Source organism: Pygocentrus nattereri, chromosome 14, assembly GCF_015220715.1.
Source record: "Pygocentrus nattereri isolate fPygNat1 chromosome 14, fPygNat1.pri, whole genome shotgun sequence".
In the NCBI taxonomy this organism is placed as follows: domain Eukaryota; kingdom Metazoa; phylum Chordata; class Actinopteri; order Characiformes; family Serrasalmidae; genus Pygocentrus; species Pygocentrus nattereri.
In genome coordinates, this window is record NC_051224.1 from 35,453,611 (window position 1) to 35,525,699 (window position 72,089).

At 40.9% G+C, this 72,089-nt stretch overlaps 1 protein-coding gene across 2 annotated transcripts; it reads right to left on the reverse strand.

The window, feature by feature from the left end:
- Positions 1-14,943: 14,943 nt before the first annotated feature.
- On the reverse strand, positions 14,944-44,430 carry pdgfab (platelet-derived growth factor alpha polypeptide b). Of its 2 annotated transcripts, XR_005131437.1 has the most exons (7): positions 43,838-44,430; positions 42,669-42,774; positions 34,195-34,314; positions 30,888-31,078; positions 22,858-22,987; positions 20,517-20,659; positions 14,944-18,392 (listed from the first exon to the last, which is right to left on the reverse strand). XR_005131437.1 is itself a non-coding variant. In XM_037544957.1 (6 exons), exons 1-6 carry the CDS (start codon positions 43,895-43,897, stop codon positions 18,379-18,381), a joined length of 621 nt encoding a protein of 206 aa, XP_037400854.1. In that variant the 5' UTR covers positions 43,898-44,430; the 3' UTR covers positions 14,944-18,378. The 2 variants fall into 2 exon arrangements, 1 of the variants encoding a protein (XP_037400854.1); XM_037544957.1 differs by lacking the exon at positions 20,517-20,659.
- Between the last annotated feature and the right edge of the window lie 27,659 nt (positions 44,431-72,089).

Sequence of the window (72,089 nt, forward strand, 5' to 3'; positions counted from 1 at the left end):
GACAGTTCTTAGGGGCAATTTATGACCTGAATAACCAGTCCTAAAGAGTACATTAAGACCTAATGAGTTAATTAAGTTCTGAGATCATCAAACATGAGTGTGCATTAACATGCAGAAAAAGCATCATTTTTAAAATAGCTCGCTGCAGAGGTTGTGTTTACTTCTTTTCGCTTCAAAAATCAACACAGCGTTGATTGGCCGGGGTGCATAAACTTTTGCACACAAATGGCATGTCAGTGAGCAGAAAGCCTTGTGTGAGACGGATTCCGGTAAAGAGAAGTTAAAGAGAAGTGAGTAAGGCCCTATGCGTGAGTTTCAAGCTGTGTTTTCCATTGATGCTATCAACACACAGTAAACAAAACAGATTGAGAACAGGCTGCAGCCGCATTCTCTGAACATGCAGTGCTTTACGGATCTGAGAATACCAGCATCCATCCTTCTGCTTTCATCACTCTGCATTTTCTCCGCATCTTTGTCTGAGATTCAGTGAGTAATGCAATTACAGTTCTTTTCATGACCCAGTTTGGAAACGCTGCTATCGAACTTCTCATTTTGCCCTGGCCTTTTCTGATTCTTCATTCTTTCTCATTGAAGATTCTCACCAGGTTTATTCACTAATGTGTGCATACAACTGATAGAACTGATAGAACCGGTAGAACTGATAAAACGTTGTGTGTGGAAAATGTTCTCATGCAAGAGCACAGGCTGTATTCAAGAAGGGCATGCTGGCCATATTTGCTCCTGTGGAAATATTAACGAACCTGGATCATTTTCATGCTGGTTTTGAGGACAAGCCTGCAGCTAGTATAATCAGGCCTCTGCCAGGTAATGGATAAGTTGCTGTGGTAACAGCCCAAATAACAGTAAAAACTTACTGGTTTAAAAAAAAAAAATGCATTTTTTAACATTTATTTCATGCAAACCATAAGAAGACACTAGTATTCCTAGATGTGAACATGATTGAAGATCTATCCATATTGTGTGATATGCAAAGATGACCAGGGCCAGCCCTTTGGGCGAGCAGTCTGGGGGGTCCTGAGAAGGATTTTTTTGGGCCACCCATCTTGTTAGCTAATCTGTCCAAATCATACATTCATAACTGTATTGCTGATTATTAGATGCTTGTTTGGAGTTCAATTTAAATTACGGATGAGCATCTCCACATTCTCAACTCAGGGATCTGTCGCATCACGCAGTATCAGAGTCTGAGCATCTAAGCCTGGTTTAATCATAGTCTGAGTATCTAAATGTGGATTAATCACAATTTGAGTACCTCAACCAGGATTAATCACAGTCTGAGTATCTAAATGTGGATTAATCACAGTCTGAGTATGTAAAACTAGTTTAATCACAGTCTCAGTATCTAAACATGAATTAATCGCAATTTGAGTCTCTAAACCTGGAATAATCACAGTCTCTTTATCTAAATCTGGATTAATCACAGACTCAGTGGCTAAACCTGGAGTAATCAAAGCCTGAGTATCTACATCTTGAGTACAGCTTGAGTAGATAAACGTGGATTAATGACAGGCTGAACGCACATTAATCATAGTTTGATTAACTAAACCTGGGTTAATCAGAATCTGAGTATCTAAGCCTGCTTTAATTACAGTCTGAGTATCTTTAAATGGATTGATCACAGCCAGAGTATATAAACCTCAAATAATCTGGGTTTAGATATTAACTCTGTAATTAATTCAGATTTAGAAACTAAGGTTATGATTAATCCATAGTCTCTAAGTGTCTAAACCTGGATTAATCACAGTCTGAGTATCTGAACCTGGATTAATCTCTGTCTGAGTGTCTAAACCTGATTTTAATCACAGCCTGAGCATCTGAATCTGGATTAATCACTGTTGTTTTGAATCGAGTCAACTACATTTGTGTTTGTTAGGTTTCATAAAGCTGAAACTCAGTCAGAAAACCTGTCTAAATTGAACCTGCTTTGGTAGATAGACCCCAGATGGACTTCTTGTTGTCCAACTACAAGGCAAAACAAATAGCACAACATTACAGTAACATCGCAAAAAATTAAACACCTTTATCTTTATGCTTTCCGTCCTCTTCTTTTTTCTTATCCATTTTACGTATGTTGTTTTTCAGTTACTTTTTCACCTCACTCAAGCGTCTTAGACAACAGGATGTACGGTGTTGTATAATAACCCAGACGTTCTTAGGGGGCCTCCTGATGGTCATGGTACCCTAAGCAACTGTTAATGATGCATTATTTGGTAGAGTCAGCACTGGTACCCAGACTTTTGCATACAACTGTATATATTTCATATTATACAAGTATAGCATACAAGTCCTAGACAACCACCAGAGCTTTTCTCCCTTTGAGACACAATGGAAAGCCTGACATCTGCATATTTTGATTGCAATTCATTCACCAATTTATGTGAATTGCTTCTGCAGGTACACACATATGGAACTCTGTATATACATTGGATCAGATGGATTTTTTCCATAAAAATCTGGGATAAAGCGTCCTCCTGACGTCTGATAAAGAGATTTTCAACATTTTTCTGGCCTCAAGTGCCTCTATTGACCTTCCACATGTTCCACTCCACCCCCTACCACATATTAAATCTTTCCCTAACTTCTACAGCTGACCCCTGCTCATCTTTGTCTGTTTTGCTATTTCAACTCCACCCAGCTTCCTGTGGAGAGGAAATGGTCAGAGGAAAACAGATTGGTCTGCTGTTCTACATCAAAGTGAGAGGAAACCTAAAGGGGCATTAAAAATAAAGTGACAGAAAAAGCTCAGCAAATTAGCCACAGGTCTGGTGTGAGTTTGTGGATAAAAGTCTGGCTGCCTTCCACAGTTGGGGTTGCATAGACTAGTTGAGTGCCTACAATACAGCGGTGGTAAAAGTGCAGCAAAGAGGCAGGAGAAAGAAAAAATGCAATGCAGAGTATTTTATTAGTGTGGAACTGCTAGACAAACTGAAACCAGTCCTACTGCAAGGTGCGTAAGACAACACTGAAATACAGGCCCCTGAGCCAGAAGGCCGTCTGATAACAAAGTGCCACCCAATCACAGAAAGCCTAGCACGATGTGTGTGCAAAAAAACAAAACAAAAACAAACAAAAGGTGGGAAAAAACTTGCAGCGGGATATCATGAATGCTTCCTGGTTTAGCAACCGGGCTTATACATCACTGTTCAGCGAGTAGATAAAACTCCATGCTACCAGCAGATCTATGGCTGCTGTCGTTTAGCTCCATTAACAGTAATTTTCTCGCCATCGGACTGAAGATACCAGTACATGTAAGTGAGGATAGCAGTTTAAATTCTCTGTAAGATGTGAGATTCTGAGAGCTGTGGAGATTTTTAGTATGCAGTTTACATCAGACAGTCTGTGCACTTATGTGTGCGGAGTCCATGAGGCTAAAACTTACTGAAATACGACATAATCTCTTCTGAAATATACATTTGACACCTCAAACTACATCATCCACCACTAGAACCGAGCCTTATCAGCAAGCAACTATCAAAATACATTTCACGTCTGGAACTCACGCATTTTAGTTATAGTAATGACAACTGGTTGACTGCCTTTTTGAAAGACTGGTCATGCAACCCCTATTCAGTAACACAGTTAAAATCAAAACTGGAATAAAACTAACATTATTTGATGCTATCTGAAGATTATCAGGACTGAATATCTGATACAGAGGAGGCTGCAAGAATTTGCACCAACCAGATCAGAGCTGTGTAGATTAGCGCCACTGAAATTCTCGCCTCATTTCTCCAAAGTGAAAAGAAGATAACTGCAGCTTCCAGTGAGGGTGACTCACTCCACACAGATCTGCTGAAATATCACATATTATTGTACATCTCAGCCTGGAGGACTGCAGAGTGTTTTGGCTGGTAAGTGCATAGTATTTTAGCTAGTGAAACGAATGATAAGCAGGACTATTTAGGTCACACATTACTCACCACTACATAGCATAAAAGTGTAGGTTTTAAGTGGGGTTGTGAGAGCTTTTCGTGATAAAGTTGATTGTTGCATCAATTACTACACAATTCTAAACTGTCTCTGGAAGCAACGTGGCTGAGTAGCTGGACACAAGCCTAAGATCACCATGTGCAATGCCAAGTGTCGACTGGAGCGGTGTAAAGCATGCCACTACTGGACTGTGTAACAGTGGAAATGTGTTCTCTAAAGTGATGAATTGCATTGTACTGGACACACAGGGGACCAGGTTATCAGATTCAGTTCAAATAGTAGTGAAGAGAGAATAATGAAAAAAAGGATAGAGAGAATAATGAGATGGAGAAAGACAACATTGAAGAAATATGGAGAAAATGGTGAAGCAACAGATGGAGAGATTGATAATGAAACAGAGAGAATGATGAAGAAATGGATGGAGAGAACAGTAAACAAACGAATCAAGCGATGAAAGGTCACGCTTCGGGCTGATAGATGAGTCTGGCCGACGAGCAGTGATGAAGTCAGAATTTACAGAGAATTTCCAGCCTCCTCCGACAGAATTCCACAGAACACTAACTGCATGAACGCACAAAGCAACCACTGTGACACACACACACTCACATTCACACACACACACCATAAATCCTTTCCATTTTCCATTTGTAATTCCCTCGTCCCCCCACCAAAAAAAAAAAGAAAAAAGTTTAAACGGTGGGACGTCTTGTAAAGTCTACAGTCTCTGTAAATAAAAACAGGACATGTGGCTAGAATAGTTTGAATAGTTATGGAAATTGTGTTTAATTCCACAATTTAAAAAGCAAATAAACAAATAAATAGAATGTAAAAGGTCAGCGGGGAGTGAAATTGGCTGGAATGAGTAGAAGAGAGAAGCATTCTGGAGAAAATGAAAGCCCAGTGGAGAGGGATGTGGTGGGGTTGGGGGCAGTGGGCTGTCCAGAGTAATAGACGTTAGACCAGCCAGCAGTGTACTTCAAACGATGAAAGAACTGCATGTGCACTTACTGCACGTCTCAGCATTTCATGCAGTGATGCAAGCAATCATGTGACGCAATGTGGACCGATCACAGTCACAGCGAGGTCTCAGAACAAACGATCTGGTGATCAAGAGTTCTGTTCAGAGATGCGTTGCGCAAAGTCCAATCACTATGTCAAAAAAAGGCCGAAAAGTCATTGCTTTCCTTTGAAATGTTGTTTTCGTTTAACCCTTTAAGATTCCAGGCTTGTGTCTTACTAAGGCTTATTATTCACAGGGACTTCAGTGCAAACTGGTTGAGCTATTCTTAGGTTATAGAAGTATGTAATAACAGTTTGGACCTGCCTGTGCACACTGGCCATTTAAGGGGTTAAAATACCCTTAAAGTTGTGTGAAAGTTTCAGTGTGTGAAAATCACCCAGCCCAGTCATAAAGGTGTGTATTTTTCTGTTTATTATGGCATGAAAAATATTAAAGGAACCTCTGCAATTATGTTAACATCTAACTGCTAGTGTCCCTGTGGGTTTCTAGTAGTTTATTAGCACTACGCTAACAGCGATTCACACACACAGACACTTTCTAAGCCACTTCTCCCTGAGGGTCGCGGGGGGTGCTGGAGCCTATCCCAGCGGTCATCGGGCGGAAGGCAGGATACACCCTGGATGGGTCACCAGTCCATCGCAGGGCAGACAGACATACATACGTACATACATAATCACACACACACTCACACTAGGGGCAATGTAGCATGTCCAATTGGCCTAACTGCATGTCTTTGAACTGTGGGAGCAAACCAGAGAACTCCACACAGAGGACCCCTGGTTGCCCGGCCAGGGAATCGAACCAGGCCCTCCTTGCTGTGAGGCGACAGCACTACCCACCACGCCACCGTGCCACACCATTGCCTAACAAGGCTGATGTTAGCTTTTGATTTGCATTTTCCCTTCTACCATAAACAGGCCAGCATTTACACTCTGGCAATTGAGGCAACAGACTGTAACTGTTGCAGTGTTTAAGGTGGATGTTTTACTCGAAGCTTGTGAGAGATGTATTAGCATATATTTTACCTTACGGCAGTTTCACAGTGACCATTTTTGTAGAAAGACTTGCATAGCGCTGCAGCTGTTTTCTGTTTATAAGAACTAGCATCAGGCTACTGCTTGAATTCAGACAGTCACATATATGGAACTTCCAGTAGGCCTAGAGTGATGCTTTTTCCTCATAACTTTGGTCCTGCTTATTGGTCCTCCTGGTAATCAAAACATGATTGTATTCCTCTGTCATTTATTAATTATGATGATGGCTAATCTAACATGTTAGGACTTCTTTTCAGCTCCTGAAGTCCTAACCAATAGGTGAGCTCGCTTGGCTAAATCTATCTAGACACTACAGAGAAAAGCCATTTCTGATTGGCCATTTTTCCACTTGGCGTTTAACCTTTTAGAATTGAACCTTTCCATCCTTTATTTAACAGTGAACAATGAGTACTGCTGTAATGCTTGCAGAGTTTGCAGAGTTGGACAAACGTTAACTGAAAATTACAAACATGTTCCCTGAAATCAGTAGATCTTCTCTGGAGGCCTAGAAGGCCTTGAGTGTCGCCCTCTGCTTTATGCCGGGAAAGTAAAATTCAATCCAATTCAGTCTGGTCAAAAACTGCAGATGTATTGCAGTGAAAAGTGTAAATGGAGTCTGGCCAAAGTTTATCCAGATATGATCTGGACACAAAACAAGGTGTAAAAGGTATATGAATGCATATTGCAGCCACATCAGAATGCATTTTGTGCCTCATAACCTGATCCACGTAGTTAAACAGTGTTACTCTGAAGGTAAACATATTTTCAGCATGAGTTTGAGTCTCATGCCTCAGTCTGTCTGTTGTATCTGCTGTTGTTGTTAAAGGAAGTCACTCAATGACACGCCTTTTAAGATGAAGCTAATGAAAACTAACTTTGTCAACACCACAAAGATAACAGTCAACTTAGTCACATGAGTAAAACCTAAAGTTGATACACATGTATTTACATATGCTGAACCACTGTACAATAAATAAAGGTGCTGTGCAGATACATTTTTCGTTCATCAAGCTACAAAGTAAATTTTACCTGAAAGGTACAACAGTTTTTTTAAGGTCCGATTGTGTCCCTTAAATAAGTTTTTCCTCATGGTATGAATTTGTGTCTTTTCAGAACCTAATGTTTTAAAACAGAACAATAAAATAACAAGCCTGGAGACGAGCCGGGGGGAGTCAGTACATGTTAGAAAATATCATTTCAGTGGATTTTATGGTTCAGTTACGTTCCCTGAATAAAGGTACTGAGTTAGACCCTTGAGGGTTCCACCCCAGTGACAAGAGGGGAACTGCCCCAGTGACAGTTTTGTACCTTTTTTTTTCTGAGAGTGTAATCCATCTGCTGTGGTGAATAGACCACCAGTAGTTACATTGTTGTTGCATGTACTGTTAATGTGTAACTACTGTGTTATTAGAGACACCAGTATAACAAGTGGGATCGAAAATTCTTAAGAACTTCTTTCTAAGTCTTTCCTTAGGAAGGCTTTTGTGAATCTAGCCATAGGTTTTTTCTCAAATAGATTAAGAAACTAATCCACTCTATGCTTTTTCAATCACATCATGTGACAATGGTGTGAGTGAGGGGTCGGTGGGTGGGGGGGGTGTTATTGGTACTCACTGTTTAAGTGTATAGACTCACACAGAGTGTTAGCTGCGGGGAACACACTCAGAACTACTGAGGGGGTCTTTTTTACAAAAAAAAGACTCTACACTTAATCAGCCATCAGTTTAACACAAAGATTTACTCGCAAGGCTCCATCGCTCTCTGTCTTCCCTTCATGCCCTCAATCACTCCATTATAATAAACAACACCTCCCCCTCCCTCTCTATTCTTTCTCTCTAAATACCTTTCCTTCAGCAGCTAAGAGCCTAAAGCCACCCATTCAGCAGGACCGAACAAAGAGGACAGAATCTGTACCTGTCCATCGGGGGGCCTTCTGACCATTCCCCAGGCTCTAACCTGCAGAAAGATGAGGTGAAAGGAGTTTGGTATTTTTCCAACTAACATGAGAGGGACAATCTCAAATTTAGCTTTAAACAAGATGTGGTGGGACAGATTAGATGTGCTTCAGAACAGAATTCCTGGAATCAAAGTTATTTTTTACCTGAATAATTTCAGTTACAAATGTCATGTAATTTAAGGGAGAGCTGGGAGAACAGGTTTCACTCAATGCCATATTTAGACATAAATTACATAATTCAAGTAATGCTGTATTTTACCTTATAGCAGTTTCATAGTGACTTTTTCATTAGAACGACTGGCACAGAGCTGCTGTTGTTTTCTGTTTATAAAAACCCATTAGGATACCGCACACAGTCACATAATGTATCTAGAACATCCAGTAGGCCTAGAGTGATGCTTTTTCCTCATGAAATTGGTTCCACTTACGGAAAGTAAAAACATAATTGGCTCAATCTTCATTTTGTAATTATGCTGATGGTTATTCTAATATATTAGGACTTCTCTTCATCTCCTGAAACCCTAACCAATAGGTGAGCTCACTTAGTTATATCTATCTAGGCACTACAGAGAAAAACAATTCCTGATTGGTCATTTTTCTGCTTGGTATTTCAAGAACTGAACCCTTTTGTTTCCATACTTTACGTAACAATGAACTGGAGTATTGCTGTAACACATGCAGAGTTTGCAGAGTTGGACAAACGTTAACTGAAAATTACAAACATGCATTTTTTTTAGTTCCCAGATATCTGTAGGCCTTCTGTGGAGGCCTAGAAGGCCTTGAGTATCGCCCTCTACTTTATGCAGAGAAAGTAAAATTCGATCAAATTCAATCTGGTCAAAAACTTGGGATGTGTAATCAGGCCAAAGTTTATCTAAAGACTTTTTTTACCAGTATGTGTTAATCTGTAAACTATAATATGACATTGACCGGTTACATTTTCATTCATGTTTTCTATGATTTTTGTGTTGTTTTTACTATGAGCTGGCAGAGAAAGAATGCTATTGAGAGATTTTCAAAATGACTTTTTTCTACCACTTTTCTTCAGTTAGATTAGAGTTGGGCAGGACTAAATTTGTTGCAGGTGACGTCAGATCTGCCAAAGTGCCAAAGTGCCATCTCTATACATCAGCTACTCATATTCCTCTCCTTCATATGAGGTGATCTCTTATTATAAAACTCACAAACTGAGATAGACTCAAAGGCCTAATCAAATGGCCTAAAGCAGAGGCCATTAACAGGCGGACCGCGGTCTGAGTGCAGACCCAGATGCTGTCCTATATGGACCCGAACCTATAACCGATAAACTATGGAGAATTATTTAGTTTTGACGGGGTGGTCCTATTTTAATTAAGCCGTAGCTTTTCTAGCCTTTGTGTGTTGTAAATATCACACGTGGCATGAGTGGTGCTCACACAGGGGAGGGACAAGGCGAGAAACAGCAATCAGAGAAGAAAGTGAGTCAGGGGGAAGTTTCTTCACATGGCATTCTCTAAAAAGAGAAAACTGACAAATATTATTGAAATATGACTGAATTGTATTTCATTTCATTTGACATTCAGTTGTTGACTGTATAAGATGTTGATATATCTACTAAGCTACTACAGTAAACAGTATATGGTCCTGAATCATGATGCAAGTTAGATATTATGATGTTCTGGACCTTTGCTTGAGGAAATTTTCTCTGACTAGACCTTATTGACTTTTAATTAAAGACCCCTGGCCAAAAGCTTATGGGTGAGAACAACTTGACAGCAGCTCCACTCACTCATCACCCTTGTAGCTACTGAAGAAGATGCTTTAGGATATGGATAAGCGAAGGACAACACAGAATAAGGATGTTTTGGTCAGAAGTGGGCAGGACGTGTCAGAGTTACAAACCTTTATGTACATAAAGGTAGATGAAAGAGAATAAAAGATAAACATGTGAATATGAGTATGTGCACACATCCGTGTTTGTATAAAACTAGTGTGTGTGTGTGGTCTCTGCGTGTGTCATCTCATGCCCACAAGCCGAAGTGTAAACCATACAGTTCCTCTGAACAATCGCTCTTTACCTTCTGCACATAAACACCTGTGTGCTCTACTGACAATGAAGCAGCAGCAGCTTTGAGATGAAGGAGGTGCTGCTGGTAGGAGTCGTTCGCTTGAAGATGTAACGTGACTGTTTACACTTACAGCATTTGGCTGACGCTCTTATCCAGAGCGACTTACAATTTGATCATTTTACACAGGTAGGCCAAGGTGGTGTTAGGAGTCTTGCCCAAGGACTCTTATTGGTATTGTGTAGGGTGTTTTACCCAGGTGGGGATTGAACCCCAGTCTACAGTGTAGAAGGCAGAGGTGTTAACCACTACACTATCCCAACCTGTTCGTGATGAACTCTCTGCACTTATCAGTGAATGCGTTTAGATGTACTTAATAATCCGATAACTGCAGAAAATCAGATTTTGCCAGTAATTCTATCATCGAGTTTATGTGCATTTGAGTAATCAGATAATGTGAAACTCAGTTATCAGATTTTTGCTTTGCTTCCAGCCAATAAACTCACAGAAGAAGATGTGACGTGAACATAATGCAAAATTCAAACTTCAATGCCACACCTTTAGTGTAAAAACATCGCGCCACTTTACCTGAAAATATGAACATACATCATCTAGAAAATAAATCATTTTTAAATCCTTCATTTCGTCAAGCATGTATTCATTTTCAGCGTCGCTACAAAAGTATTTTGCTGCATTTCGTGGTGAAACTGCAGGCTTATTTCTGGTACAGCAGTCTGTTTTCGCACATGTGCAGGCTTAGAAATCAGAGTAAGAGTTGACATGCACTAATAAATCTGATTACTGAGCTAAAATCCAGCCTCTTTATCAGATTTCTTTATCGGATTTCTAGACTGCAGAAACCCAGCTATGATTGGATCAGCGAACGCATGTAAACGCACTCTGTGTTTGTTGTAATGTGCTACAAAGTGACATGTTACCGTAATGTGAATACATTTTCAGATTTGAACAATTTAAAGACATAACATTTGTACATTTTTAATTAATTTATTTATTTTAACTATTTGTGGTATTAAATTTAAGGATGTCCAGGCACACAGTGTTAAGTCTGAAGCCCTCTGGTCAAATAATCTGCACATTTTAGTGCACAATTTCTGTTTATTTGCTGAACTTAGCATAAAATGTTTCTTGTGCAAAAGTTATGGCACACTGTATAATTTTGTTTTATTTTTTTCCCAAAATGTTAAACCCAGCACAAATTAGAAACTTTAAAAATTTGGATTTGGACTTTTTAAAATTTATTTTATAAATGTTTGTTTATTTTCTAATTTTACACCACTCTGTATTAGATAGACTGGCTCATTTTCATTCACCAACATATTGTTGTTTGCAGCATGGCCTGAAAACCTCACTGAATAACTTGCTAAATACTGATATGGAATATGAAACAGAGTTTATTCTGAGCTTATGGATACTAAAATACTGTAAAATGGTCATTTATAAGCAATAAACAACTAATAAATAATATCAATAAATGTTCAATAAAATATAACAAATATATAATTTCACTAAATAAATAAATATTACACTCAATGATTAAAAAAAAAAAGAACCCGTTTTGTCTGGAGGTTTTTGAAAATGTAATAAACAATGTAGTAATAAATGATAACACTGCCACTGAATGCAGGGGGTCACAATTAGCCCTAAAACATCCATAGAGTGTTCGGGGACTGTTAGGAGACCGTTCTGCTTAAATGGCTTTCTTTTAAGCCTCGTCTTTCTTTCTGCTGAACACTCTCCCGGGCCTTCACGCTCGGTTCCCCTTAAAGCCACAGGCAAGTAAGTGCCCACCTCTGAAAGATCAAAGCAAGATGAGCAGAAGAAGTGAAAAGAAAAGAAGGGATGAAGGACAAAGACAGATGACCATTCTGATTCCCCTCAGCAGAGGATGTCCGGTCCGCTCTGGTAATTCGAAGGAGTACAAAAACACACTTAAAGCACAAAACATGCCTGTGTAAACACACATACTGTCTCTCCCACTCTCTCTCTATTGTCTTCACTGTGTCTCTCTCTCTCACTCTGCTGACAGCTCGCTTTCACAGCAGGACGGGGGGTTAAAAGATGAACTGTGAGAATTCTCCAGGAACGTCCTCCTTCGTTTCACTGGGTACTAAAATTTCAACCACCAAAAATGAGGCGTCGCATCACCATAGTCCTTAAAACATGCAGGGTCAGATGTGCATATGACAGGGGAGCAGCCAAGGGGTGGTCAAGGGTGGCCAGTACCATCCTAGTATGACATATAGCCTCCTTTCTGGCCACCTAGTGAGGCAGCTATCATCAATAAAGCAGCCATCAGAGAAATTTTCAGCTGTCACAATATTCAGCAGTAAAAATGATACAAGAAATAAAATAAGCAATAATTTTCACTGAATTGAATTAAAATTGGTTTCAGCTGTGTTTTAAAAATGTGATTAACCAGTTAGTTTTTAAAAAGACGGTTCTTCAAGGGTTCTTTAGTAAAAACAATGGTTCTATGTAGAACTATAAACACTCAAAGAACCCTTTGCATGATTAAAGGGTTCTTTGCATCGTAAAATGGTTCTTCCGATTGATGGAGAATGTACTGTAGATGGTTCTATCTAGATCCTTTTTGAAAATGGTTCTATATAGAACCCAATAGAATTATTCTTTTGTTAGTGTCATGCTTGTAACAATAGAAGACCCCTTTCGGGTGATATATAGAAGCCTTTTCAAAAAGGTTCTATATAGAATCTATATATAAAATCTATACACACTATATTGCCAATAGTATTCACTCACCCATCCAAATCATTGAATTCAGGTGTTCCAGTCACTTCCATGGCCACAGGTGTATAAAGCCGAGCCCCTAGGCCTGCAGACTGCTTTTACAGACATTAGTGAAAGAATGGGTCGCTCTCAGGAGCTCAGTGAATTCCAGCGTGGTACCGTGATCGGACGCCACCTGTGAAACAAGTTCAGTCGAAAAATTTCCTCACTACTAAATATTCCACAGTCAACTGTCAGTGGCATTATAACAAAGTGGAAGCGATTGGGAACGACAGCAACTCAGCCACAAAGTGATCGGCCACGTAAAATGACAGAGTGGGGTCAGGCACATATCAGGGATGCTGAGGTGCATAGTGCACAGAGGTCTCCAACTTTCTGCAGAGTCAATCGCTACAGACCTCCAAACTTCATGAGGCCTTCAGATCAGCTCAAGAACAGCGTAGAGAGCTTCATGGAATGGGTTTCCATGGCCGAGCAGCTGTATCCAAGCCTTTCATCACCAAACGCAATGCAAAGCGTTGAATGCAGCGGTGTGAAGCACCGCCACTGGACTCCAGAGCAGTGGAGATGTGTTCTCTGGAGTGACAAATCACACTTCTCCATCTGGCAAACCGATGGACTGGGTTTGGTGGTTGCCAGGAGAACGGTACTTGTCTGACTGCATTATGCCAAGTGTAAAGTTTGGTGGAGGGGGGATTATGGTAAGGGGTTGTTTTTCAGGAGTTGGGCTCGGCCCCTTAGTTCCAGTGAGAGGAACTCTTAATGCTTCAGCATCAAGAGATTCTGGACAATTTCATGTTCCCAACTTTGTGGAAAAAGTTTGTAGATGGCCCCTTTCTGTTCCAACATGACTGCACACCAGTGCACAAAGCAAGTTCCATAAAGACATGGATGAGTGGGTTTGGTGTGTAAGAACTTGGCTGGCTTGCACAGATTTCTGACCTCATCCCGATAAAACACCTTTGGGATGAATTAGACCAGAGACTGCGAGCCAGGCCTTCTCCTCCAACATCACTGTCTTGCCTCACAAATTGCTCCCGGAAGAATGGTCAAAAATTCCCATAAACACACTCCTAACCCTTGTGGAAAGCCTTCCCAGAAGAGTTGAAACTGTTATAGCTGCAATGGGTGGGCCAACATCATATTAAACCCTATGGATTAAGAATGGGATGTGACTCAAGGTCATACGCATGTGAAGGCAGATGATGCGAATATTTTGGCAATATAGTGTATATAAAACCAATTGTTTATTTGTCTTCTAAACATACAGTTAATTAAATTAGGCTGTCTGGAACAAGGATACAATCACTGGCAGAAGAAAAACGAACATCTCAATTCTTCTGTTTTTTAATTATTTATTATTTTTTTCTTTGACTTGGAAGAAAACCTAATTACATTCATTTACATTGAAAGTTAAGATTTTTTTCCTGCTCTTTCAAATGTACGATATGGAGAAATGAGGTTTTGTTCCAGAAGTAGTGACATGCGATTAGGCTTAGAACTTTAGAAGAATGGCTTGGCACCCCTGTTGTAAGAGAGCAAGTATGTATGCTGTAAATGAGCACATCCTGAAGTAAACACAAAGGCACCCCCTTATGTCAAGTGTGCTCTGTTTTCAATGCACCCAGGCATGTGTAATAGACAGAAATGGATTTATTTCCATTTTTGGAGAGGCTTGCACACTGTGAGTTATATTAGAGCAGAGTAAACACAGAACTTCAGTGCTGTAGTCCTCCAGGACTGGAATTTGTGCAGCTTTTAGGCTTCTATCTCTGATTCATCATTCCAGAAAAACACTGCTCATGAGATGGCAGTGTGCTTTACACTCGTCTTGTGCTGACATTACTTTTTGTTAGTTTAGAGCATGATATTGAGTGCTGCAACTTGTATACATGAGCTTTATGACCACTGTTCACTGTTCTTTCTCATTGACTTTTCCCAACTCACAATAACAGCGCTGACAGTTGACTAGGGCAGCTCTAGCAGGCCCAAATTGAATTAACTCACTTTTTGGAAAAGCGGATTGTGCTAAGTCCCTGAACTCTTCAGCACATCCCATATATACAATTGTACGCAACTGTTTAAACACCTAGTCAGTTTAGCCGTTTTGTTGGTTTTCTAAGTAAAAAAAAAAATCATTAAATAAACAGTAATTGTGCATTCTAATTTGCAGAAGTATGTTTATTTTCACTTACAACAACAAAACATGCAGTTTGACCAGGGGCGCCCAAACTTTCGCACACGACTGTACATGTGTACATACTGTCGACTGTATGAAGAAGAACACCACCATCTTTTGTATTCTTTTGTATAAAGTTTAATGAGCAGAAATGTATTTTATTACTGAAACCATAAATATATAAATTATAGTCATTGTTATTTTATCCAATCAAGGGCATAACAATTACAAAATAAAAGCTCAATGATAATGTCTGTTGTTTTCTTTTTGAACAATGGTCCCTGTTCTATATATAAAGCTACTTAAAAAAAAAAAAGTTTATATGAATGGTTAGGGTGAAGGTCGGCTACGATACATTTCTAGCTTGCATTATAAATATAGCACCAATTACATCATCATCATCAAAGACCTCTAATATTCAGTGAAATGTCAGCGCCCTTAATACAAAAACAGCAGCAGTATTCCCTTAGAACACCCGGTACACTCTGCACAAACAGCACACTTTCAGTTCAGTCTAATTACAGTCCCCTGCTTTTCTTTCACTTCTTCAGTACTTCTCTGAAGGGGTGGGGACTAAATCGCCCACTTCATCTAAGAAGCTGATCGATATTCATATAATCCCAGAGGGAGAGGGGCTAAGGAAAGGAAGTTTGGTGGGTTGGCTCACAAAGTTGGGTAACTAGCTTTAAAATACTATTTTTAACGCAGCCTCAACGTCACTTTACTGCTGAGAACTGCGAAGCCCTTGGCTAGGTTAGCAACAGTGAGCTAATCAGCTAGCCATGCAAAAAGATGTGTGATTTTTAAACATGAGCATAACATACCAACAAATGTGAACGGCAATGTTTTGTCTGGCTGTACACTTTGGTTTAAGAACTTGTGTTATATTGTGTATCGCCTACAGTTCTGTTGAGAATAATGAGATTACACAACTGCGGAACACTTGTTAAACTTTTGGGGGTGGACTGCATCCACCGCTAGGCACACCCCTCCTAAAACCTGCCCCGAGATTCTCCTAGTCCATTAGGAGAAGAGTCCACTAGTCCTCCTAGTCCATGTCTCAAGTACAATCAAAAACACAAGTGAAAAAAAGCTAGCTAGCAAAACGCTATCATAAGCTAACATTCGTTTTTCCTTTGCAGGAGGTAATGTCCATTTTTATCACGTGTAATACGTTCTGACCCATCTTTCTGCTTATTTGGAGGTTTTTGTGGGCACTTTTCAGTCATGCTAACTTCAGTTACATCTAATCACTAGCTTGTCAGTCAGACATAGTTGACTAGCGCACCATCTTCCCGTTTCAAATTGCACCTTCATGAGATGAATCAGTTCAGAAATTTCACACACAGGTTTTTCCCACCCTGGTAAGCCTACATTCTCACCCACTTGTCCCCAGACGTTTTCATTATGAGATCACATCTGGCTCTGCAAGGCTATTTTTGCTGTTGTTAGCTGTGTAGGCCTTAGCTTCCTAACTAGCAACCTAGCAGAGTAACATAATGACAGTGTAGGCGGTCGTGTATAACAGATGGAGCAGTTTCCTACATAAATCCTAGCTTGAACATTAAAATGATGGTTATAGTTTTAAAATAATTGAATTTTTTTACTGCTATGGCTTATAAACACCTTCATCCACCATTGACGTGATCTTGTGTTCTTTCAGTGGTAGAACAGCCCGTGAGATGGTGTCATTGAAGGGGCAAACGACAAGGTATTGTCGACAAGGAGGTGTTAAAAACGGTACTCCAACATCATCCAGATTTTACATAGCAACTGCTTAATAAAGGTAAGGTTATTATTCACTTTACTGCTGGACATGCATCCAGGGAAAGCTGGAGTTGGCCAGTTGAACGAATAAACAGATGGACAAACACATGGGCAAACGAATGAGCTAGCTTGTTCAGCTAGCTCAGTTACACTTGCTAGGTTAGCTTTCGCTTGGTTGTTAGCTTTTTCTCTGTAAGTTTTACTGTCTCAAACAAAGAGAGACCATGGGGGAACACAGTTCTGTTAAAGCTGTGGTGGTCCAAGCCACATCAGCCTTGTGATTGGTGAGGGTACAGCTAGCATAAGTGCTGCTCAAGATTAAGACCACCCGTTTTGCGTGTAGATTTTGGTTCTTCAGAGATTTAAATCATCCTCACTAATAGAGACGGTGTCCAGTGTGATGCTTACTACATTTTAGAATCCTTTTGCTAAGATGCTAATATGCTAAGATGATTGGGGGAAACCCAGCCCAGAACAGTGCTCATTATTAACCATATTAGATCACACAGCTTTAGTGAAATTGTGGGAGCTTTGTGGGAGTTTGTGTGTATTTCATAGCAATATAACAGCAAAGTAGGGTTGTTTGAAGCATATACATCCCCCAATCCCCTTATCTCTGGCTAAATATCCTCCGTTCTGCTCAATTACAGTGTAATTCGCTCTCTTCTGCTGCACTGAGCTTCATCTTCAGCGATAAAAGGCTCTCAGCTCAGATAAAATACACAACAACTTTCACCACAATGTAAGAACAAAAACATACTTCTTGCTGGAATATACATAAGCATAATATATTTTCATAACAAAAATAAAGCATCTTTCCTTTTCTGTCTCTTGCACCTATTTTTCCCATCATGCTAATTCTGAGATTGACGATATGCTGTAATATAATAAACAACAATAAGAACAACAACAAAAAGCAGTTTCAGGGACAGTTAGAAAATGTCAACAGTCATATAATGGATATTACATTGGTTTGTTTGTGTGCTGGGAGAGAAAGAGCAAGAGAGATAGATAGAGAGATATATATAGAAAGAGTTTTTGCATCTATAAATAGTATATTCTGAAGAAAATTACTGAAAAATAGTCCTTTCCTCGTGGTCTGCAAAGTTCAGAGTCACAGTTCCCAGAGGAGCAGTTAGATGCTACAGAATGGAGAACTTTCTAGAGGTTCTAGAGCAGCTCAGATGATCAGCCGTAAGAATGTCCAGCAAGAGCCCCTCAAAGCAAGGCTTTACTCTCATCCGTGCCTCGTCCAACACTGCACTCATTTCTCCTTTTCAGTCGTTCACTGGGTTTTATCATCTAGAGCCTCATTTGTCCCAGCAGATGCCCTCCAGTGGATCGAGGCCTAGTTCATAGGTCCTCTAAAGTTCAGTACTCTAAATGTAGCTACTCCAAAAGGCTTTCTCCTCGCGCTTTCAGTCTTAGATAAACTTTCCAGCCAGTGTATCATCATCTTCATGGTCTTCAGTGTTTGAAGCAGTTTACTGCTTTGAGCACGTTTAGTGTTGGGCTGGTGTTTTTAATCTCAGGTTACAGTTTATCTAGGTGTGTTATTGATGATGGTGGTGGGATGGGATCAGAGGTCAAGACCACAAGGCACAGTGACCTTGCTTCAGCCCCTCCGTCTCTACAGTTCCTCTTTTGGCCTGTTTTCACCTCACATCCACTAGGAAAGAAGATGAGAAAGACTGAGTGTCAGTAAAAAAGCAAAGAAGTATTTTCATATTGATCAATGTTGGGGAGGGAACACATTACATGTAATCACAGTACAGTTATTGACTTAATAAGAATTGTGAACAATATTACATGCAATGCATTTACAACATAAGTTTCCTCTATGTAGATTATTTGTGGTGTAAACTCTTAGAGCTTGTCATGTTAATGTATAACTGATGGATAAATATCGATTACTCGATATTTCTGTCCAGAGACAGTGCTCGATTTCTGTCCAGAAACAGTGCTGTAAACTTTGTTATACTCTTTATTTTTTATGATTTTATCTTGAGCCAGCAGTTTCTACCTGCTAAGTTTCCAAACAGCATCAGCCAATCTTAATTTTAATAAATTGCTATTTTTTTCTAAATTGGCCTTTCTGGTTGTACAGATGTGTTTGGGTTTTAGAGAGTAACTTAGAAGTAGAGTAATTAAAGAGTAAGTTTTTCCAGGAAGGAATAAGTAAAGTAGTCTGTGAGAAGTAATCAGTAATCTGTAATGGCATAACTACCCCAACACTGATAATGAACTGTTCAACCTTGCACTTCAATCTGCATGGTATTAGCATCAGATCCATCAATTAATACATGCATTAGACATGATTTTAAACAAGAAAAAAGGAAAAAGATATTAGGTCATTATTATGAGCCCTATATATGCATGATAATTTTACACAAACAACCCTTTAAATCACAGTGAGCTGCAAACAAAGAGGGGGGAAGAATGTTGAGAGGAAATAAAATAAAAAAGAATGGAACCAGAAGCCCGAAACGCTAAAGCTATTATTATTTCTGTTTAAAGTTATTGCTCTTCCTTGCTGTGAAGTTTATGCTGCAGTTCCATAGTTACCACCCTAAACACTCCTGAGTTCACTAACACACAGCATGATGGATGTGCTGCTGTGCTCTTTAATAGATGGACTCTTGGAGGATTCTTGTAAGAGAGCCTCTGTTGCACTAACAAAAACTGGCCTGAGATTTCTGACTGGGGCTTTGGGGCTCTGTTTACTGTAAGTGAATGTTCAGAATGTCCATATCTAACTGCATTCAACGGAAGTGACTTAAAGTGGCCCATATCATGGAAAACTGAATTTTCTAAAACAAAATGTTAAATGTTAAATTAAAGTAACAGGCCAACAAGTTATTCAAAGCTGATGCTTTTCTCAGATTTGAAACAAGAGTGGAGCATGACTCTCTCTCAAAGATGGAAGTTTTAAGTGCTGTTTATCTGATGGGAAGTGTTGGTATCTACCAGGTCTTGCGGGTGGTTGTTAGTCACATTTTCTCTGTATCTTTTTAAACTCCTGTTTTTTCACTTATTGTTCCCTGACTCCATCCTTATGCAAGTTGACTATCTTATTTCCAATCACTTTAGAAATATCTCCTGAAAAATGAATAACTTAATGACTAGTTATCCAATGACTAGAAGTCCATACAGTCCGTATATGAACACTAATCCGCAAAAACAGCCTGTGTTGAATTCACTGTTATTGAGATGTCATTAACAGGACCTTATTTACATATGTCTGCCTATTCAGCCTAACGCAATTTAGCCACTGCCCATTCCACCAACAGCAGCTTAACTCCGCCCATTCATGCTGAGGTTTTAAGAAGTGTTTCTGCCTAGATGACTGTCTGAGGCACAATGCAGGGCAGCCAATCAAATCAAAGCTCCTTTACAAATATATGTGTCTTAAAGGCACGTGTTCAGACCTAATGGAGATCCATCATATATATGTATATATATATATATATATAAGTGTAAGAAGCCAAAGAAATCAATATTGAAGGAGAAGATTAATGTCTGTGATCAAGTACATCAAAACACAGAACCACATGAACCCACCCCCAAACACACACACACAAAAACACACATACACATTCCCCACAAGGTAAGCATGCAAGAGTGAGTGTGAGTGAACATGCTGAAGTGTAATCACACACAAAGCCAAGTCAAAGCAAAAGCACAGCCAATCTGCACTGCCACTGAGTGACACATGATTGTGCCTGGCTGCCCATCTCTCCCCTGATTGGCCCATAGTCAGCAGATGGGCAGGACAGTGGTTCTAAAGTCCTACCTGCAGCAGGTATAGCTCCGCTGGACTTTAGGTGGGGGGAAACGTCTGCCGTTTTTATTATGACACCAATAAATCCTTGCTGAGATGGGATGGATCTGTTTTTTTTCTGTTTTTCCGTTTTTTACCTTTGACCCTACGGGGCCCTGGAAACATGAGCATGTGAAAGGGGGGCGGGCAGTTAGTTGGAGCAAGAGAGAGGTAAGTGAAGAGATACTCAATAGAAAGAAGGAGGAAAAGAAATCAGCAAACTCAAATGAAAATGAAACATATAGAACATTTCACAATATATGCCATTGTTTTGCATATATTGAAAATGCATTTGAATATATTTCATTAAATATGGGATAAAAAAAGAAAGGAAGAAAGAGAGAAAGTTATTCATAGCATCTAAAGCAAAGCAGACTGTCAATGTTTCAGCCACTTTAATCAGCACATACTTTCCTTTCTGAAAGCATGAACACACACACACACACACATCAGTGATGTAGCTAACGGAGCCTAGGCTTCTTCATTTAACAAAAAAAAAAATCTCAGATGCAGATAAAAATATCACACTATGTGGGGTCATCACGATCAGATGCAATTTTTAGGTCATCACCAATATTTATCAGATGCTGTCACCATGGCAACATTAACACGCATGCCAGCAATGGTTGTGCAAAAATGCATAGAAAGATGCTTTTGCTTTGTGAAAAGTTGATAATGTTGATAAGTTGATAAAAGTTGATAGTTGATACAGTTGATAATGTTTGTCCTACTTATGTAGGCAAAAGTACTTCACTAATTAGTTTAAACTGTAGCCCCACAGTAACATTTTTTTAAGTTTTCAGACCTTAAAATATTTTCAAGGATTTTTATGATCTATTTAAACTCAAGGCCTTAATTGAGATAGTGATAAGCTAAATATAAACAAAATCATTATTTATAGGGTACTTTCCATTTGGAGGTGTCTCAAACTCTGTTTTTTTGTCTTTCTGATTTCTTTTAAAGTGAAGTTTAAATATTTAGATTCATCTTGAATTTAATTTAAAAAAATATAAATCCAAAAATGCTGTCCCATGTTTAAATGTCACTAACAGTTTTAGCTCATAGTTGGAGCGTTATTTCAGCCACATCCCTACATTTTATAGTAGGAAGTGAGGCTGCATCCCTGTCCCTCATGGACACACAGGGTTAGATCCCACTACTTTGAAATAAACTTCCCAAATTCTGAAAATCAGTGTGGAACATTAAGTATTATCACTACTGAAACACATATTTTTAACAATTAAGTCAAAGTTTTGGTATTTTAATGAAAATTATTATGATTTTATGTGTGTAAAACTGTACAAAGCTGTGTTTGCTAGTCATGTACCAGCTAGCGTTTTTGTGTTCAGCTCAACCAGCTGAACCATTTCGTAAGATTTTGGTAGTTTTATGATTGTGTTGGTTGTGATAAAATGTTCGATGATTTGTTTTCATAAAATAAACCTAATTAGGGTATAAGGTCGCTCAGCAAAAGGATTTTAGCCTAAATTTAAAGTTAGTTAAAAATCTGAAAGTGTTTTGAAGTAATTTGGTAAAATGATCCACATTTGTTTACATATATTTTTGTATTGTTGCATCATGTGCATTTATTGTTGTAGGGTATTTATTGTACATTCTACACTCGTTTCACACAGTCATGTATCTGCACTTCATATAGTACTATGTAATTTGCTGCTGCTGTGGGCTGCACCATTGGACCTGTAGTTCGTATAAGCTGCTTATCTAGTTACCGAGAAGTAGTAATAGTTGACCACAGTAAAGAAAACAAAGTTCAGCTCTGCAAAAAAAAGAACACTGATACCTTCAACCATGTGCTCTAGACATCTACTCCTAGTAAAAGGTAGAATTCTGGCCTATTAATTAGCCTATAGTCTGCTATCAGTTGTTATAGTTACCAATGTTATGCAGGTAAAGCACCCATGTGTAAAGTTTAATAGACAAAACTGTTTTTTCCTCCTCTGTACTGGAAGGGTAATTTCTAAAGATTCAGCAATAACTGGACAAGTTGCTGGTCATTATTTTCATTACAGCAATGTCTCTAAGCCTTAATGCTTGTTAGCTGGCCCCCTCAACCGCTCCCTCCCCCTTACAGTGAAATTCTGACTATGTCACTGAGACACACACACACACACACACACACACACACACACACACACACACACACACACACACACACACACACACACACACACACTCTCTCTCTCTCTCTCTCTCCCTGAGAGCAAGCTGGACAATCATTCAGATATCAGGCCAAACAGTGTGTGTGTGTGTGTGTGTGTGTGTGTGTGTGTGTGTGTGTGTGTTTTGTTTTTACCTGTATCTGATTCAACATGTTCTGACACATGGTGCTGTGATACACACACACACTCCACATCATCCTCTAACCGAACAAGAACCTCCTTCAACTTCGGCTTCTTACGAGATGCAAACTCTACCTTCGCCACCTGGAGAGAGAGAGAGAGAGAGAGAGAGAGAGAGAGAGAGAGCGGGCGAGAGAGAGAGAGTATATTCATAAGTATAGAAACTCATATTTATTAGTAATATACTCATGCTCAAAAGTATGTAAACTCTTTTACATTAGCACAAACACATTTATTACTACATTGACCCATATACTACTATATATATTAGTATATAAATGTATGATCATTGTTAAACAAACATATTTGTTACACTATAAACTTTTCAATGTAGATTACATACTTATAATGTGTACAAGAACTTGTTTTAATTAATATACACACATAAACTTATTCTTTAGCACAGAAGTCATATTCATTAGTACATCAACTCATTTACATTAGTATATACATTCATTAGCATAAGCATATGTTCATTAATATAAATTCATATTTACTGGTATATAAACTCATATTAATGTGCATAACTCATATTTCTTAGCATACTAGCTCATATATTTATAAGCATAAACCAATATTTCCAGTCCTTTAACAAGTCAGTAACAGAGGCACTCAAGTTTCAGTGTGTCCAGAAACCAGACATTCAAATGCTGTATCTGAGAAACCAGGGCACACACACACACACACACACAGACAGACAGACACACACACAAACACACAAACACACACACACACACACACACACACACACACACACACACACACACACAGACACACAGACAGACACACACACACACACACACACACACACACAGACACACAGACAGACACACACACACACACAGACACACAGACACACACACACACACACACACTGTGCAGTGGACGTCCTGCCCTCTTTGTAAACACTGCACCGCAGTTCTTTTTCTTCTTCCTCCTGTTCTCTTCATCTCACTCTGATTTCTGGGACAGTTTTGGATTTGATGTTTAATGTTCGTCAGAGCTGAATCTGAACATCAGATTCAGCTCATTTCTACTCAAATTTTTATGTACACTTTGACATACTGAATAAAAATGATGGAAATGGCAAATATGAAATAGAAATAAATTGCCAAGTTTTGCATAAAATTATCCACTTGGTGGATAAGTGAAAGAAATGTGATTAATCATTGTGGACTCAGTTTTTGGTTTCATAAGCTAAAAGGCAACAAGTAACAGGTTTAGTAATTAAGAAATAAAACACATCAAAGAGAAAAACATTACAGTGATATTAATCCATAAACAGGTGTTTGAGACCTGAGGGCTGAGTCATTTTGTTTGCCAGCACGCTTTGTCTCTGTGCTCTTATTATGTACAATGCAGCCATAAAATTCAACAAGAAAGTAAGAAATTGTTACCTAACAAAAAATTGTCAAATTTCTCACAAGTGATTTTACAACTGCATCATAGTTTTACTAGCTTGTACACAGAAACACAGAGTTACTCAGAATAACAGAGAATTTCAGTTATTCTTTACAACTGAACTGAAGTGAGTCAGCAGCGCTTTATCCACTCCAGAGCCCACCTAACCCCTGGTATTCATTTTAAACTTTAATTGACAAGCGACTTCACAGCTATGCAGCAGGAAACCCCAATGTCTCTCTCTCTCTCTCTCTCTCTCTCTCTCTCCCACACCATAAAAAGCCCCCAACTCTGCAGGAGGCCCCAAGAGTGCTATTTATAAATCACAGAGTGCGAACCCCAAAGCCCCACTCTGGGCACACACGCAGTCTCACAGCCAAGTGCTTCACACCGTCCCATCCCCACCAATCAACCAACACACCCCCAACACCCCTTACAAACCCCTTAAAACCCCCCACCCGCACTGTGGAGACTATTGTCCATGCTCGGCTGAGATCGGGAATTCCCCCCAAAGAGACATAGAGAAGCAGTGGGGAGGAGAGACTCAGATGGGGGTGAGAGAGAGAGAGAAAGAGAGAGAGAGAGGGAGAAAGTGTGTGTGTCGGGAATTTTTTTCTTTCTTGTTCCAAGGAAAACAGGCCTGAAGGTGCAGGGAGAAATCAGAGCGAGACCAGCATCAGGATAAAGGAAAATAAACACAGTGCTACTCAATCTGTCACTGACCAAATTAGACTTCACAAACACTGAGAGAGAGAGAGAGAGAGAGAGAGAGAGAGAGAGAGAGAGAGAGAGAGAGGGAGAGAGGGGGGGGGGGTGTTAAATGATGAAAAGCCCCTCTACCTTTGGGAACCAGCTCTCAGTACTGAGAGCAATGGATCATTATTGAAGCTGCTATTTGTTTGCGACCATTTTTAACATATTCAACTGTTATTATTCCACCACTTTGCCATAGATTTTCTATTAATGATTGTTAATAGTCTGTACCAATAAAGTAATACTGTCCACTGTTGGGCAGTATGTCAGTCTGTAGGTGCCTCTGCCAGCCATTTTTTTTCAGTCAGTCTGCTCTGTTGGTCAGTTAATCTATTCCTCAGCGTTGTGGTCAGTCTGGTGGTCAGTCAGTCTGTCAGTCCAATCAGTTGTGCTGTGTGCCAGTCTGTGGGCCAGTATAATATCTTACTGTGACAGTTTTATAGTCAGTCTGCAGGTCAGTGAATCAGCCTCTAGGCCAGTCTGTTCGTCTGTCAATTGCTCAGTCTATTAGTATGTCGGTAGGTTTTTTGGTTAGTTTGTGAGTCTGTTGGTCATGGTATCAGTCAAGTCTGTTGGTGTGTAAGATTGTTGGACAGTATGTTGGTCACTATATCAGTCAGTCTGTTGGATACTGTCAGTTGGTCAGTCTGTTGGTCACTGTGTCAGTCAGTCTGTTGGACAGTTCGCTGGTTGGTAACTGTCATTTGGAGTGCTAAACTAAAGAAACAATATACTGGAGAGTTGGGCTTGGTCAAGGTTGATCGTCATGGCAACTGTTCAGGGGGAGGGTGACACATAGTATGTTTGTAGGTTTGTTAGTCGGTTTGTTGGTCAGTTTGTGAGTGTTGGTTGGCATGTCAGTCAGTCTGTTGGTGAGTGTGTCAGATGGTCGGACATCCTGTTGGTCACTGAGTGAAATTTGTTGGTGAGTGTCAGTCAGTCTGCTAGTCAGTCTGTTAGTGAGTGTGTCAGACTGCCAGACAGTCTGTTGGTCAACTAGAAATATGTGAGTATGCAAATATAAGATATACTTGTCAGCTTTAAGCCATAAACTATTTGTTTAAACAGGAATTACTGATGATAAAATTTGTTCATTTGCAGCAGAAAAATTTAACACACTGATAGAATATGCAGCACATAAAAGCCAACATGTAGCATTTGATGTTACCACTGCTGTTCTTGTAATACAATTCATTCTTTCTAAAGTGATTAAAGTATACAGCCATAAACACAACGAGCCTGAGGATCCTCTAATATCAGTAAGCTTGATTAACGTCTTGTTCATCTTACATTAATCACGTATCAAAGCATTCAGAAGGACATGCTGTCATAACTCGCACTTATTTACAAAATCCTATGCATGCGCACACACGCGCATAAAGACAATCTGGCAGCATGATTTATCTGATAAGCTGAGAGTGAGCAGACGAAAAATATAATTACAGACATGAGAGCAATTCCTGAACACCTCAGGGGAATAAAAATAAATAAATAATAGATAGAAAAAAAGAATGAAGCAATTAAGAAAGAAAGAAAGAAAGAAAGAAGCAATTACAGGCAGGTAAGTGAAGCGTTTCTACGGATATACGGTGAAGGAGGGATGTAATGACGGGAGACGGATGGGTGTGTGTGTGTGTTTGTGAGTCGAGGGGTGATGAAAGAGAAGAGGAGAAAGACAGAAAGGAGAGAGAGATGAGAAACAGAAGGAGGGAGGGAAAAAATAAAGGAAAAGCAGTGAGACACTCAGGTGGGATAAATGAAGCAGAACCAGCAAGAGACACTGAAACATAAACAAGCTATTGTTACACTGCTGTACTCTGACACTGTTATACTATTACACTATTGTAGTGTTACACGGTGACACTGTTACTACACTGTTAACTTGATCCACTGTTACACTGCTACTGTTGTACACCAGGTTACAGTTACAATGCCAAACCATAGTGTTATACTATTATTTCTGTGATACATTGTATCACTTTTATGCTGTTATACTGTTACACAGTTGTACTTTTACACTTTTATGCCATTACACTGTTGTATGACACTAATACTTATATTGTTGCACTGTTATACTGTTACACAGTTATACTGTTACACTTATATGTACTCACAATGTTATACTATTACACTTTTATTATTATGTTATACTATCACACTTATTATTACACTGTTGTCCTGTTACACTGTTGCATGACACTGGCACTTATACTGTTGTACTGTTACACTGTTATACCATTATACTGTTATATTGTTACATTGTATCACCTTTACACTGTTATCTGTTATACACATAGGTACACAGTTTTACAGTTACACTTTTATACACTCACACTGTTGCACTGTTTACAGTGTTACACTGTTGTATGACACTGACACTTATATTTGTTGCACTGTTATACTGTTGTACTGATACACTGTTATACCATTACACTATTATATAATTACGCTGTATCACTTTTACACGTTACAGTTTTACAGTTACACTTTCATACACTCACACTGTTATGCTATTACACTTTTATACCATTACACTGTTGTACTGTTACACAGTTACATTGTTTTGCGACACTGACACTATCATAGTACTGCTATACTCTTGCACTGTTGTACTGTTACACTGTTGTACTGTTACTCTATTTTACCATCACATTGTTACACTATCGCACGGTTACCCTTTTATACGCTTATACTTTAATATTGTTTAACTGTTTTCCTCTTTTGGCAGAATATTTTTACACTGTTTTAATGTAGCAATGGTAACAATGCAAAAACAAAGTTTTCAGTGTTAAGAAAACGTAAAGTTTCAGTGCTAATAAAGTGTAAGTTAAATAAATCTCGGTTTGTGAACACACCCAGCTACTGGCCTCTCCTTTGAGACAAGCTTATCGCTGCAATGAACCAAAGTACAGCAACCCTGCCCAACACACACACACACACACACACACACACACACACACACACACACACACACACACACACACACACACACAGACTGAAGCCAAGCCTATTTACACTGGCTGTGTTTTTTATATTCCTGCTCTGAACAGCAGCAGCCTGTGCAGGCCTGCTCCTTTTTTAGCAGAGAGGAGGGGAAAGATGGCAAAATAAATATATAAATAATTATCTAAAGTACATTTGCTCAAATATATATTGCTGGAAAGAAACACATAGGATGTTCCCCATCACAAAAAACAAGTGAAAACTGGTGAGCAAGATGAACCAAGTGGTTTTAGTCCTTTAATGAAGCTTTCATAAACTCATGGAAACAGGCGCGACTCTGAACTGAACCATTCAGCTAAACCTGGAGAGGAACAGGGTGAAATAAAAGGAGAGTGAGGAAAAGAAGAAGGGGAAAAGAGAAAAAAGGGGGAAACTTGGCAAGAGACAATGTTCTATACAAAACACTGCACCTGTGTGTGTACCTCTCAGGTCTCCAAAGCTCACCAGTAAACACCCGGCTGAACCACTGATGTGTGTGTTTAAGAGAGTTCAGCATTCAGAAACTATCTAACACAGCAGAAGAACAGCACTGAAAACATATCTGTTTAATATATACTATCTATGAAACGGTGCAGAATAAGTACTTCCAAGTAACCTGCACACCTTCAAAGTTCAGTCTTAGAAGTTGGTTGCATTCTCAAAGTCCAAGTAATCCCAAATTGCATTTAGAGATGTTGAGGTCTGGACTCTGGAGTGGCCAGCAGCTTCTTTGTTTGGAGCTCAATTTTCTTTCTTTTTATTCCTATTCTCTATGAGGGCTTCTTCACAGCTACACATCATTTCAGATGGATGGAAACACTTGTGAATTCCTTCATATCTAAAGCAAGAGTGGAGCTTGATTTTCTCCTCTCTCTCTCAAAGATGAGTTTTAAGTGCTGTTAATCTGATGGGAACAGTTTTGGTGGCCGAGCAGGTCTTCTGTTGTTAGGAGCCCTGTGTTCGCTGTATCTTTTAATAACTTTCTGAACAGTTTTGGAAACTCTTGTCTCTTTTCTTTTGCAAGTGGATTAGCTTTTATCTAATTGTCTCAAAAAAAACCTCCTGAAAAATGAAAAACCTGTACTCAATGGCCATTTTTCCCCCTTTCTGCCTCACACGTGAATAAAACATTTCACAATCCAGATAAAAATGTGAGCCTGAGTGTTGTAACGAAGCAAACGCTTTGGAAAACTTCAGCCTTCCGCATGTCCCCAACGGTAGCCCTAACAACACACACACCAGAGGAACTGAGGCTTCTGCTCTGTGTCAGACTGAACACTGGGAATAAAGCCAAAGAGTGACTTACTGCACACACACATACACTTAGTCCCAGCTCATGCAAGGGATTTATGGATGTTGAAGCACAAACAGTGAAAGGTGGCTCTGGAGACACTGACAGTTCACTGCTGCACTTCTTTCTCTCTGTCTCTCTCACTCTCTCGACATTTTCTTCATTCTTCCCTTTCAGCTCTCTGTAGAGCCATCAGTACATTCTGACCCACAGTTTCAAGGCCTGGGGTTTTAGACTTGTGCCCACTAACATCTGACATTAGCATAATCCTTAAGTCATCCATGCATATCAAAACACTGAGGTAGATCAAAGACCTTAAAGGAAAGGCTGTTCACTCTGTGGCCATCTTAGCGACACCGCCCGGCAGTTATTTCCAGGTTCCTCTCTTTTTTATTGGTGAGACACCAAAAATACCCAAAACTGAAGCTCAAATTATTGTTTCACAACATATATGAAATCACTGACAAAATCTGACAAAAAAGCACTTGGCTCAATAACATACAAAAAAATTAAGGGGGGCTTTTCCCACTTTTGACATCACCAGCAAGCTGACTGGCTCTTTTTCTTGAAGGGGGGACCTTCTCTGTAAACATTTTGAGCATTATGAGCTTTTCCATTCATATTGCCACCAGAGACCTGTCTTCTCTCAGTAGATATCTAGGTTCAATTTTGGCTGTCTGGTAAACTTCCTGAATCATTATCATTTAACTTTGTGGTCTGTTTCTTTGTGTTTAAGAGTATTTTTTCATGACTGTCCCAGAACTTCTATTAGCTACCTAGGTTTAACTAGCTAGCTAATAACTTGTCATGAAGTAGCCTTGCGGGGCCCGACATGATCTTGCATTGAGACCACACGTCTGAGCACAACTTGTTAAATTTTGCAGCAAAACAAGGGTACGTCCCTTCTAAAACCCACCCCCAAATTCCACTGGCCTGAAATGTCCAATCGGAACAGAACTGTTTTTCTTATGCAAGTTTTGGAAAGACGTTTCAGCCATGTTAACTTACATTCCATCCTTGGGCTAATGAATAGCTTTTTGTCCATCAGACAGTGTTGATGAATGCACCATCGCCCCCCCCCCCCCCCCCCCCCACCCCCCATCTTTGAACCCGCTCGTGCCTTCATGAGGTGCTGGATTGGTTTGTTCCCACCTTAATAACTCTACTTTCTCAGCCCAAACTTTCTCATGGTTGACCCAAGATGTTCCTGTTACTGGCTCATGAGACTAAAAGAAGTAGTGATGGCTTTTTGCATCAACAAAACCATGTGTTAGCATGGCCTAACTCTGTCTGCCTGCAGAGCTCAAGTATGGGCTCACTGTGTGCCTCTGGCCTGGCACTGAGTGACCTGGAGCTGGTCCACATGAGGGTAAAGTGGAGCTGAGGGAGAGACACTATGGCCTTCATAAAACAGAGCCAAGCTCTACATGGAGACAACCCAAAAGAATGAAGAACAAAAGCTTTTTGAGTAAAAAGAATGCAGGCAACTGCAGTAGGGGGTGTTTACTGGAGCGATGGCAGTGCACTGTGTGTGTGTTTGTGTGAAGGGCTACCCACCTTAACAATGCGGTGGTGTTTTTTTGAGGCGTGGCAGCGCATATTGCTGGTGTTGCAGCAGCCTGTGCACCGCTTCACCTCCACGCAGGGGGGCCAGATGAGGAAGTTGGCGGCTGTCGGATCCACCTGGCTGCGCGGGATCTCGTAGATCACCGTTCTTGTTTTACACACAGCTGGCACAGCCTCCTCTACTGCAGCGCAAAGGAAAAGAAACATGGGACGCATTTAACAAGATGAAGACCTGAAGTGTTTACAGATTCTGAGCACAGTATAACACCAAAATATGCATTGCAGATGTACACCTGAACTCTCATTTACACACCATTTGAACATTTCTGATACATTTTTACAGCAGGCCTGTTTTCTTAAAATGCAATTTTCTGCCTGCTCTGGAGGCCTCTTAGTTTTGATGGAATATAGTCACATGCATAAGTTGAAAGTCAAAATAAGCCAACACATTCACTGCAGAGAACACACTTATGCACATTTTAATGCACAATTAGTTTTTATTATATAAAGTTTTTTTTCTAATATATTAAACTCAGCCAATAAATAGAAACTGTGCACTGCGTATTACTATGAAATGTAATCAAAGGAACCCAAACACTTACCTCCAACTGTATATTTCCATGGATATGTGTGCAATTTACAAAATATTACAAAAACGTCTTTTTAAGGTCCTCATTTATAAAAAATAAAAGTGCTTTTATTGTGGCAGTTGCATACATATTTTTTTCAAGAAAACTACAACTGTGGTGTCCATTGTATTTCACCATAGCTGTTTTTGTGGAAAGGGGTGAGCTGTTTTCACAGCAGGGGGTTCTCCCCCTTCCTTTTCTCCCCTCATTGCTCACTAGCATCTCAATGTAGAGTTACGACATTACATACAGTGAGTCAAGTGTCCTGATCAGATAATCGGTGGAATGGTCATTAGAGCGCTAAGTGGCATATTCTCAGAGTATCAGTGCTGATCTAGGATCAGATTCCTCACTTATTTACTATAACAGATCCAGACTAGCACTACTCCTCTAAAAAGCTTCATGAATACAAGCCCAGGCCTCCTTTTACCAACACCCCTGGTATAAGTCATTATAACATCTATCAAAGCATGTGCCATTGGATTTTAACCCAGGACAGGAATGCTGATACATGTATGACTGAAGTACACAAAGCACGCATGTATATAAACACTGAACTATGAAGCCTCACCTGACTCCTTTCGTATGGTGACTTAAATGTTTAATGGGTTCCAAGGAAACATGGAAGGATTCTCTGTTCATTTGGAGCTGCTGTTTTACCTCAGAGCCAAGCACGCTCCTCCTTTATCAAACTCTCTTTCTTTAGCTAATGCAGGCCAAATAAATAAAAAAAACTCACGAGTGAGCGAGAGACATAAAGGAAGGCTATTAATACGATGCGCAAGCCTCCATATTTACCCTGTGGCCATTTCTAAAATAAGCCGTTGAGCACAGTGACCGCCTCACAGCTCAAGCCAGACACTTGGGCTCTCTGAGTGCCGCAGATATGAAAAATAAAATAAAAAAGGACAGTGGCCAGTCATAGGGTCAAACATCAACACTTCAGCTCTCTAATGATGGGCACAGCCATACTAGCGTAAACTGGCTGCAGGGAAAATGGGGAAGTGTATGTACACATGTCTTATGTCTTTGGCTCTGTGCTGTATCTGCTGGTCTAAACGCTTAGCTCAGCGAGCTGCGACATGAATTTTGAATGCCAGGAATTTCCTCGCTCACAGATACATTTACAGCCCGTGTCTCAAGTGTAAACCAACCAGCAAGGCACAGCCAATCAGAGCACTGCCTGACAAATCTATTTTTTGTATGCTCCTGAATCAAAGCTACATTATATATTTACTAGCAGGAAATAAACACAGAGGTAGTTGGCACCAAGTTAGCTGACCAAGATTATGCTGTCTACCAATATGTAAGTAAATATGATATTTTAGCTCATGTAAACCTAGTTTAACATCTGTTTTAAAAAGGCTGAGCAACTTAGGCAAAATATCGAATTGTAATCTTTTCAGTTTTGATTTAAATTGTGATTCTTTTCTATAAATAAAGTCCAGGCCAGCTTTTTGGGCCTAGAAGGCCGGCATAGCCACTGTTTCTAGCTTTGAGTGCTGAATATAGTGGGCGGGATGGCAGGTTTGTTGTGGTGGCGTTTTCATATGAGTGTTTGGTTGCGTCTGATTGGTCCAAGTCATCTACAAGCAGTTTATTATCTCCTTGTTTCGGGGTAAAAATTACCCACTTAAAACTAGGCTACAATTAGAATGGCAGCTCTTGTGATTTGAAAACTGCACTCTTGGAAATTGAAATTTTAATATAAAAACAATGATTTTTTCAGCATCACAGTGTGTTTAGTGTGTGTCACTGGTTTGTAAAGTAGATGTAAGGTCCAGCCTGAATAATTTGAATCCTTGAGTATTCAGTATGTTGGTATTCACTTACTTATCCTGTATGCTTTGTTGTTTAGACCCTGCGAGAGAACACTCTCTAGAACACTTTTGTGGATTCCTAATCATTTTCAGAATTTGATGCTTATCTTTTACTGCTTTAAACAAAACATTTCATCATACAGCCATGAGAAAATGACAACGGCTTTCAATAACAACAGACATGACATTAAGCTAGACTCACATAACGTTAACAAAGGGCTAAATCTAGCTGCGCTCCACTCTACAATTTTGCAGCACCACCCTTCCTCTTTTAGGAAAGTGAAGCAAGATAAGTTAGGCAAAGACGTTAAAATGGCAAACGATATTTGTATAAAGACAAACATTCACTTGTTTCACATTAGTTTTAACTGTTGAGCAGCATTTAGGCAAGTGCTTAGCTGCAAAGAGCTACGTAGCTGGAGACTGTGATGCCAGGCTAGCTAATCGTGTAGCTGATTCCTACAAGAAATGAACAGTTGTAAATCTATTTGAAGGCAGCATAAAACATTAAAACAACTCAGGACTGAGTCGTCAACCCTAATCAAGTTTTATGTTCACCTAGCAATGTTATTTCACTCACAACAGAACTGAACTTGGGCCATGTTTGCAATGGAATATGAACTTCCATTCATCAAACCACCTAAATGGGCTAAACATGATTTCATAAGATTTTTGTCATCACTGTTATAAAATGAGTAAAATATTAAAAGAAAAGTTCATTATGAAACGTAAACATTGTTATTTTTAAGGCTAGTGTTAACAATGAGTATCTGAGCACCATTTGGAAACACAAGGCCTGTTAAATGCCAATTGGACCAGCCCTAACTGTGCTTGTCAATCAACACTTACCAATACTCCTCTTGCGCCTGCGGTGCATCTGGTTGCTCTTGAGCTCGTAACTGTGGTGATGCAAGTGGCTTTTCTGGTGGTGCTTCTGTTTGGAGTGCTCCATCACTTCATTTCCCGAACCTTGTCAAAACACAAGTCACCCGTGTTACTTTCATGTTGCAAAGTGAAAAAGAAAAAAAAATCACCCTCGCCCCAAAAGCAGGTCTCCGCTGCGTCTGCAACGAGGCTTATTAAAGCTCTTGCTAAACTCCCTGAAGCTTAATAAAGGCTAAATCACTCTGCGGTGAGAAGCTATACCAAAGCGCCGGATAATTTCCCCTTCAAGTTCCCATTTAAAGCTTTTACGAGCTCTTTCCACAACAAACAATGGCTGCTTTAGTCAGCAGCTTAATTGGAAATTAACCACCTTGATTACTTTGGGTTGAGGAATGGTGATGTCATTCCATGTCGGCATGCGGCGACTGAGCTAGCGTTCAGACCGCAGGGTGATAATACATCTTTATGTGTCACTTACTCTCAAATAGCCCTTTAAAATAACACTTAAGCGCAGACAGCAGCCACTATGGGCAATTATCAATGAGCAGTTCCTCCAGATGTTCAGGTCCTGCCTCAAAGACATTTCAGTATATCATATCAAGAGAATTTTATCAGGTTTAGCAAGAAGATCCAAACTTTTATATATATATAACTTTTATAACTTTATGATAAGAATTCCTCTCATAGTACACAGTGTCCAGTCGCACTCACTCGGCGTGATCCGTGATCAGAGAGATCCTGACTCAGTCGTTATCTATCTGATACGACTCTGTTTTGTACAACGCCTCAGTCCAAGCAGGCACGCTCCAGCAGGAGGAGATATTTGATGAAAGGTAAGGCTGTACCATGTGACTTCTGAGCAAAACTGCACCCAATCCAGAGTTGGCTGTGAGAGCACCGAGCGCGCCACACCGCGCCACGTTCCATCTCCATAGCAACCAGATCCATTTTCCGGCAGTAAACAAAAGCGGCGTGTCGACAAAAGCATTACTCCATTCACTGACTCTTCTCAAGGAAGTTTAAACCTCCCCCTGCGCGCCTGCTATATAAACACTGCCCAGACTAAATACTGACCCATCAGAGAGACACAGAATGTGCAGGGGATGTGAGGAGAAGACACATACATTAAAAACCCAATTCACTCGTGCTAAACAGGACACCATGACTCCTACACTTGGAACTCGTCAGACTAGACACATAATTGCAGCGTAAATAAAGCATAAGTAACCAGTCTTTTCAGTCAGCACTGCTTCAGCTCACATAAGCACTCTTGGAATTTTCTTTCTTTTCCAATTGTCCATTAAAGGCATTGTGCATCTTTTACGCAGTAATCGAAAACACAGTAACACACACAGAAAGCTGAGATTTTACATGCTACGTTTTGCTGTGACCGTCATGAACCACTTTTGCAATAATTCATAATATGGCCATCGCCATAATTCCTACAATAGAATGGGGTTAAACATTTTAACAGCAGGTTGAAAATGTAACTGCATATCATAACTGTTTGTTCTGATGAAATCATCATTTTATGATGTTGGTGTCAGGCAGACATCCCATCTTCAGAAGAATGTGGCTGCTAGCCTATCAAGATCCTTCCTTTTGACAGGGAGTGTCAAGGCTGACATTGCTAACAAACACTAAAACTCAAGTCACTCAAACAGAAAAAAAACACTTCTTTAAATAAGCATCGATAAAGACTTCTTTCAACCCCCTGAAACCACATCCAGGTGTACATTAAGAGAGTTGTCGATGTGGTTTGTGACACAGTATGGCTTACTGTGAACTATGAAAGACTGTGGGTAGCCACTTCAAACAGTACTGTCTGTATTTACAAACCACCTCCGGAGTCAGTGCTGATCTAGAAACAATGACTATCATAATTAGGTTGGGATCTTAATCAAGGTCAGTCCTGCTTCGTGAAAACCTGCACTGGTGTGGTCTGAAATGGCAGGCCAAAGCAATAAAGCAAATTTTTATAGCTCATAGTCATAGCGTGTTCTAAACCACATCAGCAAGACATAAATAAAGACCTGGATGAGATTTGAAAGGTTTCATTTGGGTGGGCTATTTGGGTGACTACTGAGCTGCAGTGTTTGTAACGTCAGCCTCATAGCTCCAGTTCTAAACTAAAGAAGCAAAATTTGGACTGATTGATTACATCTGGAGTAAGTGAAAAATGGGTTAAATGGAATTTTGCTAAAGTATTAAAATATTTAAATATAGCTCACAATGCTACAGAGAGTGTGTGATTTGAATGGATCTTCCACACATTCAAACACGCAAGTAAAAAAAAAATAGACTGGACACATAAAAAAGCAAGGGTGAAGAGACAGGTGGATGCTCATAAGCCAGTGTGGACCAAAGCACTGATCAAAGTGGAGGCGTATCTGGACGACTAAAAACCCTTCAGAAATGCTTGTGGTGTGAACAGGCCTCGTTTTTTTCTAACAAATGTCACAGTCAAACCTTTACAGCCATCTCTCATTACGGGTCACTGGCAGAGTTTGCTAAACCACCCCCCTTGTCGTCCTTACTCTTTCTCTGGCTGTCCCAGTAGCCCCCACCCACCAATCTCACACACCCGCCAAGACGCGGCCTGAATGAAGCGGAGCCGACCACAGAAAGCGTTTCTTTACAGAGTGACTTCTGCTTTCTTCTGCTACTACAGCACCCCGCTGCCTCTTTGCTGTATTCTTTTCATCGAGGAAAAAGATGCAAGGTGGCAGTGAGAGACAGACAGACAGAGAGTGATGAAGTGAGAGGGGGAGAGAGTGAGGGACGGGGGCAGGGCTAGTCTGGCTGCACTGTAGCACAGTCTGTTCAGGGCGGAATGTAAAGGCGTGTGCTCTGGAGACTCCTCCATCACCGCCACATTCACCACAGACTCTGACTGATTAGCTTCAGGACCAGCTTCCAGCCAATTTTCATTCCCATGAGTGTCTCCACAGCAATGTGAATTGAGCTCTGCATGAGTGTACACGCTTACTCAGAAACTATCGCAGTGCATCCAACAATAAAGGCAGCATAGAGCTTCTTTTATACAGTGATAGGAAACATGGTAACACACAACGTGGACAAGCATGCAGCCGAGTGAAATGATTCATTGTAAAACTGTAAACATGATGGGTTAGAATGTCTTCAGTGTGACACAGAGAACAAAAAGATCTGTAACACTTCACCGGATTTGTAAGCCTTTTATTACTGCTGGCATAAACCTACATAAACATTTAGGCTTATTCCAACAGCATCAGTTATCATCAAGGCTGCTTATGCCAATCTTGCTGTCATTTCACTTCAGGAGGGGTTCCGACAACTGACACTTGTTGGAATAAGTGTTTATAAGTGTTTATATAGGTTTATGTAAGTCGTGCTCAAAGGCTTTTTTGTAGGCTTTAGAAATCAAAAGTCAACATGCATAAATAATCATTTGGCATGGTGAATCAAAACCAGATTGAACCAGATTGTTAGGTATCCACCCCTGGTCTTAACCAAAAACTCTTTGAGGCAGTAATGACATGATTAGTTGAATGAGCTAAAGGCTAACTGCTTGTTATTGCCTCCAAGAGTGCAGCGATAACTGTGGCAACCAGCAGTATAAAAGTTCATCACTGATATGGGCAGGAATAATCACTCATTTAGGGGGCCATAAGCAGGTGTGAAGTTTCGATGATTATAAACTCATAAACTCATTTGGAACACATTGCGTGACCTTTGGAATGGGGAATATGCTGATGAAACCGGTTCTAGGCCTGGGGGCATTTTCTCCTCGATTCTACTCTACAGTTAACGTCAACAATCTACACTTCCATAAGGCGTGAAAACAGGTACTTCACCTCAGATGTCTGGCTGTTCTTTACTTGCCTAAAGCGCTACAGCAAGCCAGTGATTTTTATTTGTTTTGTTAGCCATAAAACACCAGGACAGCAGCTGATGACCCAGCCATTTCTTTCCTTTGCACTGGTGCCAAGCATAATGCTTCAAACTGAGAGTTGGACAGTCTAGTTCTGGCTTTGATCATTAGCGTAAAACCAGTTTAACGGCAGTGAAAACAACAGGCGTAAAGTCAAACGTTATGGGGATGTACTGCACATGCAAGCTCAGATACTGTATTTGATAGGTGAGGCCTCTTCTCAGCAAATTTAAGGACCTTCACTGCTAAAAATAAAGGTTCCTAAATGGTTCTTGGCTTGGATGCATGGTTCTAGGAGAAATCTTCAAGTGAAATACAAGCTTAACATTAAATGGAGGTTCTTTAATCCCACTGAGCTGGCATTCCACTTCAAATCTCCCCCCGACTAAGTGTTTGTTCAAATTAGCCTAAAAGAAACAGATCTGCTGTTCTACAATGTTTCCTATCACTGTATAAAACAGGCACAGGGCTCCCTTTACTTCTGGATGCGCTGTGATTTTTCCGAGAGCACAACTTGGATTGCTTAGCGTTTATTATGTATTTGTTTAGTGAAAGTAACGACACACCATGACTGATGTGTGACTTCCCATTCATGCATTTCTTATTCAAAAGCTGTTGAGACAACTTGAGATACTGAGATAAAAATCTGCTTGGCCTTGTTAGATTACTTTGTTTATAATTCAAATAAATGTAATAACAGCACTCATAAATGGCATTAATAATGTAAAAAAAGCATTTGCCATGCTGAGATTTTAAACAGGTCCTCGCATCTTAGTTACAGAAACAATTTAACTTCTTAAACTTCTTTCCAAAGGTGGTTCTTCTATAGCATGTCTCCAAAGAACCCTTTTGGTTCCATTTGGCACTTTCACATTTAAGACTTTGGTCTTAATTCAGTCCAAATCTTCATGCATTCCAAGTCCAGATCTATTTGGGTCACTCTCTTCACAACATAGCAGAAGTGTAAGTGTAATGGGGGGTGCTGAGTGCTGACATGAGCATTATAGCATATAAGTGTGTAGAAGAAAGAGAGAACAAGTGCTATTCAGTCCTCGTCCCTGATCTGGCCCAACTATTGCAGTAATAAACATCTATTTATGGACAGCTTTGCTCTGACATTACCTTACTCCAAACCACCTGGTCTAACTGATCTATCACATTGTCACTGGACATCAAGCATATCACAGCCACTGTACTTCCAGATTTCACCAATATCTATATAACTGTTAATGTATTCTGATTACGTTTGACCTCTTTGACCTCTACAACATGGACTCCAAAGACCAGTCAGCAGATCCTGAATCAACTCGACCTACAAACTAGACTTTCTGTATGACTTTCCCAGGGCTTTTTGTGTAGCATCACTACTTAGAACATTGGCTGCTCACCGGTGTATATCTAATATCCCCATCTGAACTTTAGAGGCCCCATTGGGCTTGACAGCTAAAAGGATATTTGTGGTTTGTATGCAGGCCAAAGGAGCGGTCACTAAAGTCCTGCTGTCTAACTCCATTCCTTCTGCCAAATCAACACAGCAGCAATATCCACGCAGACAGGTGTGCTACATCAGGTGTGCTACATCATCCCAGAGGCACACAAGGCATCTGCTGCTCGGTTTAAAAGTGGTAACGGCACCGCACTGTCTCTGAAATGTGCCTGTTATTTGCAGTGAAATTATTATGTAAGACCTTTATTATGCTCCTAGTGGTGCTGCTTCCAAGCAAAATGGCCATTAACTACAAGTTCTTCAGTTTTTTTCAGGGCCAGAAAAAGGCAGAGAATATATATATTTAATACAAAATTACACAGAAGCCTCAATAAGAAAATATTTGAACCTATTTAGTGTGTCCACCCTTTGCCTTTATTACAGCTTCCATTCTTTTCAGGAGACTCGCTAGAAGTTTTTCAAAGAAGTCTGTAGCCACAGCTGCAAAGTTCAGTCTTAAAAGTTGGTTGCATCTTGGCCTAAGTAATCTCAAACATGCTCAGCGCTGCTGAGGTCTGGACTCTGGGGTGATCAGTCAATTGTTCTAAGAACACTAGCAGCTTTGTTGTCTGATTTGCTGCCTTGTTTTCTCGTTGACGACTTCTGGACAGCTACACATACTCGTAGACTCAGAGTGTTGAGCTCTCACAGTGGACGGATGGACAGAAACAAGCAAGACTGTTTAAGTGCCGTTTAGGTGATCGGGACTGCCTGGTCTACCAGATCCTGCAGGTGATTGTTAATGAGCTCCATGTTCTCTTTTAATGTTTTTAATCGCCTGTCTAGAAACTTTGACTGTCACTTTACATATGCAAGTATATTACATTACATCTAATATCTCCCTGAAGCATGAATAACTGGTACTCAATGGCTGTTTTGACTGTAAAATGAATAAACAATAAAAAAAAGCTTCATCTCTGACTTTTGCACAGTAAATATAAGGCAAATATGTATCTGAGATATAGATGCCAAAGGCAGCTGATTTTAGTTTATTATGTTTCACAATAGTAATGGAATGCTATGCATTCTCTAACCCCCCCCCTCCCTCTCTCTCTCTCTCTCTCTCTCTCTCTGTCCTGTACACATACACCTGGCATTCATCCACATGGTCCACTTTAAGTTTACTGTCCTGCTCGCTACAACAAAAGCGCTGAAAATTCCTCGTCTCTGGCGTCAGCCTGCTTTAACTGACCGTAACGGGCAGCGTGGCAGACAGACTGATTTACCTTCGGGTGATAATAATCACTTTACTACTGTTACTAAACACTACTGTTACATCCCCCCTCCACACAAGCCCACAGTTTAAACAGAAGTGTTTTAATTTGATCATAAACACCCTTATCGTGCGACAGTCACTCTCGAGAAGGAAACAGCATTAGGGTTGCCGTGCCTGACCTGCACTCTGCACATGCGCTTCTCAAAGAGGATAAAAGTGAAGCTTTTTTTACATTAGCAGGGCCAGCATGCCAAACATGCCAAGCTATATCCATCTGTGCGAAGTACATATTACCTTTTTTTTGGGTACACAGTGGATTAGAACTAGGACTATGAATATCACTTGGTTTCTAAGGAAACAGAAAGTGTTTTTATCACAGAGGAGCAAGTGTTTGAGATATAGCAACAGCTTGTCTAAATACAAGCTTGAGTGAAAGTATAAGTATCTAGTGCCTCTGCTCCCTGTAACTTTATCTACAGTGAGAGAGGGAGAATGAGAGAGAGAGAGAGAGAGAGAGAGAGAGAGAGAGAGAGAGAGAGAGAGATCCCAGAAGAAATCCCCAAATTAAATCCAAGGATAGCAAGATCTGCACGTCATTTTTGGGACAAAAAACATCCAAAATGAATTCATGTTGGAAAAAGACATTAACACTGTACACAATAGTGTATTTGATCTAACTTTACTACAGAGGGTCTCCTCTCTTGAGACCATGGGCTATCCTTCAGAATCAGAGCTTCTTAAGCAGAGAAATGTGCAAAAGGATGGTTCTTCAAGGGTTCTTTAGTAAAGGCAATGGCTCTATTTAGACACTCTATTTTAAACACTCTAAGAAACATCTGCATGCTTAAATGGTTCTTTGCATGGCAAAATGTTCGTCTGGTTGCTGGATAATGTGTTGTACATGATTCTCTATAGAACCTTTCTGAAAATGGCTCCATATAGCACCAAAAAGGGTTCTTCTACTGTTACGAGCTAACAGTAGCAGAACCTTTTTTGGTGCTCTAAATAACCAACACATTCATCACCAATCGGAAAGACCATTTCACCATGCACACAACCATATAATCATGGAATGAACACTCCTAAGAACATTTGCATGCTTAAATGGTTCTTCAGCACCAAAAAGGGTTCTTCTCTTATTATAAGCTTGACTTTGTAACAGTAGCAGAACCCTTTTGGGATTTTTTTTGTATGGAATCAGCACTTTATCAATCTAAAGAAACATTTCACCATGCAAAGAACAATTTAAACATTAAATGGTTCCATAGAGAACTCGTGGCTTTATACAGAACCGATGTCTTTACTAAAGAACCCATGAATCATCTATAAGTCTGTGCACAATGGCTCTATATATAATGAACACTCAAAGAACCGTTGGCATGCTTAAATAGCTCTTCAGACTGACGGTGAATGTGTTGTATGGTTCTATATAGAACCTTTTTGAAAACGGTTCTGCATAGCACCAAAATGGTTCTGCAGTTGTTACGATGTCAAGCTTGTAACAACAGCAGAACCCTCTTGGTGCTAAATACAGCACATTCTCCATCAGTCTGAAGCACCATTTCACAATGCAAATAATTCTGAGCAGGACCGCTGCCTTTACTAAGGAAACCCTTGAAGAACCGTCTTGTTTAGACTAAGAGTGGCACCACAACTTTCAGACTGCGTGATATGAAACATGAAACTTCGGCTTCGGCTGAGCAGGAAGCTTCTCGGTTTAGCGTCAGCCTGGCTAAAGGGCTGAAAATACAGCACGGAACGTGATAAACAGACCAACCACTGCATCTGAGGGCAAAGTGCCGCAGCCATAAAGCGGCGTTTACCTGCAGAGTGCCCGGAGTGGAGGTCCAGCAGCCGCTGGAGGTCGCTAATGCTGTGGATTTCACTGTGAGCGAGCCTGTCCATCAGATCCTGAGGAATCCCCAGCTCCTTCAGCCAAATGAAAAAGTGAATTAGTTACAGAAGACACGGATTAGACACACTGTGCGCAAAGACGCTGCACTGTTATCTTAAAAAAGACTCTTAATTTGTAATTTCCCACCGAATTCAGCGTCCCATAACGATCTGCATGCGCGCCCTGCGCTCAGTGAACTTGCACTTGTTGCTCTCTCAGAAGAAAAAAGGCTCCGAGTTAAAGTGTAATAAACGCTACGCTTAACCCCGTTACCCCCTCCTTACACTGCTCGCACTGACAAATACCCTCCATATGCGCAGCTTAAAGGGGAGTTCCGCCGAGTTTTCAGAATTCCTGCATCTTTCAGGCTGCATGGTGTAAACGAAGCCGCTGTGATTTCGCGTCGCTTCGTTCTGGAGAAACTTGCTCCGTCAGAAGGGTCAGAACCAAACGTCTGAATAGCTTAATGCCTCTAAAAGCTCCCTCACATGAAGTTCTTGCACGAAGCAGCTCTGCATGCACCGCCTGATTTCCGAGTCGTGGTTTGTAGCGTTTTGATACGGTTTTTGGTCTAAAACGTATTTTAATCACTTTTGATCCGCTCACGGTGGAAGGATACAAGAAGGGTGTTCTAAGGCAAACAGTCCCCAAAATAAAACGCGCTATTTCCAGATTCGTGGCTATTTTACCGGCCTCACGCAGAAAGACTCGGAGGACGCGAAGGTCCACTGCTGGTTTTGGAGAGTCAATAACGTGGTGACCCCTGGTTCCTATCACCACCGCGGTAAACCGCTCCGAGTGGCTCTGTTTCCGTCTCAGCTGTCGCCTTACTCACACTCTGAAAATTCGGTGGAGTTCCCCTTCTGAGTATTTATGAAGTTCTGCTGGCTCGATGGACGCCCCCCCCCCCCCCACCCCCCCGCAGCCCCCACCCCCCCGCAGCCCCCACCACATCAACGCATCTTTTACGAGCTTCTACTTCAATGAAATTCTGTTTTACTTCTACGACGCCGGCATTTTTCCAAAGCAGCTTTTTTCCAGAAGTGTTCGCCCCCCCCGACCACCCCCCCGGCCCATGTGTGCGCGTGCATGCGTTACCTCAGCAGCGCTTATCCTGAGGCAGGTTAAGATCAAGCAGCAGCACAGGGCGGCCTTCATCTCCCCTCACTCGGTTTCCCCCCAAAGCAGACGGACGGCGCGTGGAGGAGCGGCGCGTGCTGCGGGGCTCCTGAGCCTGAGCGCGAGGGACCCACCACCATCCCTCGGACACAGCCGGGGAGGGACGGAGGGAGGGAGGAAGGGAGTGGATGAGGGAGCGAGCGAGTATCTGACCGCTGAACGCTCGCGCTGTTCTCAGTGTGGGACTCCAGCGTCCTCGCGCTCTCCTCTCACAAAATAAGTCACCAGGCGCGAGACGGGCATGCCTGATCCCTGCAGAGCGCGTGAGCAATCCCCAGAGAGGCGTGCATGGTTAATATTGCGTGGGAAAAAAAACGGCATAAAACTTAAAACGCTATGACTTCTTGAAGTGAGCTCAGTATTTTTGCGTCCGTTCGCTTTAAGCTGCGCGTCAACGCGCTGTCAGGTATCCTTAGAGAAACAAGGTCCTGAAGGAGCTGAGGGTCCAGGCTCGTGTCCGCGGAAAAAAGCTGGAAACGCTCCTGCACAAAACCCTCCCGTCCTGCTTACTCTCCGCGCGCTGACTGAGAAAGTGCGGCGCGAGCTGCTGCATATAGCGCGCAGAGAGCGCGCGCACGCGCCTCCCCCCGCGCGCTCCAGCGCAGAGCTGGTTGGTTCGTCTAGCTCTGCCCACCCCACCAAGACGCCCCCCTCAGCTCACCCCCCCCCCCCTCCCCACCGTGCTCCTCCGAGAGAATGAAATCAGCGCCCATGTCACTTATTTTGGTTCATTCTGAGAAGAAGAAGTGAAAACAGAACAGGAGGAACGTTCTTCTGCTTCTGCTAATAACTTTGACTCACTGTCCACTGGATGAGCTGGAGCGACCTTACGGGTCCGCTGGGTGAGGTTACAGCGCTTTATCAGCCCATCCGCTACACCGCTCATCACGGGTCAGTTTCTGACCACAGCACCACCAGATAGTGCTTGGGTGGAGGAGCCTTCTCAGCACGGCGGTGACGCAGGCATGGCAGGCTGCGTGGTGCTGGTGTGAGTCACAGCGCTGCTGCTGGAGGGCGTCGATGTCACCGCTGGGTTGAGCGCTCCGCCACCCAAAAACCACTGATTAAGGGCTACAGGGCGGTTAACGCAGGCCGGGCTACAGTCAGGAACAGTTTCACATGCTGCAGGTTCCCTCCCCGAAAAAAGGTTCCCGAAGGGTTCTTCAGCAAAGCCGGTGGTCACGCACAGAACCGTGACCAGTGAAAGAACATTCACTGCTTAGCCGGTTCCTGTTTACATGCGTGGAGGTCAGGGGGGCCTCAGTCGCCTCCGCGGGATTATAGCGGTTAGGATTTAGGACTCTTCATCTTCTTCTTCATCTTCATCATCTTTATATTTTCTTCTTCTTCTTCTTCTTCTTCTTCTTCATCTTCCTCTTCTTCATCTTCTTCTTCTTCCTCTTCTTCATCTTTTCTTCTTCATCTTTTCTTCTTCTTCATCTTCTTCTTCCTCTTCTTCTTCCTCTTCTTCATCATCATCTTCTTCGTCTTCATCTTTTCTTGTTCATCTTCCTCTTCTTCCTCTTCTTCCTCATCTTCTTCATCTTTTTCTTTGTCTTTTCTTCTTCTTCCTCTTTTCTTCTTCATCTTTTCTTCTTCATCTTCCTTTTCTTCTTCATCTTCCTCTTCTTCCTCATCTTCTTCATCTTCTTCTTCCTCTTTTCTTCTTCATCTTTTCGTCTTCTTCTTCATCATCTTTTCTTCTTCTTTATCTTCTTCATCATCTTTTCTTCTTCCTCTTCTTCTTCTTCTTCTTCTTCGTCTTCATCTTTTCTTCTTCTTCATCTTCTTCTTTGTCTTCGTCTTTTCTTCTTCATCATCTTCATCTTCTTCCTCTTCTTCTTCTTCTTCTTCTTCTTCCTCTTCTTCTTCGTCTTCATCTTTTCTTCTTTTTCATCTTTTCTTCTTCTTCCTCTTCTTCCTCATCTTCTTCATCTTCTTCTTCCTCTTTTCTTCTTCATCTTTTCTTCTTCTTCATCTTCTTCTTCATCATCTTTTCTTCCTCTTCTTCCTCTTCTTCTTCATCTTCTTCTTCCTCCTCTTCATCTTCCTTATCTTTTTTCTTCTTCTTCTTCTTCCATTTCATCTGCTTCATCTTTTCTTCTTCTTGTTCTTCCTCTTCATCTTCTTTTCTTCTTCTTCTTCCTCTTCTTCGTCATCTTTTCTTCTTCTTCTTCTTCCTCTTCTTCTTCTTCTTCTTCTTTACCTTCTTTTGGTCTATTAATCACATGTATAATCTCTGTAATGGGATGTGTGTTGTATATATGATTGAAGAAAAAAATAAACAGTACAGATTCTCTACAGAGAACTGACCTCTGAACATTTTCATGCACACTTACTGTTTATATGCTGAATTTAACATAGTAGTTTTGTTCCAAAATGCTGTATCAGTTTCCAACAAGAGGGCTGGAAAGAATAACAGCTGACATGCAGTGCACACTGCCAAAAACTGCAGTTTTATGTATCTAAGAAAGTCAGAATTTATCATAATATAGCACCAATACTCCCCAACAGCATATATCATGGGAAAAATCTAATTTGCGTTTAGTGTGTTTTATAATGAAGTCCTTCCTGTGTTGTATCTGGTTCTCTAACTACAGTACCTTTTAGAAATGATTCTATTTTGCACCATGTTCTGCTATTGTTTCTTTTTTGGCACTTAATAGAGCCCTTTATGCTAAGAGAGCACCGAAGCTGACGTTATTGTTTGGGCGTGTAATATGAGGAGTGATGTGCCCAGTCTGATCAAAGACAGTGATGGAAACTGGAACGCGTCTGAACACGCTTAGTGGAAGTAACGTGTTAGCAGAGCAGACGAAGCAGAGAAGCCCTGAGGTCTTGTACATTATGAGATGTGGTAAAGTGGCTGCGGAGGAAAAGATCCGCTTAGCAGGGTCAGGTTCAGGCACTGAAGGGGTCCCTTCCAGCGGCATGCATTCATTCATAGGCTTGTAGAGAGCAATTATGCTTCACACGTCATGTCAGAGTCCAATATTGTAAATACACTGAAAAAAATATTATTTTAACATAAAAAGTATGTAAAATAACCAGACTGCTGAGTTAAATGAACAGTAAGCTAATAGAGCAATACTCTGTACTTGACTTAGACCAATAGTCCAAAATTAGCAATGGTCAAAAATGGCTTTGGACCTTGTGGCAAAACTAAGTGTCCTTTCATGACAATTGTTTTTGCTAAATTGAATTAATAATAATTAAACCAGTTTAATAAAATGTGCCATAACTTTTGCGCAGGCCACATTTTATTTGTTCCAACCTGTTTAAATTCAGCTAATAAACTCTAATTCTGCATTCAAATGTGCAGAAGTGTGTTCTGTGCAGAGGATGTGTTGATTTATTCATGTGAAATCAACAAAACATTGACCAGGGTTCCTAAACTTTTGCATACAGCTATACGTTCTTTCACACACGCTCCTCCATAACGGTTCTTAGCTTGGACGTACAGTTCTAGGACCAAACGTCAAGTGATATGTAACCTTTCCATTACATGGAGGGTCTTTCAAACTTATATATATATGTACCATCCACAAAAAGGTTCTTTCAGGCAGGGGTTCTCAAACAGCTCCTCAGGGACCCCCAGATGGTCTACATCCTTGCTCTTTCCCTATTTTCTAAATTAGGTTGGACCAACTGCACTCTCAGAAATAAAGGTAGTAAACTGTCACTGTGGCAGTAGCCCTCTTATCACTGGGGTGGGACCCTCAAGGGTCCATCTCAGTACCTTTAGTCAGGGAACATAACTGAGCCATAATCCACTGAAATTATATTTTCTAAGCTGTACTGACTCCACACACCCCATCTCATCTCTAGGCTTTTCATGTTATTGCTCTGTTTTAAAGCATTCGTTTCTGAAAAGGCTCAAATACGTACTTTTTGTCTGGAAAAACGTATTTAAGGTGCTCAATTGGACCTTAAAACCATTGTTGTACCTTTGAGGGAACATTTAAATTGTTTGTATCTTGTTGAATAAAAAATGTACCTTCATAGAACCTTTATTTCTGACAGTGCGGGGGACCCTGAGGACCAGTTTGAGAACTACAGCTATAGGACACCAAGTGGAGTTCTTCTCCTGCATTGCTCCAGGCAGCTCTAATTGGCACCTATTAAGTATCATTAAAACAAAGGTAAAACCCAGGTTTGACAGAATGAGTCCTTACACACACAGGACTTTCTTTGTAGAAGAAAAAAATAGCCTCTGGTTTCCTCCACGCCACTGTAAAGTTTCCATGGGTAGGCTGACTGCAGAACACTATGAATAACTGCAGACCGATGCATGGGCCTTTTCTCCGCTTCGTCTGCGAGGTCCCTCTGGAGATAAACGTGTCATCGCTTACTCACCTCATCACAGTAAGGTCGACCACACTGACCCCTGGAGGACAGGAAAAGTCCAGAGGAAGGTGAAGGAGAGGAGAGGGTGGCTTAGAGGAGGAAAGGAAGAAAGAAGCAACAGAGAGGTGGGAGGGGAGAATGGACAGGTTGGTGTTGAAGTGAGAGAAGATCTGGAAGTGGAGAAAAGGGGAAGAAAGTAGTAAACACTAGTGCTGTCAAGTGTTGTCAAGACTGCTAAAGCAATGTCTGAGACCAGAAACAACATCAAGACTGAATTAAGATTTTTTAGAATATATATATATATATATTACTGTTGTCGGAAGCAAACCTCCAAGATCGTAACTTTACAGGAGAAGTAAAAAACCTACTTTACTTCTAATGTAAGTCAATGGAACCAGAATTTTTTCCAAGTAATATTGGGTCATTACTTTTAGTCCATTTATCATGAAATGTACATAGAATGTAAAAAGCAACAGGTACTTTCAAATTATGTCAAAAACTGAAAAATGTAAAAAATGGAGATACAAGGTTTTCTTCCAACTACAGCGAGATATATATATATATATATATATATATATATACATATATATGAGTGAATCTTCAAAAAGGTTCTGTATACATTCTTAAAATATACAACCTTGAAGTATAACTTAAAATATAGAACTACGAACATTCAAAAAACCCTTTGCATGATGAAAGGGTTCTTTGCATTGTGAAAGTTTACAGAACCATCTATATATTGTAGTGGTTGGTTAGTGTAGTGGGTAACACCTCTGCCTTCTACACTGTAGACTGGGGTTCAGTCCCCACCTGGGCAAACACCCTACATTATACCAATAAGAGTCCTTGGGCAAGACTCCTAACACTACCTTGGCCTACCTGTGTAAAATGATCAAATTGTAAGTCGCTCTGGATAAGAGCGTCAGCCAAATGCCAGAAGTCTAAATATATATATAGAACCATTTTCTTTACTAAGGGACCCTTAAAGAACCTCCCTTTTTTAAGAAGGTAAAACCATATATATACCATATTTCCCAACAATCTGAAGAATCCTTTCACAATACGAAGAACTCTTAAATCATGCAGTGGGTTCTGTGAGCATTCAGAGTCACCATCTAAAGCCAAATGAACATAAACTGCATTCATTTTTATACTCAAACGAAAAATGAAAACATAAGAACGTTCTGATCTGGATGTTTGAACTTTGAAACAAATAAACTTCAATAAACAATTAATACTGATTTAAGGCCTCCTTGAAATATCAGTATTTAATTTTAAAAAGATGGATCTTTAAGGGTTCTTTAGTAAAGAAAATCGTTCTATAAAGAACCGTGAACGCTTAAAGAACCCCATGATTAAAGGGTTCTATATGCATCATGAAAGAATATGTTCTTCAGAATGTGCTGTAGATGGTTCATAGAACATAGAACATTTTTGAAAAGGTTCTGTGTTCTGGTAACTGAACCCAAAAAGGTTCTTCTTTTGTTTCAATGTCAAGCTTGTAACAATATAAGAACCGTTTTCGGCACTAAAATAGACCCTTTTTCAAAAAGTTTCTATATAGAACCATCTACAGCACATTCGTCATCAATCTGAAGAACTCATCATGCAAAGGGCTCTTTGATTGTATATGGTTCTTTATAGAGCCATTTTCTTTATTGAAGAACCCTTAAAGAACCATCTTTTTAAAGAGTGAGGCTAACATTTTGCTAGAACAATCAAAGAGCTTGAAATAAATGTTTTAGTTTTGCAAATGATCGTTTGTCATATTTAAAATTATGTTTGGTTAAATGGTTGTATTGTAACAAATTCTTCTCATTAAAATAGTGCATTACCACCACGGCCCACTCGGGGGGTACAGCCCCCAGTTTGAAAGCTGTTGTATATCGCTGTCTTCTGACCAAAACCTCTTATCTCCAAAATGGTAACTTTACAGAAGAAGGAAAAAACATATTTTGCTTTTAATGAAAGTCAAAGGAACCAGACGTCTTTCCGAGTCATTTTGGACCGTTTCTTTTGGTCCATTCATCATGAAATTTACACACAATGTAAAGGACAGTAGGTATTTTGAAATTACGTGTATTTATGTTTGTTTTTTCAGTGCAAGCAAAACCAAAATAAAGACAATCCAGCTGTGAATATGTGTGCTGGGCTTCACCTGTGTGAGAACTTACAGTATTTACAGCTCTGTGCTGTTTACGTTACGGTTGAGCTTTTTAAACGAAGCTTTGAAACCCAAAAATGTACACCATCACTTGGAGACCAAATACAGTGAATATGTATCTAAACCTGTTGAACTGAACCAGAACTCACCAACTTTCCTGTCTCCAGCCTGACACTCGGCACTTGGTAGCTACCAAATCAATCTTCTCATTAGTTGAGTCAGAAAAAGATGATCTAATCACTTAAATCCACATTTTTGTGGTCATTTGTGTGGGCCATGAGTTGTAAATGTATACGAACCCCTGGTATGCAGAAATAACTGTTTCAGTCTGTTTATTTTGGTTTCGTTGACATGCAATAATAACTCCACTTAAGCTTCCACTGAACTCAAATGGAGACCTCACACTCATCTGGTCTCGACAGCAATTTACTCCCATACCAAGCCTTGTCCAAATGAGGTTGAGACCAAGGAGAGGGCGAGACCGCTTATTTATGGTCTCGAGATTGAGACCAGACTTAAATACTACAACACTAGTAAACAGAATGGGAGGGGGAAAAGGATGAAAAAAGGAGAGAATGGAGGAGAAGGAGGAAAGACAGACACTCTCTTCCACGCCACATGCTATTAAATATGATGTTTACTGGCAACTAGGCTGTGTGTACCTAACAACATCAACCCCAATAAACGGCTTTATAGAGGCTGGCATGCCGTAAATGCGGCCATAAAGCCATACCGCACCGCTCAGGACGATTTTTTTTTCAAAGCAGATGACTCCTGTTTTCCCCAGCAGCACGTAGCGAGCGAGGAAGCTTGGGATGAAACTGAGTAAAGCTGGGTGAATGTGACTCAATCTGCTATGAGACATTTTGAGTTAACTGAACTTCTGCCGAGATGTAGCTGAATAAAGCTGGATAGAAGTGACTCAATCTACTGTGAGCTGTTTAAAGTTAACCAAACTTCTGATAACAAATTAATAGAACAATACTCTGTATTTTAGCAGCAAAGCTGGATGGAAGTGAGTCAGTTTGTTTTCAGACATTCACAACGTTCGGCCCTATTGGTCCCCAAAGACCAGATTTAATCCAAAAAAACACAGTAAGTAAACAGTAAAATAGCTGTAAAGTAACTGTGTATAATGATTCCACAAGATTACTGTAATGTAGGTGTTATTCTACTGTACACAGTAATAAGCTGTAAACAAATGCACACAATAGCCTCAATTTTTGTACAACAGCTATCAATTCAGTAACTAATGATTTACATATGAGTCATTTATATGAATATATTCAATTGATATTGACTTCATTTTACCAGACTTATACATGTAAAAAAGGAATATCAATGACTTATTGATTTATTCAATGATTTATTCAACGTTTTATATTCTGTATATGCACAGAATATTGTGTTCCAGCCTTCAAACAAACAATACAAAACTGGAAAAAATACAGCATTTCAACACTTAAAGCACTAAAATATTTTTCATTTTCGCATCTCATAATGCTGTTTGCAGCTCAACATCAGCCTCCCATTAATTTGCTGTGATGTTATATAAATATGTAAAGATTAGTTGATCTCACAAAAATTTTAAAATGAGTGGTAAATATTGTGAAATCCAAGCAATAATGAACAGGGCACGAGTAAATTTAGGAACAATGCATTAAATTATTCAGCAGAAAACCTAATGGCATGCCTAAAAACAGAAGGAGCAACTTAAAACCTGAATTTTTCACCTTTCGTGACAACTGATATAAACCTATGCAGACATGGGATCTCAAAAAGACTGGCTTATGTGGTTTCTTACACTGTATGGCACACTGTCATCGGTTACTCCTTAATAAGTGGCAGCATATCCCTGTTGTCGGAACAAAATCTCTTACACTTGCAGGAGAAGGGAAAACCTACTTTACTTTTAATGTAAGTCAATAGAATTAGACTTTTTTCCAAGTCATTTTGGGCCGTTTCTTTTGGTCCATTTGTCATAATATTTACACACTGATATGTACACTGTGTCTGGAAACAATATCAGCACAAGAATTGTGAGTTGGGAGCTTCATGAAATGGGCCAAGCAGCTGGTCACTATGAACAATGCCAAGTGTCGGCTGGAGTGGTGTAAAGCACACCTCCACTGGACACTGGAGCAGTGAAACCATTCTCTGTAGCAATGAATCAGTTTCACCAGCTCACAGTCTAATGAACAAATCTGTATTTAGCAGATGCCAAGAGAACGCTACCTACCAGAATGCACAGTGCCAACAGTAAAGTTTGGTAGAGGAGAGATAATGGTCTGGGGCTGTTTGTCTGGGCTTGGGCCCCTTAGTTACCAGTAAAGGGTAATGTCAATGCTACAGCATAGAAAGATATTTCAGACAATTACATGCTTCCAATGTTGTACCAACAATTTGGGAAAGGCCCTTTCTTATTCCAGTATGACTGTACCCCTGTACACAAAGCAACATGGTTTGAAAAATTTGTTGTGGAGGAACTCCAGTGGCCTGCACAGATCTCTGACCTCAAACCCCTCAAACACCTTTGGGATGAAGTGGAATGTCAATTGTGAGCCAGGCCTTTTCGTCCAAAATCAGTGCCTGACCTCACAAATGCTCTTTCAACTGAATGGGCGTAAATCCCACAAACACACTTCAAAATCTTATGAAAAGCCTTCCAAGAAGAGTGGAGACTGTTATAGCTGAACAGTTGGAGCCAACTCCATATTAATGCCCATTTTTTTGGAATAGGATCTCCAACAAGCTCATATAGGTGTGATGGTCAGATGTCGTCATACTTTCTAGTGCTTTTTTGGCAGAGTATCTCCTTAAACCCCTAAACTGCAGCATTATTGCTTGAATTATTCAGCCCCTACTGTTAAACTGATGTCAACGTTCTGTAGTTCTAAGACAGAGGAATTGAAGCGTGGGCCCACATACATACCCTCAAAGGGCTTAAGAAAGAAGCGAAAAGAGCTTCTGATCTCCTGACCCCGCAGTTTCCACATACATCCGACGCCCTTTTTATCGCCCCTGCCTACAAAGATTTGGGTATATTCTGAGAGTTTTCCAGACAGGCTTTGGTGTTAAGGCCCACGCACTGTCCCCCCATACAGCCCCATTACATTTGAGAAAGAACAGAAGGATCCTTTTACTCCTCCTTATTCTGATAAGTGGACTCTGGTTATTTTTAGGCCTGTGCCACATTTGTATGGGCAGAGAAAAAGGAGGAAACACGCATGCAGACAAATTGGCACACATCGTCGTCAGAGGTAAGAGCAGGTGAGGCAGAGGGCAAGAAAAGAGAAAAGTCGCTTCTCTCTCTCTCTCTTTCTCTCTCTCTCTCTCTCCATCACTCTCTCTCTACATATCTTATTTCCTAAAGCTAAAATGAGAAAAGCAAATCCGGCCCTTTACAAGCCCTAATTACACGGCTAGCACTATTTGTGGTTTCTGATTTGACAGTTTAGGATGCCGTCGTGCTTTATCACGCAAAGCCCACAACTATTTATGACTAGTGATCCTGACACAAGCACACACATACAACCACACATGCAGCGTTTTAGAGAGGTAATTAAAAGAAAGGGAGCCTGTTCAAAGGTGCATTAGCGTTACGTTACTCCACCAAGGAATCTGACCCTCTACACCCATTCTGTACAGCATAGTCCAACCAGGCTCTTCACTGTAAACAATGACACAGCTGATTCAATGTCTTCAGTTGCAGCCCAAGAATACACTGGCATAACACTTTTCTTTCACTTGTCATTCTCCAGTTGAACAGGAGCATTCGTTGAGGCTGTTATCTTTTTTATTGCTTCTACATATAGAAAGCAGGAGTTGGGGACTCAATTTACATGTTGACTGACATGCAACTCAATTCGGACCCTTAACTGGTACAAAACTGATCAAATTTGGACCAACAATGTTGTTACATTACATGGATAAAACCTTTCGTGTTCAACTTTACATGGGTTTCAGTTCAGTTTTTCTACCATTATGTGCAGATATTACTGTAGTGCCATTCTCAAGCAGCTTGTGGTGCTGTCAGGTTCAATACAGCTTCAAATGATGAGTCTTTCACTGCAGAAAAACCCATTATACTATTATGCTAGCTCATTAGCATACTTGCTGTACAAACTAAAAGCTAACAAATGGTTTCAAGTGGTTTCGTTACTGTGTATAGTGCTTCAGTTTTTTCCTTCAAACTTTCCTTTTCTCACTTTTTGGGTGTAAGTTTATTCTGTTGGCTCAGCACCTGGAAGCAATGTAGAGTTTATTACACAAGCTTTTACAACACAAGAACACATCACCATGGCATGAGAACAAGCAAGGTCATACTGAGAGTGAACTAAAAGAAGGCACTTTATACTAAAGGTAATCAGCCAATATTCTGTGGAGAGGCCAAGGATGCAAACATGATAGAGGCTTTGTCCCAGGGTATCCCTCCTGTTGCAATGGAATGAGAACTGGGGATCTACCCAAGGGACACTAAGTCAGCATTCCTAGTCACCAGTGGTGAAAGTCCAGCTCCTAACATTTCCTCGTTGGACCCTAACCTTCTTAGTTGACCAGGTATTGGAGCCAACCCTTTCTCCTGCAAGATCTCAGGAGTGACCTCAGAGTGTAAGCAGGGATCCCATCAACCAAAAGAGGCAGATGAGGCATATCCAGGGATCCAAAAGTGAACTGCAGTCCTTTGTCATTTACAATGTCCTCAAGTATTGCAAATTAGGTAAACACTTGGTGGGATGGTGTTCAGTGGTGAGAGTAGTCCTAAGGACAAGACAGAACAATTTAGAGAAGTAATCAATCAAATCAGAGTGACATAAAGCGAAGGAAATATATGCATTATGTGGGTCTAATGCAGTAGATTCTGTGATTTCTTCGTTGACAGCCCAATGGATGGAAGTGACCAAGAACGTGAGCAGAATTATGGCTTCTGTGGCTGAGTCTGTAGAAATGTAGATTTGTGATGAGACCCATTCTTTGGATATCTACAATCCAGTTTGAGACCATTGCTCAAGGGATTTCTTGGTTGCAGTTTGCCTGGACTACCTTGACATTGGGAAAAGACAACCCCACCATGGAGGCCTTCACTTTCACTATAAAGGACTTCTCAGAAGTGGCACAGAATGGATGCTGTAGTGTATCAATTTGTGAGCTGTTTGTACACCTCCTCATCTGCTGATGACCCAGAGGAACACATTTGAGGAGTACAGTCAACAGTGTTAGTACTATGCTGAGGTTTCTGATGAAGCACAAATGGAAGTTTGCAAATGGAAGTTTGTACTCCCAAGTAGTTTTATGATATGATAAGTTCAGCACTTCTTGAACTTTATGCTCCTCAATGTGTACACCATTGGAATCAACTACATACTCTTGAAAACTGAATAAATTGTCATTTTTTTCAGTTTTAATATACAGTCTGTGTTTCAAAAGATTTGTCAGTGCCACCCTCATGGCCTTTTCCAAGCTTGCAGAGTAGATTATGTTGTCATCTATATTGGCTATGTGACTCTAAATGTCATGCAGATCATGGAAGGAACACTTACCAGGCATTGGCCAACCCATAAAGCATCACTATGTCCTCATAGTGACCAGAAGTGATTGTAAGCACTTGCCAGGTCCAGTTTCGAGTATATGTGTACTCTGCTTAGCTGCTCAGTGTGGCCCGGTTCAATGTGCAGAATCACTGGTGCAGATTTCTCATGAACTCTGCCCTGGCCCTGTACAATTCCACTGAATGCGTGGATTCCTAGAAGCAGCTGACAAAGTAAAAGGGAATGCAAAGGCTTGGGTCACACCCTGGTTGAGAAAGCTGCCATCTGTTTCATAGGTAATTAAACAGGTTAGGTATACAACGAAACTGCAGATATGTAGGAAAGTGACATGCATTAAAGGAGTCACTGAACATCACTGCATTATTTGCATCAACTTACCAACCACCATGTAAGTTGTCACTACGGAAGTTACTCAGGAGTCCTCATCTCTATATCATGAGAGCAGTAAAATCAATATAATTTAATCAGGAATAAAATATGCATAGTTGACATCCTAGAAACCAAATGCACCCTTGAAGGCTTTGCCATATCGATCCCAATGTTGTCACTGGAGTACTGCCCATTATTTAACTGAAGTAGCAATACTTGTGCTTAAGTTTGGGTTTAGGCTACTCTACGCACCTCTGCTAAAGGGTTTCTGCAATCACATCTCTTGTATTGAGAGAATGAGGCCAGGGTGTGTGTGTGAGCATGTGCTAGAAGTAAGTGTGCCAGGAGACACTAGTGCAAGGCACCAGACAGATTCACATATGCCACTGCAGTCCCACAAATTTGGAATACAGCAAGAGAGAGAATTGGAGAAAGAGAGAGAAAAGTTTAGTGCATTTGCCTTTTCTCATTCCCTCTTATTCCCCAACTCTCTCTGTGAGCTGAAGGCTCTCTCTTTGATGCCATTTATCCCCAAAAGTGAAAAATGCTGAGAGAAAGAAATGACATGAAAGTGAAAAACAGAATGCTGTTCCAACTGAGAGCGAGTGTATCGTTCCTTTGTTCTTCATCCTGTGGGTTTGTGTGTTCCTGTGTGACCCCGGAGCGTGTTCAGAGGGAACCAATCTTTTCCCTTTTCCCACATGTGCTGACCACAGCACAGTCGACATTAACCCTGACCCTGAGCATGTTGTTTCATAGCACACAAATAGAGCTGCTTGCAGTGTAGTATGCTGCCAGGCAGTGAGGAAAGAGCACAATAAACAGGAAAACAAAATAAAGTGATAGTTTGGCAATAAATAAGTAAATAAATAAATAAACGAATAAAAATCAGCCTGGTGTCTGACATTTGCCTTGTGGCACTGGACCAACTAGGCCAATGTAGCTAACAAGTAATGAAAGCTTATACCCCACCAATCAGCATCTTGCAAACTGCATGGCTAAATCATCACAAAGCTGCCTCAAATGTATCAAATTTGAAATCTCACTTAACATGTCTGGAGAACATTGCAGATCATGACACACTGACATTCACTAACTGGAACTCTCACTCTGTCTCTGCATTCGTGCACACTTAGAGTCAGAGATGTGGGGCTGGTCTGAACATGCAGTCCCCTCTGATCCCCCTGCAGAAACACAGAGAAACACTACCTCTTTATTCTCCCCTCCAAAAAAAAAGGCCCATGAGTCGGGGAGTTCCAGAGTGAAGGCAGTGAAGGCCTGGCTCAGGGTGAATGAAGCAAAGGCATGGCTCAAAGTGAAGGCAATGAAGACAGCACTCAGGGTGAAATTAGTGAAGGCATGGCTCAAAGCGAAGGCACTAAAAACATAGCTCAGACTGAAGGCAGTGAAGGCATGAGCAGGCTAAAGGCAGGAATGATGTTGCTTGGAGTTATGATACTGAAGGTATGGCTCAAAGTGAACGCAAGAAAGGCATGGCTCTAGGTGACAGCAGTGGAGCCATGGCTCAGGGTGATGGGATGGGTCAGGTTGAAGGCAGTGAAGGCCTGGCTCATGGTGAATAAGGCAAAGGCATGGCCCAAAGCGAAGGCAATGAAGACAGGTCTCAGGGTAAAAGCAGTGAAGGCATGGCTCAGAGCGAAGGCAGCAAAAACATAGCTCAGACTGAAGGCAGTGAAGGCATGGTCGGTCAAAGGCAGGAAAAGTGTTGCTTGGAGATATGATACTGAAGGTATGGCTCAAAGTGAAGGCAAGAATGGCATGCCCTAGGTGGCTTAGGGGGAAAGCATGGATCGGGGTGAAGGCTATAAAGGCATGGATCTGGGTGAAAGCTGTGAAGACATGGTTTGGGGTGAAGGCAGGACTCAAAGTGAAAGCAGTGAAAGCATTGCTATAGTTGACAGCAGTGAAGGCATTGCTCATGGTGACTGGATGGGTCAGGGTGAAGGCAGTAAAGGCATGAGTGAGGGTGATGGGAGTCAGGGCAGTGAAGGCCTGGCTCGAGGTGAAGGCAGTGACAGCACATCTCTGGGTGAAAGCATGGCTGAGGGTGAAGGAAGCAAAGGCATGGCTTAGTGTAAAGACAGTGATGACAGGACTGAAAGTAGTTAAGTCATGGCTCAGAGTAGAAAGGACAATGACAGTTGACTGAACCAGATGAAAGCTAATATTATTATCTCTAACAAGGCCATAAAGCCGTTTGGTAAAATTGCACTGTTTCAAAAATGCTTGAAAGCACTCAATCTCACTTGCTAATTGTGCTAGCTACTGAGCTAATGTTAAGTAGGACATGTTAGCTAGCCAGATGATTGAACTACAGTTGCAGGGATTTGCCAGGTAAGGGGTGGCAAACAGAATTTTGTTTTGGGCCCTGAAAGGGCAGACAATATGTGTGTTTTAAAGAAATATCTGTCCCAAAAAGATCTCTTTATTAATACAGGTTGCATTTGTGGGTGAAATATTATTTGCAGCTGGGGTCAAAGATAAGGTAAATTAAGGCAAAAAAAAGTATGTGAGTGTTGGGAGGTGTAGGCAGTTTTTGGTTTCTTTGACAGTTCCCAGTGTTTTCGCTTCTGCTCAGTGGATCAGCTGTCCTCAGTTTGGCATTAGGGGTAGGTTAAGCCTTAAATTACCCCAATCGTGAGGTTTGTGTCGGGGGGGCTTTCGTTTCCCTCTCTCGCCGGCCAGTGTATGTGGATGAAAGCTTGTGGAAGGAGAAGGTGGAGGAGGAGAGAGTGAGAGAAGGAGTGGGGGAATGAGTGATTCCTGAATGGAGGGGATTATGAGAGATTTCTGTGCTTTGTTTCAGCTTGGCTGGCACTCCAACACCACTAAGCCTTGGGGGCGGATGTTCAGGGAAAGGTGGACAGATCATTCTTTAAAAAGAGAAAGCTTAGTCCAGCGCGAGGAATCTCCACACACGGACTACAACCCAGTGCCAACATTCCAGAGTTAGCATTTTGCCTGCGTAAACCTCCCCCATTGCAAGAACACTTTTCCAGTAAAACAGAAAGCAGTGACACAGCCAGGTGTTTCGCACCAATAACACACCTGAATCTGTCTGAATGGGAAGATAAGGGAACTGCTCAGGCATATTTTGGCTGGAATGAGGAGATCGCTCGGCACGCAGTTTCTTTGATGTTGCTGAAGTATCTGGGAGAGAGTGTGTGCGGTGCTGCAATGGGAAATGGTACCACACCTGGTGCTGCTGTGTGGATACCGATAAACTGCTGTTTTATAGGCTCTATCTATGACGTAGTTGCATTCATTGGGGTATCCATTAACCGCACTGTTAAAAATGCCCACATGGCCTCCTGAGGTGCAGTTAGCTCCTCTGGAAGTCCTGGTCCAGCTGCCAGATTAAAATAATTAGAGAATTTTTTAATGCCGCTTTGGATCAGCATTTAACCCTTTACAGCAGCAGTTCTCAAGCTTTTTTAGCCTAAAGCCACCTTTGTGGCTAGTAAGTGCCGTTGTGCCCCCAATCTCCACCCATCCTCATTCTTTACTTTGCATTTAACAAACAAAGACCATGCTCTCTCCGAACGTATTACCGACCAGCACATGCAAGAAACGTGGCCATATCATATGACATTACAGAAAACGTATTGAAGTGGGTTTGGTATGGCTGTGAATTGGTTTGCATGTTTTTCATTTTAACAGCATTTGATAATGTACTGCTTTAAAGTTATTAAATTATCACTGAATAACTTTAGCTAATAATTTATGAACAAGTTCTACTTTTGGCCAAGCTCTCTTGAGGCCCTGCAGGAGGCCATGGACCTCAGTTTGAGAACTGCTGCAGAGTGTGTGTATTGAACAGTTTAATGATGAAAATGCAGTATAATGTACACCAGTGTTATAGAATATCATTTTAGAGAGTGGATCTTACAATAGTTTGATGAAGACAACTAGAAAGCCAAAAATATATCTATAAGTTGATAACCACCAACTAACCAACTTTATGTTTCAATACATTATTAAATACATTACATACCACTACAAGTTTTTGCTATTAAACCACATGCCTAACTTTGGCAAGACTAGATGTAGATGTTTAGGACAAATAGTTGGTTTTCTTTTGTTTTTTTTTTTCTATCTTGCTTTCATGACCATGGTCAACTGTACTACATACAAAGCTTGTTGGTTGAGAATCAACTTGTTAAGTAAGTAGTAGCCTATCCTTGGAATGAGCACAGCCTCATCTGTCTCGCAGGCTAATGATATGTTTACTATATGTTGCTGTTGGACAGAAAACGATTTCCGTGCCTTATTGCAGAACTGGTGTACAGTGAATGTATGCAACCAAATGTACATTGTAATTGTTGCCATAATGATAGCACCCACTAAAAATTGGTGTTGCTTTAAAGCACGTGTCAGGCTCCAGTCCCCATAGACCAAAACACTGGAGATTCCAGCACTCAGACTAATTAAACACAACTGATTCAGCTAATTAGCAAGGAATTCATGAACTGAATTAGATGAAGTTAAATGTTAATCTCCACAGCACTTTGGGCCAGAAGGTCCCCGGTTTGACATGCCTGCTTTAAACAATATTTTGGTGGTCACTTTGACAGTGACTTTGGGTTCATCCTATATTATAAGAGCAAGATCGGTGACACTGCAGAGGGCATGCCTCCAGGCAAGGGTGCCTAGGTCCCCATATACACTATATTGCCAAAAGTATTCGGTCTCCTGCCTTCACACACATATGAACTTGAGTGACATCCCATTCTTAATCCATAGGGTTTAATATGATGTCAGCCCACCCTTTGCAGCTATAACAGCTTCAATTCTTCTGGGAAGGCTTTCCACAAGGGTTAGGAATGTCTTTATAGGAAATTTTGACCAGTCTTCCAGAAGTGCATTTGTGAGGTCAGACACTGATGTTGAATGAGAAGGCCTGGCTCACAGTCTCTGCTCTAATTCATCCCAAATGTGTTCTATTGGGTTGAGGTCAATACTCTGTGCAAGTCAGTCAAGTTCTTCCACACCAAACTCGCTCATCCATGTCTTTATGGACCTTGTTTTGTGCACTGGTGCACAGTTATGTTGGAACAGGAAGGGGCCGTCCCAAGCTGTTCCCACAAAGTTGGGAGCATGAAATTGTCCAAAATCTCTTGGTTTGCAGAAGCATTAAGAGTTCCTTTCACTGGAATTAAGGGGCTGAGCCCAACTTCTGAAAAACAACCCCACACCATAATCCCCCCTCCACCAAACTTTACACTTCGTACCGTTCTCATGGGAACTGCCAAACCCAGACTCGTCCATCGGATTGCCAGACGGAGAAGCATGATTGGTCACTCCAGAGAACACATCTCCACTGCTCTAGAGTCCAGTGGTAGAGCTTTACATTACTGCATTTGACAATTTGCATTGTGCTTGGTGATGCAAGGCTTGGATGCAGCTGCTCAGCCATGGAAAATCATTCCATGAAGCTCTCTATGCTGTTCTTGAGCTAATCTGAAGCCCACATAAAGTTTGGAGGTCTGTAGCGATTGACTGTACAGAAAGTTGGCAACCTCTGCGCTCTATGCCCCTCAGCATCCACTGACCCCGCTCTATCATTTTATGTGGCCTATCACTATGTGGCTGATTTACTGTCGTTTCCAATCACTTCCACTTTGTTAAAATACCACTGACAGTTGACAGTGGAATATTTAGTAGTGAGGAAATTTCACGACTGGCCTTGTTGCACAGGTGGCGTCCGAACACAGCACCACGCTGGAATTCACTTAGCTCCTGAGAGCGACCCATTCTTTCACTAATGTCTGTAGAAGCAGTCTGCAGGCTTAGGCGCTTGGTTTTATACACCTGTGGCCATAGAAGTGATCGGAAAACCTGAATTCAATGATTTGGATGAGTGAGTGAATACTTTGGAAATATACTGTAGTTATGCCCCTGACACACACACACACACACACACACACACACACACACACACACACACACACACACACACACACACACACATGCACAAATTCTCTTTTGTCTTCCTATCCCTCTCACAAACAATACTGTCTCCTTTCTCATGCTAAAGTAAACACACTGGGTATCCCTCCAACACACACACAGCGAAACACACGCTGAGCCATGGTGTCTGAAGTGTCAAATCCAGCTCAGGAAAAACAAACAGAAGAATCAAAACAGGCTGATTAACAATAGGAAGTTTCTCCATTATGGGCTTATATTAGCCTGCTCTGGTTACAGCGCTGCATTCCGAAGCATTCCAGGAGCTTTGGGAGGAAACCGAGGCAATTCTGCCTTAACCAAATCCTTCCCAGAACTGCTGCCAAATGGACAGTAGTCACCACACAGGGATGTGTTAATGATCCAAGTGAAGAGGATCTAAAGTGTGTTATTTACACAAAGACCCAGTCTCACCATCCTGGATCTTTCCTCTGTATTATCCCAGAGCAGTTTCCAGCTTGTATTCTTCTATCTGGTGCAGCTCCTTGTGAGGCTTGGCTCCTTTCAGTGGTTCTTACCCATGTTCTTAGTGAGTTTTTACGACTGCGTTTTGGTTCTTCTCAAAGGTTCCTTCTCATGCTTTTAAGGAGTTTTTCCATTTGAGTTTTGGTTCATCTCAGTGGTTCTTCCTCATGCTCTTAGGGAGTTTTTCCTTTTGAGTTTTAGTTCTTCTCAGTGGTTCTTCTCATGCTCTTAGGGAGTTTTTCCTTTTGAGTTTTAGTTCTTCTCAGTGGTTCTTCTCATTCTTAAATATTTTTTCCTTTGAATCTTAGTTCCTATCAGTGGGTTAACCACATGTCCTTAGAGCATTTTCACACTTGTTCCAAATATTTGACTGTGCACTCAAGACCAATTCTGAGCTCATTTGGAGGAGTGGCTTATTATAGCTAGCTTGCTTTCACACACAAAAATTGCATGCAAACTGTGGATCAGTTGCACAATTCCATACATCGCTTTCCTGTGTGCAGGCTTGCAAAATGGCAGACATTCATTTCATCCATTTCCTGCTTTTAATTATTTTCCTTGCATACAAATCCTCAAGTGGGGAATAACAGTGCTACATTACACTTCATCTTGCAGGAGCTACTCACTGCATCCCTTTTTGGAAAACCTGCGATGAGTTGAAGCTGTCACGTTACAAAACCAACTGATCATGCAACCCCACTCATGGCTCTGGGAGCAGATTTCAGGAAGCCGGAGACCACACCACTGATTTCAGGAGGACCAGAGATTGGTTCCCTGTACTCCCGGGCTTGAAAACAACTTTTATACTCAACCAAACATACGAAACTCGCAGAACAAGCAGTCTTGGGTCCAGAAAAACCCCTAGTGTGAAAACGCCCTTAGTGACTTTTTCATTTTGAATCTTGGTTCATCTCAATGTTTCTTTATAATGATTTTAGGGTTTTCCTCAACTTGCTCATTAGCCTGCATTTCTGGGATGCTGCTTACAGAACAAACTAAGCCTGGTCTACTAAAACAGGTCATCTCCTCCAGCATGTATGGTGTCATATAGAACCAAAAACCATTTGCATGCTTAAAGGGTTCTTTGCAAGGTGAACTGGTTCTTTAGATCGAAAAATGTGTTGTATGTGGTCCTTTATCAAAAAAGATGAAAAGATGCCAAGGTGCTATATAGAACCGTATGCAGCTACAACACGTTCTCCATCAATCTGAAGAACAATTTAACCACAGAAATACATAGGTTCTCTTAGGAGGATGGATTCTCTTTCACCACTGAACACAAACAGTCAATTTGTGGAAAGACTGAACACCTACAGTCATCAGCCAACCAAATGGGAAGCACATGTCTAGTACATGATGATCTGGCAAAAGCTGTCTTGATAGAATCACTCAGTTCTTATGGGTTTTTTTTTTATACACAGTCATGATGTGAACATCTTTCTCTACCTCATTCCAAAACCGTGGATCGAAAACTGGAAACTATACATGCCACTGATGTTGTTCATGGAACCAGCTTGAGATGATGCGCCTATTAGTCATTAGATCATATGTGTCAGGCTCGAGTCTCTGCGGGCCAAATCCCAGCAGACTTCAGCACTCTGCCTTATTAAACACACCTGATTCAGCTCACCAGCTAATTAGTCCTTTATGAACTGAATTCAGAGCACTTCAGAGCAGATGAGGGTTGACATTAATATATGCAGCACTCTGGAAGATCTCCATTTTGACAAGCCTACATTTGAAAGAATGTTGTTGTAATGGATGTACATGGTCAGAAATAGGGGTTATAGGTATACTGTGACACTGTGGCATTCATATGATGCTCTGTTGCTATCAAGGGACTTTATGTGCACCAGAAACTTCATTACGCCACCATCGGCCTGTACAGTGGCACAAAGCAGGATGAAACTTTGCTTTAGGTTCTCATCTGACAGAAGTGTTTGTTGTAGATCATCCACTTCTAGGCCACATTCAGAGATGCTGCAACATGCCTGGCTATTCTCCTCTAAGCTCATTATCAATGAGTATTTGGCCACATAACTGCTGTTCACTGAATGATTTTTTCCCTTAATTCTCTATAAACTCTTGATTTTGTAGCACGCAGGGCACAATATCTAGAACCAGCACTGCTACAATCACATTGCCACAATGCAGAGCTGGTAAGAGCGCACGTCCCATCCTAACATTTGATTCAACAACAACCAAGCCTCTTAATGCATTATATTTAGTTGTATAACATTAATTCAGCCATTTCTTTCCAAATACCTTCTAACAGGGAACGGTTGCGATAAGTGCCTTCTAAGTTGTTGGTACAGGAACATCAGCCCAAATGTTTATGAGTCTCAGTAGCATGGTATTATGACGAATGTCAAGTTGGATTGACATAAAACTTGCATGAATTCCGATGTGGCTGTTTAGACTGACTGACATTGCTGCACATTGGATACATATCAGATTTGAGTAGCACATACGAAAGCGTCTCAAATCAGAACTGAAAATGTCACACAAATGTCACACTGTCACACAGATGACACAACTGTGTCACATATGAAGGGTAAAGATGGGCCACTTTTACCTACTGTGTGAACAAAGCCTAATTTTGTACTTCAGCACACACTAAAACAGAAAATGCACATCACTGTCCCTAAGAAAGCTTCTTGTTTGGCTGCTGTGATGGCAGACCAACTAAGCAAACTGGAATTAGCTAAGAGAAGCTAACAGAATACAATTCATCAAACAAGACAGGCCATGAAATGCTTTACAGACTGACTGCAACAAAACCACTTTCAGGTTAATCTGCTAAGTAATAAACAAGCTGAGCTGAACCTGACAGTTTTATGGCTCTATCCATAACAGAAAACTACTGTTTTCTTTTTTTGGCACAGGGAACTGCCACTATTACAATACATTTGATACAGTGTTTGGTTTCTTTGCTTCCCTTTTCTCTTTATGTGAAAAGCAATATAACTTTCAAGGTCATGTGTTATCACAAGTAGCATCACAGCGGTGATAATCTACGATACTTGAGACTGGGTTAGTTGCATGAGTAGATCAATTGACCAAACCAAGAGTTCATCCAGGATTCTACAAGCCCATTTCCAAAAAAGTTGGGACACTGTGCAAAGTGTAAATAAAAATGAAATGCAATGATGTGCAAATAATTTTAAACTGAAAATAGTACAAAGACAACATATCAAATGTTGAAACTGAGAAATTATATATATATTTTTAAATATATGCCCATTTTGAATTTGATGCCAGCAACATTTTCTAAAAAATTGGGACGGGGCAATAAAATGCTGGTCATGTTGTGTAAAGCTAAAAAAAAACACCTGGTGGTTAATTGGCAACAGGATCTGAACATCAAACAGTGCAACAATTCAAGAACAATGTTTTTCAACATAAAATAGCAAAGAAGTTTTGCTTTTCATCATCTACGGTACATAATATCATTAAAAGATTCAGAGAATCTGGAGAAATCTCTGTATGCAAGGGAAAAGGCCAAAAACCAGTATTTGCTGGGCGTGATTTTTGGGCCCTCAGGCAGCACTGCATTAAAAACAGACATGATTCTGTAGTGGAAATCCCTGTATGGGCTCAGTTTCTGAAAACCACTGTCTGTGAAGACAGCTTGTCGCTGCATCCACAAATGCAAGTTAAACTCTAAAACGCAAAGAAGAAATCATATAAGTTAAGTGATAATTATTAGTCCCACAACAGGGAAATTTCCCCTCCACATTTAACCCATCCATGAAGTACCACATACACACTAGTGAGCAGTGAGCACACTTGCCCGGAGGGGTGGGCAGCCCTACCCATGGCGCCTGGGGAGTAGTTAGGGATTAGGTGTCTTGCTCAAGGATACCTTAGTCATGTACTGTTGGTGCTGGGGATCAAGCCTGCAACCTTCCGGTGACAGGGCCAGTTCCCTAACCTCCAGCCTATGACTGCCCTGCAACAGTATCCAGAAATGCTGCCACCTTCTCTGGGCCTGAGCTCATTTAAAATGGACTTAGGGGAAGTGGAAAAGTGTCCTGTGGTCTGACAAATCAACATTTGAATTTCTTTTTGGAAATCATGGACACTGTGTCCTCTGGGCTGAAGACCACTCAGCTTGTTATCAGCACACAGTTCAACAGTCAGCATCCATGATGGTATAGGGGTGCATTAGTGCACATGGCATGGGTGACATGCACATCTGATGGCATCATTAATGCTGAATGATATATACATTTTGGCAACATATGCTGCCATCCAGATGACATCTTCTTCAGGGAAGGCTTTGCTTATTTCTACAAGACAATGCCAAACCACATTCTACATGTATTACAACATCATGGCTCTGTATTAACAGTGTCCAGGTGCTAAACTGACCTGCCTGCCGTCCAGACCTGTCACCACTGAAAACATCTGGTGCATTATGAAATGAAAAATATGACAAAGGATGAAATGAACTGTTGAGCAACTGAAACTGTATATCAAACAGCAATGGGAAAACATTTAACTTTCAAAACTACAACAATTGGTCTCCTCAGTTCCAAAACACTTACAGTGTCCCAACTTTTTTGGAAATGGAGTTGTATTATATATTTCTCCTCACCCTGAGCTCTGCTTTGGTTGGTAGGTTTCAAAATAATTAAGCTAACTGAACTGATTCAGTGCAATCAATACTGTCACCAGTCTAAGTGGATGGAAAGGTCACTTTGAATCTCAATATTCACAGTAGCTCTCCAGGGTCTGAATAGTTCATTGTGACCGATGCTAAATGTCAAATGTGACCGAGGAGGACACTGAGTCATCTATCAAATGTGACAGTGGGCTTTCATTAGATAATAAAAGCTGCTAGCCTTCATTTTAACATCAGCTAATATTGAGTTCTGGCGTACAACACCCCAGAGGGGTCTCTCATTAACCTTTCGGTACCCTAGAGACACCAATAATGATATTGTGCTTGTGTGTCTTCTTTAAAGTGAAGTTTAACTTAATACATACAACTGATTGCTGTTTTTTTCTAAGTCTTGTAACTTTTTTCATTTCTGACACTGCAACCCTGCTTAAATTGTTTCTCACCTTCTTCTTCGCTGCCTAATCAAACATATTCCTATGCTGAAGATGACTTCATGATTTACACGGTGTGGCCAAAAGTTTGTGGACACCTACTCATCCAATGTTTCTTCTAAATTCAAAAGTATGAAAAAGGAGTTTGCACCCTTCTGCAGCAATAACTGCATCTACACTTCAGGGAAGGCTTTACACTAAATGTTGGAACATTGCTGTGAGGATCTGATTGCAGCGGGAAACTAGTGAAATCAGGTACTGATGCTGGATGACAAACTCTCAAACACTCCCCCTCATTCCAAATGTACTGGTTGGTGCTCCATCACTCTAGAGAACACAGTTCCACTGCTCCACAGCTCCATGCTGGGGGGCTTCAAACCCCTCTAGCCTACACTTGGCATTGGACAGGGTGACCTTAGGCCATGTGTGGCATCTCCAGTGCACCCTATTCTATTGTCAATACTTTTCTTGTATTTCTATACAAGCTCTGTATGCATTTAAAATTAAACTTCCAGGTAGCTCAAACCGACTTTGTCTCAGCTCTCCAGTCTTATTGGTGGAGTACCCCAGGGGTCAGTTCTTGGTCCACTTCTGTTCTCCTTGTGTAGTCTTCCCTTGTGACTGCCATGGAGGAAAGAACAGGTACAAACCTCTGGTTCTCTCATTTAAAGAGCTCAGCTCTGAAGCTTGTTTAAAAACATGCCACCCTAGGTCTGGGCTCTTGTTCATAGGACAAAGTGTCTAGCTTTCAAGTGAATGGTGTGGTTTAGGAATGGTTTCATTTAGACCATGAGTTCTATATAGAACCATTTAAGTATGAACCATGTTTGTGTGGTGAATTGGTTCTTCAGATTGATAGAGAATGAGCTGCATAAGGTTCTATATAGCATCAAAAAGGGTTCTTCAATTGTTACAAGGAAGACATTGTAACAATAGCAGAACCCTTTTATGGCTATATAGAACCATATCTAACACATTCTCCATCATTTGAAGAACAATTTAACTATGCAAAGAATCATTGAATTCAATTAAATTCAAGTTTATTTGTATAGCACTTTTTACAACGATGATGTCACAAAGCAGCTTTACAGAAGTTTGAAAACACACAGTTACAACATGTATCCCCCAGTGAGTGAGCCAGAGGTGACGGTGGCAAGGAAAAACTCCCTCAGACTGGAGGAAGAAACCTTGGGAGGAACCAAGACTCACAAGGGGAGACCCATCCTCCTCTGGTCAAACAGTATTTACAATTTAATAGGCTAAATACCAAATAGAGGCTAAGAGGATCTCTGTTTGAAGTCTGGATGGTAAAGCTTTAGAAACTGCTTTAGAAAGCTTTAGAAAAGAGTCTTTATGAAAAGTGGGAGTGAGCTAAAACAGTCTCATTCTATCTCAATGCTCGTACATCTGGATGCCACGGTGATGTAATTGAGGGTGTTGCAGTTGGCACAAATGAACAGGAGAGCGGGTTGGTGATAGATGAGGAGGAGGTCCTGATGGTCAGTCTTCCAACAGCGTTCAGCGGGACGGGAGGGCAGACATTATCTCAGGAAGAGTAAAGAGACAAAATTAGTTCTGCTCAGGAGTATGACTGTAGGAAATATGAAAAAAATGTAATAATTTAATAATTTAATCATTTAAAATAATATTTTTTTCCAGAGTGTGGCTGGTGATTATAACAGCATTCAATCATGAAGTGTTTTTTATATAGGATTAATGGTTCTAAGTAGAACCATTCCCTTTACTAAAGAACCCTTTAGTCAAAACTTGCTGGCACATTTGCACACAGAAATCCTAATGTAATCACTTTTGTTAAATATAGAGTCTAAGTCCAGTCATGAGTTAGTTAAGGGTGAGTCCTAGTCACAAGTCAATCAACATGTGACTCAAGTCTCCGTCTCTGCTGTCTAAACCACATTCTACATGCATTACAACATTATGGCTCTGTATTAAAAGTGTACGGGTGCTAAACTGACCTGCCTGCCGTCCAGACCTGTCACCACTGAAAACATTTGGTGCATTATGAAATGAATATGAAAAACATGACAAAGGACGAAATGAACTGTTGATCAGCTGAAATTGTACATCAAACAACAATGGGAAAACATTTCACTTTCAAATCTACAAGAAATGGTCTCCTCAGTTCCCAAACACTTACAGAGTGTTGTTAAAAGAAAAAGTGGATTTTTGTACTATTTCCCTTTAAAAATATGGTTTACGTGATTTGCATATCATTGCATTCTATTTGTATTTACATTCTGCATAGCATCCCAACTTTTTTGGAAACGGGTTTGTATTATATATTTCTCCTGACCCTGTACTCTGCTTTGGATGGGAGGTTTCAAAATAATTAAGCTAACTGAACTGATTCAGTGCAATCAATACAGTCAAGTCAATCAACATGTGACTCAAGTCTCCGTCTCAAGTCTCCGTCTCCGTCTCTGCCGTCTAAACATTTAGTGTTATATAATGTTTTATATGTATATATAATGTTTTATGTCCATACGTTTTATATTTTATAGCAAATAAGTCATCCCAACAGTGCGATCACATTCTGCTGGCTCTTGTATTGGAACATCTCTTTGTGATCTTTATGATGTTCTCAGGCACTTTGGTAGGAAAGGAATGACACATCCATTAAAGGGCCGTTAGAACAATTGCTTTCTTTGCCTGAGCTGCACTAGGAGTTGTGGAGGGGTTTGCATGTGGGCTGTAAAAGTCATGTGCATCCTTGGAAATGTTGTGGGGAGAATGCCGAGGACTGACCTACTTTTTGGACTCAAATCTTCTGTTTGTGGCCCCGGTTTCCGAACCTATCTTGTTGAGTCAAGCTGACACTGACACACAACGACACTCCAAGCTTGAATAATTTCTCCTACATTGGTACATGCGTACATGCCAATTGTTGACTTTTTATGCAGGGAATGAGGATAACGAGAGCATGCGTGGGAACAACAACAAAAAAAAAACGCATCTCTCACTCACTCACTGGATGGACAGTGCTCGGCCATAGTGAAAACAAACACAAAGTTCACTCTGACTTGCCACATTTTTTCTGATGTTAAGCTATTGCCCAGAGAGTGGACGTTACGCACCAGTGCAAAAATGTATATACGAGATTCTCTGCTGAACCAGGTGGAGCAGTCCAGCATCGGGCGTACAAGCCTTGGGATAATTATGGGACACTTTAAGCCGCAGCTGGTATCTGAATTGTGCTAATTAGTCCCGCCAAATGGAAATAATTAACTGTGATTAATCAAATTATTCCTGTTGCTAATCATGAGTAATCACTTTTGACTTATTTGCTCAAATTGCACCCAGTGCATTTGGTAACAGCTATAGGAGTGGATAAAACATCTGATAACAATGTATATATTACTTTTAATTGTTCAGTAACACAAATGAGTGTTTGTACAGTTGTATGCAAAACTTTTGGCACCCCTGTTCAAATGATAAGTGGAAATTGTCACGGATTCCCCCTTTGAGTGTCTGTTATTCCCCTCTATCAAAGCCATGTGCCTTTTGTTTTCTTGTACCATGTGCTTTTGTTGCTCTGTGTCTCCACCTTATTGTCTGCCCCACCTGTCTGTTCTCCACCCCTCATTGGTCCCAGGTGTTTCTCATTTTCCCTCAGTGTATTTATGCCCCTGTGTTTGTTCAGTATCGGTCTTGCATTGTGGATGTTACTCTGTCACTTGTTTTCTTTGATCTGGTTTTTCAGCTTTGTTTCATCATGGACTTGTCTGTTGTATCACCCTCTACCACTCAATTTCTGGATTCACTTAAGCCAGATTTGATTAAATGCAACTCACACGTGCATCCCGCCCCCTTGCCTCCACTGTTACAAAAATGAGTTAACACATCCTCTACAGAGTGGCATTATGTGATTGGATATGATATATTGTAGCAATGCTACTGACTGGCGTTGGCCTCTAAACGCTAATGAGGCATGGCCATGCCAGTAGGATCATGGGCGGTGTGCGGCCTCCAGAAAAGGGACTGTTTGTGTTGTTTATGTTGTCGTTTGTCAGATAGAGGCATGTGGCATTTGTTTGTTGTGTTGTTCTGTGTCAAGAAGTGAGCTTAGTTAGTGTGGGTTGACAGTCAGCATGAGGGTGAGGTGAATGGCTAGTGGTGAGCCTTCCCATGAGTTTACACTTCCATATGTGCCCTGTATTTAATAAAGAACACTTGTTGTGGTGGAATCATGGCCTTTCTTGTGTCTTACTCT

Coding starts and splice junctions, on each gene's coding strand:
- pdgfab (XM_037544957.1), bottom strand. CDS start 43,897: ATGAAGGCCGCCCTGTGCTGCTGCTTGATCTTAACCTGCCTCAGGATA. Junction 42,775..43,837: donor TCAGGATAAGCGCTGCTGAG/GTAACGCATGCA, acceptor ATTTGGCTGAAG/GAGCTGGGGATTCCTCAGGA. Junction 22,988..30,887: donor AACACCACCGCATTGTTAAG/GTGGGTAGCCCT, acceptor CTCTCTCTCCAG/GTGGCGAAGGTAGAGTTTGC.